Genomic DNA, 71,227 nt, shown 5'->3' with positions numbered 1-71,227 from the left:
GTTTGATACCAAACATCCCAGTTTTCAGTAAGGCTGTTATGGTGCTGTGGAGTTCGTAAGACAAACTCTCAGCACCATATACTCTTTATGGCAGCACTGCACTTACAATGTCTAAGAATTGACTTGGACACTGTAGGGGTACAGGGCTCATGCATCTGTAACGTCACCACTGGCAGAGTGCACCCAGATAGATGGGTGGCTTACCTATGCCAGGGCAGTTGATTGTAGGCATGACACACATGGATGTGTGCCATGTTGACTCTTCACTTTGTTCTGCACCAAAACAAGCAGCCTGCAATGGCAGTGTGTGTGTGTAAAGGTACAGGACCTCCTAGTGTGGCACAAACAGTGCTGCAGCCCTTAGAGAACTTCCATGTCAGAGTGCCGTTGGTACCTATGGTACCTTTTAAAAGGGACTTACTTGTGGCCAGAGAGTTGCCAATTGGGTTTTGCAACAGTAGAGTTTAGGGAAAGAACATAGGACCTGGGTACCTGGTCAGCAGGAACCCAGTGTACACTTAGTCAAAATACATCAACAGTTTGGCAAAAACTGGGGGCAACCATGCAAAAAGGTGCACTGTCGTACAGCGAGAACTTCCAGTTAAATGCAGTCATTGTTAAACACAAATCTCCCCCTAAATTTTGGTGAACTGATACGTCAAATATTTAATGTGTCTGATATTACAGGCCTGAAACACTTTTTAAAACTTGTGGGCTCTGGCCTTGTGACATCTTTTAAAACGTATTGGTGTAATACCAGCTTTCACACATGTTTTTCTTCCTGCGTGTTCGTCTTGATTTTGGCATCATAGTGCTGTTCCTGTTATTCCGCGATGGAGGTTCCCTTTGTGGTCCTTACGGGGCATGCATCACTGCAGCTGTGGCGTGAGTGCATGCCATGGCTCTTTGGAGGGGGCACACTGGATGCTCTGGATGCCAACTTTCGTTGAAGCTTCCGCTATGCTAACTTCAGCTGTGTGCAATCTGTGTTTCTTTGCATCCGGTGTCCCTTTCAATGGGCTCTGGACGTCTACCTAGCTACGCCATCATAAGCTGCCGTCTATTTCGAACTGTTGACAAGTCCCTTAGTGGGGGTGCATTTCCAGGAATATTCCTTGGGCATGTGACTCGTTTATAACCCCGCGCTTTGGCTAGTGGCTGGAGATGGTCCCTGGGCAATGGCACGGCGTCCTCTGGATCTCAGTTTCGTTGAAACCAACACTGGTTGACGCATAATGGTCTTATCGACATCTGGCACTAAAGAACATGTTTGTTAATTTGACCTGCTCAACTGGATGGCTGATATTTGTACCTCCGAAGGATCAGATTTCTTATTGAATCATTGGCTTTTCACTTGGCGTCACACATTTTGGATCCCAGAGACACGCATTAATCTAGTACAACGATGGAACAACTTTTTTTTCTCTCTCTCCCTCTTCTACATTTGTAATGCTATGCCCTTTGTCTAAGATACAATGGCTGTACTAAAATTCAAACACCTTGGTTTTGCTTATCTCCTGAGTTCTGTCCTCACGTTGGTGCTACCATCCTGACTAAGGAGGGCGTCATATCTCCAGTGCAGGTGCATCGTTGTTTCCCCTATGTTAGCATCAGCACATTGCCGGCTGCTCTCTGCTTTGTGCACATTGCTATATAAACGTATTTTGCTTTGAGCCGCACTGTACTTTTACACAGAACCTGCTGTTGTTTTTGCATTCTGTTCTTTCTTGGAATAGAGTCTGAACGCCGTAGAAAATGTCAAACAATAATGCCCTTGTTATTGTGTTTTGGTCACACTCTAGCACCTAAACAAAACATGCACTTACTCTTTGTCATATAGGAATGCCCAGACAACCAAATGCACAATTGGAGAGAGATTTTACACAGAAGAGATCACAATTACACCTGAGATGTTGATTGCAAACACCCAGCGATCTTCCCATATATATTCACCTTGCGTCTGTAGAAGGGGAGGGGTGTTAGTTTATCTGTCAAATACCATGGCAGCTTCTTTCATGATTTATGGATTACTTACTATGCTGACCGTATTTGTGTTAGGCATCTTCTTAATCATTGTGGTACGTATACTGCACACCAAAGCACTCGCTAAAATAAATACTTTTAACTTTTCCCGTGTCTCTGTCATATCTTATTGTGGACAAGTATGAGTGTGAGTGTGAAAGGTTGTGTCCTGAAACCGTGATTCCTGAGGGGGTCGGGAGTGTTGTGTTCTGGGGTGTCTACTCACTTGTTCCTCTGTGAGTGAGTAGGAGGGCAAGTGAGACACCATAGCTAGTCGCTTCGGGGCTCAAGGGTACTAAGGTTGTAGGATAGCTCAGTCCCCGCATACTAAGGTTCTATGATCCCAAGCATAGCTCTGCGATTTCTCAGAATCCCTGCGACAGCGTGAGGATAATTGCAGACGCGTGAGTAGGTGTAAGCCACAGACACGGGATAATTACAGAGCACCTGACATAAGACAACAATTGACTGCAGACTCGAGAACAATTACAAACACATGGACAAACACAAGGATAATTGCAAAGACACCTGGCTTTAAGCCCTTTTAGCATATACTTAGTGTCACACAAGGCTTAAGATGCTTGTTAAAAATCAATGGTACTAATTGTAGCAGGAACATTACACATTAAAAGACAAAGAGGTTCACCTAGGTTTTTGCATATACATGTTATAGGTGCTAGGAAATGACATTGGTTTAACGTGCATAAGTCCAAGAAAGGGCAATGTGGTTTGTGGAGTGGTGGCCCAAAGTACAAATGATACGCGTCTGTGTGCATGTGTTTCCATTTACAACAACCTGGATTGAAATCTTAAGAGCCAGATAATGTATGTTAACTATGTTAATAGCTTTATTCACACCATGTCATTGTTGACAGTTTTTGAGTCATGGTAACCAAAAGGCACTATCACTGCAGCAGAGCACCAAGCTGAAAGCTTAGTTCAAGCTCATAACAAATGTTTTATCAAAAGGTTTATTTTTGAATATATTTAATTTCATGATATATTCTAAAGTATGCACTTTTCAGTGCTCTAGCAAATCTGCTTTTCAGCATGGTCACCGCAGATTGTTTGATTTTTTTCAAGAACCTATTATTATTTTATTTTAACTATGTGCACTTTACACCTGGTAGACAAGTGGAGTAAAGTGCCTGTGCGTCCCCTTTAAACATTGTTAAATTGGCTTATCACTAATAGACATCCCTTCACTTGCCTATAGGTCCCTACTATATAGTGTAGAAAAAACACAGAGAGAAGTTAAATGCCACCTGTGGGCTGTAGTATGTATTGTGGCATCCACAGCGTGGCCACATAAAAGGAAGCTTCAGGATTACACTGTTTATCCTATGCTCATTGGCCTAAAACCTGCAGTCAAACCTGTCAAGGTAACCCTTTCTGACAGGTGGCAAATATTTATATGTCACCCTTAAGTAAACCTTATTGGCTGCCGGATATTTAAAGGTATACTATGTACAAAATAAAAGTTTGCATGTTATACTTGGCACTGCTGTAACTGGATCCTAGAAAGGGTTGTATAACGGATCCCCACAGGCATTTACTTCACACATCTTTCCAGTGCAGTCAGTACCCCATGTGCGATGTTACCACGTGTTACTTTAGACTGCAAGTCGTTACAACAACTTGCTTTAAGAGGCACTGGACTTTGAAATGCAACAGTAGGGAAGGTGTTGGGCTTGAAAATCTAACAGCAGTCCAGCAATGCACCCCCTACAGCAAGACATTGTAGCAACCTGCATGGTAAAGTAACTCATGGTAACGTCACATGTGAGGTACTGACTTCGTTGTAAAAGCTTGTCATTGTAAATACTGTAGGTTCAATCATGTTTACCCCAGAAAGTGTCAAATTACAGATTATACATTTTAATCTGCAACTTTTGATAGGAAACAGCTAAGAGACAGATTTTCATAGTAAAAGTCCACTTTGCATGTCAAGCTAGTTTTTTTTAATTATTATTTAGGAAAAGTAATGTTTTGAAGTTTACCTTTTTCCTTCATGAAGATTCTGGAAGCTATTTTGTCTTAGCCTGCCAGCAGCTGCTCAGCAACGGTTTAGGCCTAGCCACAGGATAGGCTGAGTGTGGGGCATGTGATCCCAATCATTCCAGTAAGAACAGTTGGGTTGAACTCAGGAATGTCATCTCCTTAAAAGGGATAGAGTGGTGATATCCCATTCATAGGTCAGTGTAAGGAAAGGCCTGAAGATGGGAAAGCCTTTTACCCCATGCACCACACTAACCAGCCGGCTTTGAACCCAGCGGGAGAGAAGCTACTCCTAGAACTATTTTGAAGTAGACACACGGGAGTCGGCTGCTCCGTTCCCTGGCCAAATCTCTGGGTGGACACAAGAGCTCTACACACGCGAGGAAGGGTTTCACCAGGATGGTTTTAGGGGCAGGAGACACTGTGGGACCGCTTGTACTGGGACAAACACTAACCAATGAAACATGTGTAGCGTTGCCCATTGGAGCTTTCTCCCCATTGGTTAGAGCATGGCCAAGATTCACCCCCAAACACAGGCTAGTGTTAATTATAAATGTGGTACCTGGAATAACTCTCCTGGACCTGCAGAAGATCAGAAGAGGACTGGACCTGATTCCTGTGACATGAGAGGAGTCCTGAAAGACTGGACCTGCTCTCTCCTGATAAAGAAGTGGACTCCAAGGGTAAGGTGGCTGACCTCCTGTGCGGCTACAGAAAACCATAAACTGCAAGAGGGCTTCTCCTGAAGTGACCAGTTTGCGGTGAGCACTGTGGCAGTGCTAGATCCACTTGTCTGCTTTTATTTCTTGGTAAGTGGGACGTTCTTACAGCACGCACAACAATTCTGATATCACCATGACTAACAACTACTCAGGCTGACATGTTTTTTTGTTTGTGTAAGTGGGTGCTGCCATAACAATATGCCCCCTTGCAGTTTAAGACTATTGTTTACAAAGATGTATTATTAATATTTTGGTCAGGCTGCTGCATTTTGAACAATGCTAGTTTAGTCTGATAACATCAGTGGCCATATGGTATTGAAACCCCAGGACATTTGAAAGAGAGGACCTCCTGCCAGAGCTATCACAAGGTCACACCAGATTGGCAGGTCCCTTGGTCTCAGTCAGAGAGTTGAATGAAATGAAATGAAAGCAAATTTATAACGCGCAACTCAGCCCAATGGGCATCAAGGCGCCTGAGTTGATTTGCGAAGCCATGCAGAAGGGGCTATTCAGAGACAAGCATGTAACCTGCTCCTGTGCCAGAGCTCTGATCAAGAAAGGCTGCGGCCAGCTATTCACAGGTATGTTGTGTGATCCGCCCTATGAAACTCACAAGGTACTTTTGGAATGTAATGCTTTATCTGACTTTTTAGAAGTAGCATTCAAGTGTCAAAAACTCAGTAACAATGCTAGGAACATTTATCATGTTTAGCTGACTACTATATGCCCAACTGCTTTTTTTCCTATTCTGTGTGGTTACCATACACACTTTAAAGACTACCCTGAGTTTTTTATAATCAACATGTTAAAGCACGTGTCCGTGTTTCTTAGTGCTATCCTTGAGTGTGTTATTCATTATTGAGATTGCTGCAGGATTTCTGAACTCATCTGGAGGGACTGACAGGAGCCTGAAAACACTGCCTGCGTAAGACTGCCTAGCGCGCTAGTGTCAGGGTTACGGTCCAACTGCCTTTAGGATTCATTTTTGATGCATAGAAATAAGTCCTCTCTGCTGAAATCCAACCCCCCAGATTCCATATTAATGTTACCAGTACCAACTTGACCTTCTCATGGCCTCTGCTGGAGTGAATCCCAGCCTCTAAGTGCTGTTGCCCTTTCAAATGCAGAGTTCTGGCCAAATGTCACCGATTGCTGTGAGGTAGAATTTTTCTCCAGTTCGAGTAATGTGATGATAACGGGAAGAACGCGAGGCTCTACAAAGAGATCTGGCAAGTGAGAATTAACGTCCCCTAGTGCAATTTAGGGTCACAAGGAAGCCTTCTGGTGCCATTTTCTAATGTGGGCGGTCATGTGCCACGGCATTCAAAGGCCTGCGCTGAGTCGATTTCCTACTTGAGAGGAAGCAAAATCAAGTCAAAATTATGTTATCAAGTAACTATTCTACTCAAATGGACGGTTCAGTTACTTTTTTAGAGTCAAACGCTTTTTTAAATTTTACTTTTTTTAACAGGAAGGAAGTGCTACAGAGAGACTTCAACTTCCTCTTTAATCAACCAATCAATCAATCAGGTAATTTTAAAGCTCGCTACTCACCCGTGAGGGTCTCAAGGCGCTTGAGAGGGGGAGCAGCTCTGGTCAGTCAAGGAGCCAGATCTTGAGGGTCTTCCTGAAGATGTGCAGAGTGAGGGCGCATCTGATGTCGATCAGGAGATCGTTCCAGATCTTAGCCGCAATGTAGGAGAAGGTTCTTCCACCCGTTCTTGCTCTGCAGATGTGTGGGGGTTCAACGAGGGCGATGTCGGCGGAACAGAGGTTTCTCTTGGGCACGTGGAAGGAGATTCTTTAGTTGAGATATTGGGGTCCGGTGTTGTGGAGGCATTTGTACGCGTGGGTGAGTATCTTGAAAGTTACTCTCTTCTCGATAGGGAGCCAGTGGAGGTTTCGCAAGTGTTTAGTGATATGTTCGTGTCGAGGGATGGTGAAGACGAGTCTGGATGCGGTGTTCTATATGGTCTGGAGTTTGCGGAGCAGAGACTTGTTGATCCCGGCACAGAGGGCGTTTCCGTAGTCCAGTCTGCTGGTTATGAGTGCGTGGCTGAAGGTAACCATTTGAAGGTCTTTTGAAGGATGCAGAGGGTGTTGAAACATGTTGAGGCGAGGGGGTTGATCTGTCGGGTCATGGAGAGGGAGCAGTCGAGTACGATGCCATGGTTCTGGGGATGGTCTGTGCGGGTGGAGGTGGGGGGCTGCCTAGGGCGGTAGACAACAAGGTGTTGTCCAATGCAGACGAGGAGGGTCTGAGGACGAGGACCTCCGTCTTCTCCAAGTTGAGCTTCAGGCAGCTGCTGCTCATCCAGGATTCAACGTCCTTCATTCCTTCCTGGAAGCTGAGTCTGGTGGTGATGGGGTCCTTGGTGAAGGAGAGGATCAGCTGGCTGTCGTCGGTGTAGAATACTATGCTGAGTTTGTGCTGTCTGACGGTGGTGGCAAGGGGGGCCATGTAGATGTTGACGAGCGATGATCCTTGGAGTACTCTGCAGTAAATCTCTCTGAGTTTGGAGAGGAAGGGAGGGAGTCTGACTCTTTGAGTTTTGCCAGTGAGGAAGGAGTGGAACCAGTCGAAGCCTGTTCCCTGTATGCTGGCGTTGTGGAGTCTGGTGGTGAGTGTGCATTGGGAGACAGTTGCCAAGGCTGCAGAGAGGTTGAGTAGGATCAGGGCCACAATGTGGCCTTGGTTGAGGAGGGAGCAAATGTCATCTGTTGCAGCGAGTAGACAGGTATCGGTGCTGTGGTTTCTGCGGAATCTGTATTGGGAGAGGTCAAGGATGGAGTTCTCCTCAATGAATTTTATTAGTTGGGCATTGGCGGTCTTCTCAGTGACTTTGGCCGTGAAGGGGAGGAGGGAGATGGGTCGGTAGTTCTTGAGGTCCGTAGGATCCTCTGAGGGCTTCTTGAGTTGGGACTTGACTTCTGAGCATTTCCAGTTGTTCGGGAATGTGCCAGTTTTGAAGGTGGTACTAATGTTGCGGCGTAGTTCCGGTGCGATGGTGGCGGAGGCTCTGTAAAAGATGTGCAGAGGGCAGGGGTCCATGGGGGCTCCTCAGGGAATACCTAATATGGTCTTTACGGTGTCTTCAGAGGTGACTGGGGTCCAGGATGTGTTGGTGGGCTGGCTGGCATTGCGGGAGGAGGGAGTGGTTTCAGAGTCAGTTCATTGAAGTTGTCGTAGAGGAACTATATTTTCAGATGGAAGTAGGAACCCAGCTTGTTGGAGAGGTCGTGGGAGGGGTGATGTCCGTGGTTTCGCTGGGGGGTTTAGTGAATTCCTAGATGATGCTGAAGAGTTCCTTTGAGTTGATGGAGTTGGTGAGGATCTTGTTCTGGATGAAGGTCCTTTTGGTGCATCTGATAAGTTGGTGGTATTCTGTCAAGGCGTTCTTGTGTGTGGTGTGATCTTCTGAGGTTTTGCAGTTTCTACTATTTTTCTCGAGGTGTCTGCAGGTGTGTCTGGATTTTTGGAGGTCAGTGGTGTACTAGGTGGCCTTTCTGAGGTGCTGTCTGTTGGGGTTGCGGAGAGGTGCGAGCTTGTCTGCTCAGTTGGTGATCCATCTGTGAAGTTCTTTGGCTGCGTGGTTGGAATTGGTTGTGGTAGAGGTGGCATCGCTGTTGAGGGTGGAGTTGAGCTGTTCCTCTGTGACCTTGCTCCAGTTCCTTAACGGAGGGAGGGTGCTGGTTTGGGGCAGTGTGTTTGTCAATGTGGAAGTGTATGCAGTGGTGGTCCATCCAGGGGGGCTGCGTGGTGTGGCTAAAGTGGATGTTATATCCTGCGAAGATGGGGTTGAGAGTATGTCCTGCCTTGTGGATGGGTGTCAAGATAGGCCTCAGCTAGGCCTCCCAGTGCTAGGGGTTCACCCTTCTCTGCACAAAGTCCTCTGACCAATAGGATAGAAGTTGGCAAGGAAACTGGAATATAAAATACAATGTTTATTAACCTCATGAGGTGGAACTACATTCACACAACACCCTTTGGTAGTGTATGAAGTAGCAAACTTAACAGAAGGAGTATGGTCCTTTTATACCCACACAGGGGCTCAAAAGAAGGCGGTACAAGTACAAAAGAGAAGGTTTTAGGTACATGTAAGGTCATACAGAAAATGCACAGTCAACAAGTGGGAGGAGCTAAGAGTTGCTAATTCTAGTAAACACATCCTGACAGTTACAGACTAAAGACAGCTGCATGGACAGCTGCAAGCTCAACTGAGCATGTGCAGAGTGGAAGAAGCTAAATATAGTTTGTTCCTAGGCAGAATCCAAGAGCAAACAACAGTAAGGAAGGACAGAGCACATGGTGAGCACGTGGTAGCACATGGCAGACAAGATGGCTGCCAAAAACAAGATGGCTTCAGCTAAATGCTAACGCCGATCGCTGCCAATTTACAACAGACAGCTCTTTTAGCATTAGCTGAAGACATTCGTTCATTTGGGGTAATCTAAATATGCATCTTGTACATCTATTAACATTATTTCTTTTTTTTAAAAATATTTTTTATTATTTGGCAAATTCAGACAAATAACATAGATAAATCAGAACAAATAATGTAGGATACTTTTTAAATACCGATCTTATGTTACAGTATATATAATTTCTTGGATATAATCTTTCACCAATTATAGGTATTATAATTGAGTTAGAGTACAGACAATCAAAAAAAGAAAAAAAAGTTTATATACATTTCATCCGAGTCAATTTGGAGCATTATTTGAACCATCAAAGCATAAAATCGTATAATCCGTAAAAGGGAAATGTATAGTGAAAGGAGGCACATTAAAACAAAACAGATCATACATTCAGATCGAAATTTACACTCTCAGCGAGATACCATTTATTAATGGGCTCCCACAGTTGTTTGCCTATTGCCTTCATTTTCCTACCCCTTGTGGCATAGATTGCAATTTCCTGTTTATAAATAGCCATAAATCGACTAAGCCACATTTGAAAGGTAGGGGGCTCTTCGTCTTTCCATCTAGCTGCCAATATTATCCGAAATACAGCATACCCGAGGAAGAGTACTGCCTGTTCTTCCCTATTGTGACCCAGGGATTCATCATGGCCTAATAAATGTAACGTTGTGGAGTCTCTTACCTGGTGCCCAAAAATTTGGGCCCAGTATTCTAATATCATAGTTTTAATTATTGCCAATGACGGACATTCGGAAAACATATGCAAGAGATTTGCAAGCGGTTTTTTACATCTAGGACAGTTGTCGTTAATTCTTAACCCCCAAGCGAATAGTTTTGCTGGTGTATAGTATAAATTGTATATGGTTTTGTAATATTGGGCCTTTAAGTTAGAGGCTATGAAAAACTTTGCTGATAGAGCTAATGAGAGATCAATATCTACATTAGGGTTTGCTAGTTTCGAGGCCCAGGATTGTTCCGTACGTTCGAGGTCGTCTGCAGTATTGGTCAAGAACATCTGATATAAGACCCCAATTCTTGTAGAATGTTTCCCTATATTATCCAATAAGGGTATATTATCTAGTAAGATTTTTGGGGTAGTATTGCAGATGGTGGATGATATTTGATAATATTTCAAAAAATCGCAGGCTGGAATATTGTATCTTTCTTGGAAGGAGTCAAAAGATGATGGAATGCTATGACCAAAAAAGTCACTTATTGTATTAATTCCAAGACGTTCCCTCCTCTTAGATCTTGTGTCATTAAAAATGGGGGGAATAATCTTGCAGTGCCATAGTGGCGTATACTTCGTGAAGATGGGAATTTCCATATGTTTACAAATAGATTTCCATACTGCTCGCGCATCCAATACTGTCTTTAATTTAATTTTTTTGTAATATGATGGTTCCACCTGTCTTAGAAATAGCCCTTTATATTTCTCCCCCAAACTAAGCTCGTATATCGATGGAATATATAGAGCTGGAGTGGTTACTGGCCCGGATTTCGCGGTCAACAGTGGGTCCATATATTGCACTAATGTTGCCCAAAAATATAATCTTAAATTTGGTATAGCAAGACCGCCCCTGTCTTTAGGTAGCGCCAGCAGAGGGAGAGCCCGCCTAATTTTCCCATAGCTCCAAATAAACTTCGATATAAGGGAATTAATACTCTTAATAAACTGTTCTCCCGGTAGTACCGGGATTGCTCTAAAAAAATATAGTACCCGTGGAAATAAGTTCATTTTAACATAGTTGGTCCTACCAATTATTGACAAGTGTAGATTATCTATCCTTCTAAGATCTAATTTAATTCTATTAACAAGAGGGGAGTAATTTAAATCGCTAATTTTGCTTACTTCCGTAGAGAGGCATACTCCTAGGTATGTAGCTTGTTTTACCCTGAATACACTTTCGTAATGTGTATTATTAGTGGCTAGTACCATCGTTTTGTCTTTGTTCAAAGAGTACCCTGAATAAAGCCCAAATGCCTGAGTAATTGCCTCGATTTCGGGAATTGCCTCAGAGGGATTTGTAGTAATAACAGCGACATCATCAGCATATGCCATAATTTTCGTAGAAAGAGACCCGGTAATGACTGGTTGGATTGCAGGTGACATTAATAACTTCTGAATAAGGGGATCGATATACAGGGCAAATAGAGCCGGGGAGCATGGGCACCCTTGCCTCGTACCTCTTTGCACCTTAATAAACTCCGACTCATTGCTACCTATGGTGATTTTGGCTATGGGGTTGGAGTATATAGCTTTAATGGAATTAATGAAGTTGTTTCCAAAGTTCTTACTTTTCAGAATGTTCCAGAGGTACTGCCATGATACCCGATCAAATGCCTTCTCGGCGTCGAGGAGGATCATCGACATATGCCCCCCCGTGGCACCCATAATGTCAAATAGGGTTATGGCTCTCCGCGTATGGTCTGTGGTGTCTTTGCCAGGGATAAAGCCGTGCTGCCAGGGGGACACGAGGTGCTCGATAACCCTACTCAGCCGATTTGCAAGTATTTTAGCATAGAGCTTTGAGTCGGAGTTGATCAAGGATATAGGCCTATATGAGGATGGTGATTGAGGTGGTTTGCCCTTTTTGTGAAAGATTATTATATTTGTTTGCTTCCATGACTCTGGAGTAATTGTATGATATTGCACTCCAAGAAAGAGATCAAGTAAAAGGGGGGTTATTTGATCCCCAAGAATTTTATATAATTCCAGTGGGATTTTATCTGGTCCAGCCGCTTTGCCGTTAGCCAGCTCGTTTAAAGCGATCTCAACTTCAGTGAGCGTGATCTCTCTATCCAGATTAGACTTAGTCGCATCGTCAATAGTTTTACATGTTCCTTGATCTGGGAGCCAATTATTTAGAAAAGTTGTTATGTCGCTGTTAGAGTGTGAAATATCGCTATCATAAAGCTTTTGGTAGTATCTCTGAAAAACTCCTACAATCTCTTTAGGGGTTGTATGTTGATTACCCTCAAATTCTATCATTTTAATATTGCCCAGTGATTGTTTTTGTCGGGTACGTAACGCTAACTGTTTTCCCACATTTTCTCCTGTTTCGTACAGCTTAGTCTTATTGGCCTGATAGGTTTCAGCAGCTTTTTGAATGAGCATACTATTAATCTCGTTTTTGAGTATCGTTATTTTGTTTAAAGTTTTTCCAGGCTCTAAGGTAGAGTCTGCTTGGCCTCTCTGAGCCTGATTTATTTGGGAGGCGTGATAAGTCTCGAGAATTGAGAGTTCTTTCATACGTTGTGTATTGATTTGTTTTTCATTCTTTCGTTTATTTGCCACAAATGAAATGGTTTCTCCCCTCAATGCTGCTTTAAAACAATCCCATACAATTAAGCGGGACGTGCTAAACCGATTACAGTCGAAAAAAGATTGGGCCCATGATTTTATATGCGTTACATATTCCTGGTTGACCAGTAATTTCCTGTCAAAGGTCCATTGACTCTGTGGTTTGGCCATGCTAGTAATATCTATAGTGATGGTTAGCGCGTTGTGATCTGATATTGTTTTCGGGGATTTGGTTATTTCGATAATATCCGCCTTCTCTATAGATGTCATGATATAATCTATTCTAACATATTTATTATGGGGAAAGGAGAAGTACGTAAAACCATCTATGTTTGGTCCTTGAAACAGCCCCCAAATATCAACTAAGTTATGGCTTTTCATCGTCTGCCTTAGTGCTCTGTATACCTTCGGTTTACGCCCTTTATACTTTACAAACGGGTCGTTTTCTGCGGGCAGCCCCATATCAATATTAAAGTCCCCGCAAAAAATCAAAGGCCCGACCCAGGAAGCCAGTTCGACTTCAAGTTCCTGAAAAATATCTGGGTCATCTAAGTTGGAACCATAGATTACGCAAATAGTAATACCGAGCTGCAGCTGAACTATGACCCATCTTCCATATTTATCGGCCAGTTTGCGAATTGGAGAGCCTATTATGGGCCTAGCTAGGATGGCTACCCCTCTGATTTTTGATGTCTGGGATGTAGTAGCCATAAGGTTATAGCCAGGTATTTTAAGTAGGTCTCTGTCTGCATATGATATATGTGTTTCTTGTAAACAGATTATGTCGACTGGGTTCTGACGTGTCAATTGATATAGTTGGATCCTTTTATTTTTATTATTAAGGCCTGCAATATTCCATGTGCATAGGCTTATTCTCCCCATTTGTCGTCATACCAGTCTGGCCCAGATTTAGAGTATAGGAACCTAGCAGTACTAATATTCTCAAGCTGCTTAGTACAGTTTTGCTTATTACTTTGGTTTTGCTGGTTGCGGTGGTTATGTTGATTATACTGAATTACATTTATATTGAGCAGTAGATTTAGTGCACATCTCGACTTGTGTCCATATTTGCCAAAATTTTTTTTGCATTTTTTCACCCCCTGCACCCCCTTCCCCCCCACGATCACCACCCTGATCGTCCCCCCCATCCCCCCATCCTCAACCCCCACCCCCCAACCACCACCCTTTGAGGCATATAGACTCTAGCTAGAGTCTGTAGTGATGGAGAGACATCTCTCGCGCTGTGCCTTATTATAGCTTCTTGTGTTTATCTATTAGCACACATATGGGCTAGTGGAGAGCTACTAGAAGAGGTTAAATATAGTAAAGGTTTACACTTCTGAGTCCTTATCATGCCCACTGAAGTAATATACAAGGCCCACAAGTGCCCATAAGTGCCGACCAATAGATTACTAAAAGGGCCCTTATATTCCTGCCCTGGGTGATTAGTTAACAAAAACATTTTGTATATAAATAAATCATATATGCGCCAATATTCTTTAAGCCGGGACGCCTCTATAACAATGCTATAGCAATGCTTACACTTTCTATGTAATAGGTCATGGCATTAGATCATACCCAGCCGGGAAATTAAGGGGGGAAAAAAAAGAAAAAAAGAAAAGGGCCCATAGTAATCACTAATCACTGATCACTGATCACTAATCACTAGTCATTAATCCTAAATCTAAATCTAAATCATTATCTCATATTTCTCATATTTCTCATATCTTCCACGTTAGGTCAGGCTGTCTAGGAAGACTTTCGCTTTGATTTCAGAGGTGAAAAATTTTACCTGACCCTTATATACTATTTTAAGCGTAGCAGGGTTATTTAAATAGACTTTGGCATTTTTGTCTGTGAAAGGCTTGATTAGCTGACGGAGCCGCCATCTCCGCTCCACCGTTGTGTGGCAAAAGTCCGGTCTAACAAAATACGAGATGTCACCTCGGACCCGATGTGAATCCGGCCTCGCCTTTTCTGCAATAGTTTGGCGCAAGAGAAAGTTGCCAAAGTATACCAGTATTGCTCTGGGGTATTTGCTCTGTGAGGTGTTATCCCGTAGTGTAAACGGAGTTCTGTGAACTCGTTGAACTTCTAAGTCCCAATTCCAAGCAGATAGTTCGGGAAATGTATCCTTGAAGAGCTGAAGAACAAAACCGCGTATATTATCTCCTTCACTTTTCTCCGGGACCCCCAATATCCGGAGGTTATTGCGGCGCATGCGATTTTCCATCTCCTCGAGCTTCCACCTTACGTCGACCAGTTCAGCCTCGTGGGCATCGACCTGCTCTTTCACCACTGTTGCCTCAGCCTCATTAACCACTATCCTGTCTTCCATATCTGCCATTCTTGCATTGGAGACCGCTACAGATTTGGAAAGCTTTCGTACTACGCCTTGCACCTTTTGTAGAGCTTGCTGGGCCTTCCGACCATCTTTTGAGGTTTGTTCCCTGTGGGAGGCGATCGCCTGCAACACAGTGTCCATTACTGTTGTTAAAGTAGCATTCTGCCCCTTTGAGGGGGAGGGCCCTTGGGGGATAGAGGTTCCCATAGGGACATAGTCCCGGATACGCCCTGCTGCACCATGGTGGTTTCTTTTTTTTTTTCATTGTATGCTTCCCCATTGAGGTTCTGTCCAATAGTTCGTCTTCATCTGCATCGCTATCTTGTGTACTGGTGCCAGAACCAGAATGTGAGTCGGATAGGGAATATAGATCAGAGTCCAGTTCTTGATCCCTCCCAGGGTCCATGCGGCCTTCGGAGATAGTATAGAACTCTGTTGGTTCCAGGTCTGTATCAGAGATGATCCCAGCTCCACTAGCAGGGGCCACTACCCCATCACCCAATATATTGCCTACAGCCAAGACACCTTGTATCTGAGTTATAGTATGCGCATAATGGAGTGGCTCTATACAATCTTCCCTGTTAGCCTCCTCATTAGCCATATTGGGTGTAGCAGGTACGGTTTCGGATAATGTTTCAACCTGCATCAGTTTAGATATACCAGCTGGGCTAGTTATGTCATTTGTGGCGTTTGCAGATACAATATCCACGTCATCTTGTGTCTGTGTCTGTGTCTGTATTTGTGTCTGTACTTCTTGTGGGTTCTTAACAATAATTATTGTAGGTACAGGTACAGTTATTAATACATCTTGCCCCGGAGGCTCTGGAGGCAATACACCCACCTCTGTCAGTGCCGCTGATGCAGCTTGTTGATGCAGTTTCAGAGTAGGAGGCCCTGTTAGTGTCTTTCCTTCCGCCGTCTCAGCAGTCACATCAGCAGGAACTCTATTAACATTATTTCAGTAATTTCTTTATTCAGCATTTGTTGGGCTTTTATTTCTGCAACATTTCTCTTAGCAGGTGTACAAGCAGTGATGCACATGGAGCAAAGCATGGGACGACATTGTGTACATAGACAGCATGTAAATAATATCACTAGTATTACACATAGGCTGGTCAGTAGCTTCCAGCCCCAAGTAATAAGTAATGTCCAGAACCAGCTTGATAAAAGTCCATGTACCAGTCTCTGGATGAATTTCTGCAGCAATCTTATGCAGTTTAGAGATTGCATCAAACACTGAAGAAGAGTGTTCCGGAATGTAAACACAGCAACTGCTACCGATGATGCGGCATGCACCACCTCGATCAGCCGAAATCACGTCTAGAACCATTCTATTTTGGAGTGCTACAATCCTCGCAACTTGCAGCTCTTCTGTATTGTTCAGAAGTGCCATAGCTGTCTGATTGGTGACAGATTCCACAACACGAGTCAATCGTCTTATTTTTCTGCTGTTTAATGCAGCACCCACATAGAAAAACAAGTCCAAATTGAAATCAACATATTGTTGCAATGCGGTATCAGTCTGGTCCACTTCATCAACACCTATCGTCCTCTTATTTCTGTTCTTGGAAATATCATTGTACAACTTGAAGTCCCTGTGATACGATGCAGGCTCCAGAAACACAGGGGGCAACAAAAGGGACACATAACTTACTCCTGACCATCCAACAGGTAGTTGGTAATATCCCTTGTTGCCACATACAAAATAAGTATTATGCAATGAAATAAAGCTGCTGTTATTGCCACCATCAATAGTCAGAACCACAGTACACTCACTACTTCCCACTGGAGTTTTCCCAACACTACTTATAAACAAGTCTGCTTTAGTTCTAGTGACAGAAATCACAAATGGTCCATTGTTCTTTATAGATCTCGTATTTGTGAAAACATATGGTACAGAAATATTGTCAGGTCGATACTCCTCCCATTCCCATTTAGTCCCTTTAGCTTGAGGATAACCATTTTCATAGGGATAACACGCTTTATTGAGGTGACAATTAATCCGTCCTACTGTCATCCTTGAGAATTTAGCCTTTTTAGAAGCAAACAAAAGCGCAAACCAAGCTTGGCAAGAACCATTGTAGGAGAAGGGTAGAGGAATAAACGATGTTCCTCCCTTTTTCTGGTGAGCAGGTATCATCCCACACACCCAACAGTTGGTAGTATTTGTGGCATTATGAGTGTGATGCAACATCTGGATAAATGTATTGATCAATGCTTTTGCTCATGGTATGGAAGTATAAAGAAATGATGCTCAACTGGTACTGGAGTAGTGGTGATCAAAAGCTGTCGAGCCGGAAACACTTTCATAACAAACCAGGTTGTCACTGCTACAGCCACCATAGTAACAACAAATCCTACTGCACAAATGGTCTTCTTGCTACAGATCTTAGCAACAGTTGATCTCCTTGCAGACATGATCACTTTGTCTTTGAATCAATCGTTGGAACTCTAAAGTACTGGGCAGCAATTGATTTTTTCACCGAGGGTCAAGACATGTGTCACTATGTAGGACTGATCCCCTCACTTGCCACATCAGTGCTCCATTTCACCAAACCAGGACGGTAGCCCAACCAGTCTTTTTCAACAATGCAGGTTCTTTCCTTGGTCTCAGCTGGTACCGGGATACTCCAGCGATCGTGTGGTCCGGAAAGACTTCCTCAGATTCGTCAGGTGAGATAGCGTGGCCTTTCTCCATTTCCAGAATCTCTCGATGGTCGGTCAGCACAGCAGGTTCCACCAAGGTAGGCAGCACTCATTTGCAATGAGTGCTATGGGTCCAATTCTTTCTGTTTGTCACTCGAACCACTGTCCTCGTAGCTAAGAGTACTTGCTCCAGTCCTCACCACCTTGGCTCCAAGCTGTTCGACCTCTCAAAAACATTGACCATCACATGGTCTCCGGGCCGGAGTTCATGGGCCTCACCTGTGGATCTGTCAGGAAGAGCTACTCGAACCTGTTGATGAATAGAAATCAAAATGTCAGTTAACTGTGCTAAATAACCATTCATCAAAACACAAGGTACATCATGTATGGGGCGTGGTTTAGGAGCTCTCCAGATGTTCATAAGTCGCCCAAATACCACCTCATATGGTGTAAGCCCAGATCGTGAATGTGGCATCGATCTAATGGACAACAATGCCAAGGGTAGCGCATCAGGCCGTTTCCAGACGTGGAAGCCAGTATTTTCGCTAATTTGAATTTCAAGGTAGCGATATATCTCTCCACTAATCCTGCTGATTGTGGGTGGAAGACTGCATGGAACTTCTGTTTGATCCCTAATCCTTTCAGGACATACTCTACAACTTGCCCAATAAAATGAGGTCAGTTGTCACTCCACAAAAGTTTACAAACACCAAATCTAGGGAAGAACTCCTTTAAAAGCACCTTTGCTGTAGTGAGAGCACTATTATCCTTTGTAGGGTACGCCTCTATCAATTTACTGAAGGCGCATACCACCACTGGAAAATACTTCAAGTTGTTGCAACGTTCAAGTTGGATGTAATCCATTTGCAAAACTTCAAAAGGTGCGGTTGGTGTGGCAAACCCTCCTGTAGGAGTCTGTGTCCCAATTCCAGGATTGTACTGCCAACAGATCAAACAAGACTGCACTATTCTTTTAGCTGTGCCGGCAATTTCTGGATGCTCCCAAACTTGTGTAAGCAATTTCGTTATTGCTAAAGCTCCAGCATGTGCCGGCCCATGTGCACCCATCTGTAAGGGCTAACTTACCCTATGCACTTCTGAGTCGAAACGTAGACAACCGTCTCTCTTGCCAACTTCTATCCCAAGCACAAATTATACTGCTTTTTCTAGAAGTCTGGTTATCAGAACTGCATGATCATTTAATGGACCTGTGTTTGGCTCTCGCTCGAAGCCATTTCAGAAGAGTTATATTATTTTTTAATAAGTATGCTTGACTTGTTTCACGTACCTTACCTTGCACTACCTCCTACCACTTTCACTTCCCTCCCCATTACCCGTTGGGCACTACTATTTGTGAACTCATGCGTTGTACTTTGATATGTGTGTTAGTACTTTGTGATTAAATAACAATGTACTCCTAAGTTAAATATGAGTATTTCAGTTTATTTTTAATAATTAGTCATTCCTGCTGTGCTTTCCCTCTGTTCTGGGACCCCTTCTTCTGTACTGCTGCATACCCAGGTCCCAGTGTCTTTCTTATGGGTTTACCCTTCTTTTTGTGACAATCATTTCCCTATAGCACCTTGTGGTTTCTTTCCTTCATACTTTCCCGCTGGGTCCCTTGATTAGCACTTCCTGTGCATTCTTATGCTCTTCATCCATACTGTACAGACCTTATTGCCATTCTTCTTCTTCATACTCTCACAGAACCTCTAGTGTAGGAAGGTGGATTCTGACTATATGGTCACACCCACTTTTTTTCCTGGTGTTTTGCTGGTTTTTCACTTAGTTGGCCTGGACCCTGCTAATCAGGGCCCCAGAATAACAGCTTTCTCTATAAAACGGACTCCATGTACATTAGGTACATACCAGATTGGTTACTGGGTCACCCTTGTGAGTTCCTGTATAGTGTACCATAGGTACCCATGGCATAGGTGCACCCTAGGCCTACCAGGGGCTGCAACATGTATTGTGCCACCCCTGGTTTGCCTTCCAAACTGACACCACAGGTCTGTTCACACAGCATGGTTAAGGTTGTGTAATCACCCCTTACTTAGATATAGTATACCTATATCTACCTTTACATATAGACACATATAAACCTATAAGCCAATCCTATGGCAGGCCTTAACAATCCTGGAGGCAGAGTGCTTGGTTTTATGTGAGAGGGTGCCCTAGCATCAGCTAAGCCCCTCTGCAGCTTTCGGAACCATCTCCTTATAGCTGTTCTATGATATAGCCATACCATATACTCTTGAGTGCATTATAATCCTCGTTGTTAATGCTTACTTTGGTTTGGCTTTAAAAAAACATGTTGTGTAAGGTGTCAAACACTTTGGAATACTACCCCCTCGCCAGTTCTGGCGGCGGGGGTAGCATTCCACCCTTCTAGAGGGAGAGGACATGTATGTTACTGCTTTACCCGGTTAAAGTTAAACAGAGCCTCAGCATCACAAAATGGATGCTGCTGCCACTGACTCAAGTCTGACCTCCTGTTGCTGGACGAAACTCCGGCAGGGGAGGCCTGGTCAATTGGTTTCCTGTCCAGGGAGGTGCTGGCCCCTCCCCAGACAGGGGTTTTTGTATTGGGGCCGGGAGGGCCGCATTCAGTGAATGCATCTAGAAACTGGCTGGGGTACTAAAGGTGCTCCATGCATAGCCCGGTTCAAACCAGTTGCTAGGGCACTCCAACCCCAGCTCTGGCATGAAACTGAACAAAGGGAAAGGGGTGTAACCACCCCCTTCTCAGGTCCACCCATAGGAGGGACCTAGTCAAGTAATCCAGCCCCCTTTCTTATTATAAGTATGGGAGCTTTGTTCCCAGGACTTTAGATTATCCTGGACGAATCTTTGAAATCCATATCTTGGACCTTCAACATTCCATTCTGACTGGAAGACAGAAGACATCTCCCCTGTGGTCAAGGAGTGACCACCCTGTGCAAACAGGCACCAACAGCACCTTCGCTGGTCTGCAGTTTTAAGGCACCCATCAGAACCCAAAGACTCTGCAACACATGAACTGGACTTCCAGACTTTTCTGACCCCGACCCACTTCCACAGCAAAGCTGAGACACGTGGCAGACACGAGAGATGTGGGACCGGACATCTTGGACATCCTGCATTTTGCTACCTGCACTCCTTTCCTGAAGTCTCAGTAAGTTTTGCGTTGGGGGACAAGAAGCCCCAGCCCGACCACTATTTGCACCGAAGCCCAGGCCCCCACACTCCCCGAGTGTCCCGTGGGCCCCACCTTTGCATTTGAGCTTGATGCATCTTCCCGGTTCCTTGCCCGTTGGCTAGTGAGCCCCCTGAAGACTCCATTTTAAAACGAATTCGCTTTCCTGGTTGCTCCAGGCTTGCTCCAGCTTCAGTGAAAAGAAGAAGCACCACAGACCTTGCTGGTCTGCAACAGAGCCAATCTCGACATCCTGCGTGGGTTGCTGTTGGTATGGCTTGTTGGATCCAATCCGGATACTGACACCGCATTCATCTAGATCCATTGTGGTTCAGCTAGAATCCAGCTCCTGATCATCGTCGATGCCTCCTGGACTTCGTGGCTGAAGAGACAAACTCACCTTCTTCACCTTAAAGCACCCGACATCGCCTGATTCCTTCCTGGTACCTACCTGGTAACTGGCTAGTGGCCCAGACTCTGTCCCCTCTGCTTTCAGGTTATTCACATCTCCGATCCACCATTGGATCCACCCGGACACTTTTCCTCTGGTCGCCTGCAGCACTTCTTTGCAGCTCTCTATTGAAAACAACGACGAAACCCGACGCGAAAAGACACCTATGCACCCGGCTTCCCTGGGTGAGGTCAAACAAATACTCTGGTGCTCCTATGGATCTTGACTCTCGAAGTGTCCTAGTTTAAAAGGGTTCCATCCTAGTCCATCCGGAAGTATCCTTAAATTGTAACTTTATAACTTTTAGATCTCCATAGAAAGTTAATGGGAACCCGTGCCTGTGTTTAGACAGTGCACGCGTCTCCCGTGGGCGTCCTACTTCCTAACCTTTGGTTGTTTAGTGTAGCCCCAGCGATCCCATAGGCCCTAGGCCTGCTTTCTAATTCTCTTCTGTTACTTATACCACTTTCTTAGTATATGGTTTGTGAGGCCCCTAGGGCATAACGTATACTGTGCAACTTATTGTATATTAACTGTGTCACTTGTATTGTATTTTTACCTCTGACCTCATAAAGAGTGCAGAGGGGTTGTGTTTAGATTAAATACATATATAGTTGATATATACCTTGTGTGGTGTCCTTTCATTTGGTATTCAAGGGATTATATATGGTAAAACAACTTGTTGAACTCGCCTACTGAGGTCTTAGCCTGAAGACTGCTGGTTCATGCTACCACTAGGATAGATTTCTATCAGGTTGACTTTACAACCACCATCAAAAAGGGTCGATTAGACTGGTGCAAGGTGCCCACTAGAACTAGTGGACATCATATGCCAGGCTAATTTCTCACATTGGTTGCAGCGGTGGGATAAGAGCTTGCAATTGTTTTACCAATTAATCTCGAGATATCATCTGAAAGATCATATCAAGGTACCTGTAGGTACATATAAATCAAGTCTTATATACATAAGTTCTACTGAACTTAGTAGTTGTAGGTGGCAAGGGCTTAGCACACCCTGACTACAACTCCTAGAGAGGTTCTAGTAGGAAACGAAATAGTGTAGGTAGGTGCATACACCACACCTCACTAGAAAATGTCATTGGAAGTAGGCCCTAGTGGACCTCTTCAAGAATACACCCAGAGGGTGCCTTCTAAGAATGACTCATTCACTTTTCAAGAACTGAAAAGCCTGTGTGCATTCGGAAAGTTGAGACAAGGACAGAGTCCAACCTTTAATCACCTGGTAGATATCTCAGTGGCTCATGATTTAGAGAATGCATCAGACCCAGGTAGCCAAGTGGGTAGAGAGGGGGGCCATCCCTCAACAGAGGAGAATACAACTGGGGAAGATCCAGTTGTCTCTGATGAGGATGCTGACCAGGATGCAGCTGATGAAGCTGACTTGGGCAACCTAGGACTAACTGGAAGTGGAGAGGGCCAAGACAGGTCCCCCTCCACTCACCCCAGTAGGCCTAACACTAGAAACAGAAGGCACAGGTCACTTTCCAGTGGCTCTGAGCATTCTGATTCCCCAGTCGTGTCCAGTGCCTCGGCTCAGAGGAGGAGGACTTTCCCTGAGAGAAGAGAGCACAAACTAGGATGAGAGAAGTCAAGCTTAGGCTCAAGAGGCAAGAAGTTGCCCTTGCAAAAGAGACCCTGGCTCTCGAAAGAGAGAAGAAAATTAGTGGACTAGAGCCCACTGGTGGCAGCATAATTCCTAGAGATAGGGAAAGGTCTAATGACCATAGAAACCTGAACAAGATTGTCCCTCCCGATCTCGCTCGATGGCGAGAAGGACGGGACTAAGCAGAGCACGTGATCCCATTGAGGATCAGACGGCAGCGGACTGCATATTCCAGCAGCCGCCTTCCACAAACCCTCCAACCTCAACCAATCAACTGAGCCCCAGACACAAGTAAAAGGCTATCCGCACCAGGACGAAGTTCATTGAACGTAAAAGTTGCCGTCCCGCCTTCCAGTTCATAGAAGCCTCTCCAGGCTCCTCGTGGACATGTTAAGGTGACCGCCTGCACCGATGAGGCTCCATATCTATGCGCCTCCTGAACGTCACTCGCCTATCGCGATCTGGCTTTTAACATTTCAGGCAATAGCAAAAACAATAGTCCTGAAGATGATCCCAGTTAAATAATTGGAGCTAGGGATCGAAACGTCACGTTGACTGTTGTAACAGAACTGCATGTCTTAAATTGTATATATCAATTACAGTTACTGTTTGTGTGTGCTTACACGCGATTGCATTGTACTCCAGCTTTTTTTGCCTGTTTAAACTTTCCTTATTCTTTCCCCTTATCGTTTCTTCTCCCTGACTTGGTACAGGCTTGTGCCCAGTTTGTTGATTCATGACGTGTTTCACGTATTCGCAAATCTCTACAAAACCTTGAAAATAAATAAATCCTTGTCCGGCTGGACATTGGAGAAAACTAAAGCCATAGCTCTTATTTAAGTCTATGTGTGACATCTACAGAAGTATTTGTTAAGCTCAGGACCTGTGTTCTTGATAAAAGTATCAAAACCAAATGGGGCACATATACATTGTCGTCTGACTTTGACTGGCTGCATAAACTGTGGGACCTCACAGGGATGAACTACCTTACTGCTTGCCGTCAGAACAAGTTGCTACACTTTGACAAAATGAGGGGCCCATGCATCCAATATCGGATGTATGACGTTACAACGCATGCTTTTACCACGCATGCTGTTACAACGCAAGTATTACAACGCAAACCTTTACAGCGCATTACACTTGGGGGTGCTGGATAGTGAATAGTTTAATTTACTATTCCAACTCCAGTCCCCGTGGACACTAGGGAAGGTGTTGGATAGTAAATTAAAACTATTCCCTATCCTAGAGCGCTACCCAGTGTAATGCGTTGTAAAGGTTTTCGTTGTAATACTTGCGTTGTAACAGCACTGCGTGGTAAAAGTTTCGTTGTAAAGGATGTTTCCCTCCAATATCTGGCACAGGACTTTTGGGAACTTACTAGTCCTCTTTACTTATGAGTACACCAGCTGACAGGGGGCACGCCTGATCAGCAAGAAAAAGACTGACCGCAGTGGGTATGACGCAATAAAAGACCCACCATGCTGACACTGAATACGTTGCAAAAGAGTTAATTCTGGCGAGAGCGGCTATGCTCCCTGGGTGAAAGACCCTGAAATTGTATTGCTTCCCTCTAACCTTTCCCAGTCCCCCTTGGTATCCTCCCTTCCTCGCCATCTATCTCCTTATTCTGTTCTCCAAGTGTTCTACCTCATCGGCCTTTGGATTTAGGTAAGAGTATTTGTTCCTGGAAAAATTAATAAAAAGATCTGACCCATAAAAGATCAATGGGTCGGCAAAATATTCACATTTTAACATTAATAATATAATATTCCATCAACACAAGTAAAATTCAAAGTGTTGTACTAACTTGCAGCTGCCGTCACCTCCGTCTTTCACAACTACGTGCCTGCTGTTTTTGAGAACTACACCACAAGCTTTGAGATTAGGTAGCAGTGGATAGAGCTGAACATGTGGGACACCTCAGTTAAGAGAGCGTTAGCATCCTGTCAAGGCGGCAGCCCCACAATGTCATGGATAGCTTGTGCTTCAGCCAAGGCGACAATAACTTCTGGCGTCTGCGTGTTCCCAGAGGGACCCGAAGGGGATGCCTGTCTGAACCAGTATTCCAGTTATTATTCCATTATGACTGCCTGGGAGACACCCCCTTTTTAAAAAAAACTATTTTGTTTCCTTCCATTCTTCTCCAACCGTACACCACTAGGATAGAAGGGGTTAAACAGAGCCTCTGATGTCAACATATCAATGCATTGAATATAACAGGAGGCTCCTGGTTTCACACAGAGTAGAAAGAAGCCTTCAAGCTGCCTATGTGCACATGCATGTGACTGGGAGCCAGGAGGATGAACACGGACACTGGAATGTAGGAAAACATCTGCAGTCATCCCTAGTTTACACAGGTTCATCTGTGGCCCTGGGAGTTGTACCCAAAAGACATGTGTACACGTGTACACAGGCTCTGAGACTTGTACACATAGAACTCTTGCCTGCATGTTTAACACAAAGCCGGTAAGGGGAAAGGGGCAACTATCCCTCGTGTGTACATATGCTTGTGGATGTACAGAGGTCAGCAGGAAAAGGACCTTTGGGGCCTATCTCAGCCTTCTCCCACTCTCCTCCTCACATTTACTTGCATTAACAGGGCGTGTTTTTGAGTGTGACATAAGGTGTTGTATCTCTTGTTCCCTAAAGAGATAGTAGGAAGCTATGGCCATAGCAGCTATAAAGTGACCCCATTACAAAAGACCCCTTCAGGCATCCCTTTGGGTGTTGGGACTTTAGGTTGCACTCAGCTGAAAGCCTGTCCTGGGGTCTGTGTCAAGCTTTACTGGTCCATCTTGGCATCTCCAACACCTCATGTTTGGCACCCAGCATCCACTGTGTACTCTGGGGGGCAGAGGTTGTGCCCTCTCACCCCCCTCCTCCCTAGGCCCTGCTATACTAGGTGCTCAGCTGGCAGCATGTCACTGACTTTCAGCCTGCCCTGATTTTTCCAACAGGGCCATGCATGCTGGACGAAAAGTCTGATTCTGAAATTTTAACCTGGGTTCCTAGACCCAATGTAGCAGCATAGCTCTGCTTTTTAGGTCAAGCTTAGAGTCAGAGCGCTTTCCAATCTCTCTCTGCTGTGCCAGTCAGAAATGCTGGCCCCCCTTTGGTGGACTGCTTTTCAAAGTCCCCACCCCCAGGCAGCTTGGTTGATGCCCAGGCAATTTCACTAAGAGAATAATATTGTTGGCCATGAAAGTACTTTCATGGTTCCTCCTGTTACAGCGTGTAATAGTCCCTCCTCTTGTCTGCATTGCGTCTTGCTAAAGCCCCGCTCCCCTGCTCCTACCGCTGCTCGTGCAATGGAATTCCGGACCATAGTTTTGGAAAGGTTAATACATTGCGCTATGTTTATGGCAGATTAATCACAGATAAATACCAAAACTATCTCTTTAAAAACAAAAAGTGCTAGATACCATGAGGACTAGGGCCAGCGCTAGGCATGGGCAGTGTGGGCAGCTGTCCAGGGCCTCACACTCTGCCTACCAGGATGGGGCCCCGCACAATGGCAACACGAAACACGAATCCTTCTGGTACCCCTGCCAATCAAAGTGAAATAAATGTGTCTCTTTACAATATGGCTCATGGGAGGAGGCCCCCCTCCTGGGGCCTATAAGGAATGGTGTGTGAAGGCCTAGGGGAGGGGGGGACACCTCTCCGGCTGTCCATTCAGAGACTCCGCAGGACGCCCATTGTCAGCACTTTAGCTCACACAGGTTTAACTCTCAGTCCCCCAAGCAAGTTTCACACCTTCAGTCTGAAATGGGCTGTAAAAGAGGTGCTTGAGGGGGGCTGAGAGGAGGAGCTGCGGCCCAGGTGGAGTGTGCACAAAGCAGCCCCCCGTCCCCCAGCCCAGAAGGTGTCATCTATGTAACTTTCAGGGGCCTCGCACATTCCCTGTTGCCCAGGGCCCCCGAAAATCCTAGACTGGCCCTGATGAGGACAGTTTAAGTTTTTGTATTTAGCTTCATACAATCCCAACCCAAATAATTCAAGGACATTAAATACAACATATTTACTATCCACATAATTCCACAGCACCCATGCCACATAATTCCAATACACATTCCCTCCACACCACACATTTCCAAGCCACACAATTACACAACTAACTAATTCCATCCAACCCACATGATTCCACAACAAACCACATGCATACACTCTGTAACAAATACGTAAAAAACATTGCCATTTACAATGCCAATAGCTCCAATACAAACAAATGCGAGGACTATTGCATTTCCAATGCTTGCTTACCATCCAATGCGTCCCAGCAGAGTCCTATTCCTGGAGCTGCAAACCTTCCTGGCCCTGTCAGCTCTGTGCTGCCTCTTCTCAGAGGAGCAGTGCTCTGTGGGGAATGCTGTCTCTAGGTCACCACTTCCATCCTTTCCCCTGTCAGCTCTCCTCTGTGCTGCCTCCGGCTCTCTCTGGGGCCCCCACCCCATCCCTTTTCCGTCCTGGCCTGTGTCTCTGACTGAAGAGAAACAATGTAAGCTATTACTTTGTTTCTCTTCAGTCAGCACGAGGAGCTCAGAGCAGGCTGCAGACTGCCCCTGCTTTAGAGGGAGAGAGGCTTGCTTTAGCGCAAGCCTCTCTCTCACGGCTATCACCAAAGAGCTGAGGGGGCCCCCTTAATTTACTGAAGAGTGGCCCCCCCTGCACCGCGGAGCTGTGGGGGTGTTTGTTACGCCCCTGTTTTGGCAATATTTGTACTTAAAACATTTAAAGTTCCTATCTGTAGTTTCCCTTTTTGGATTGTTGTCTTTTTTCCTAATTTAATTTGGGATTTTCTATTGTTTGGGGGTTTGACATTATTACTGTTTTGGTACTGCATAAATACTTTACACATTGCCCTAAGTTAAGCGTGCATGCTCTGTGTCTGCAGTAGGGCCCGGAAGTACTGTGTCTACCAAACACAGGTGATGGTTCTCTGTCGAGGGTCATAAACCTTGGAATTCATTACCTTTGGACATTACATGATTTTCTGCTCGAGCTCAAATCTTTTTGTTTGGTAGGGCAGGTTTTTGGCAGGCGCTTCATACACGCAGTCAATCAATCATTCAAAAGTTGCAGGTCTGGATGTGCTTCAACAACCACAACCAGTTGTAATACTCCCCACTGCTCTTCTCCAGGACAGAATCTGGCAACAAGACAAAAAAACAAAAAAACTGGAAGAAAAATCACAATTTTAGGGTCTGGAGAGATAATCTTGTCCACCCTGCTTCTAAAAAACAAGTTTGCCTTGTGCAAGGGTTTCACAGGGAGTGAGTGATTATCTGCCATGCAGGCTGGCATCAGGTGGCATCCATGTGGGCAACGCCGGAAAAGAATGAGTCCAGGTTTCATTGCCCTTGTGTGAGGATAGAGTGATGGGGCGGGTGGGGCGGCGATGATTCACTTATCTGTGTTCATGGAGCTTGCTTGTGTAAGAGTGGGAGAGTCCCGTTTTATCCCCTTTGGGATGTCATTAACAAGATAAGAGCGCATTATTTGGAATACATTTCACGGTGCATTGAATGATGATTCCAAAGACAAACATCATGTTGAGGACGCCTCCTCCGCCCTGGTATGTTGAAATACTCCTTCGTCTGGATCATCTGCTTTTAAGAGCCTTTCATAACAGAGTATGGCTCATCTTTTTTATTGGGAGACGACATGTTTCGGCAGCACATGTCGCATGGAGAGGTATATAAGGAGGTGGCTCGGTGGATGGGAGTATTCCTCATTCCAGCACAATGGCTCTCCGCTGCCTCTCCGGGGTCATCGCACTGGTACTCCTAGGCGTCGTCGCTGACTCTGTCCATGGAAAGGTAAGATGCAGTCTTTGACATGATAGGACCTTTTTGCCTGTTGGGTGAGACAACTCAGTGTAAATGCTCATCTCTGATTATTGTGGGAAATCTCTTGCAAGCTGTGCAGAGTCTAGCTAGGGAAGGGACTGTGGTCATGAGAAGAGGAGGAGGGCTGTCAACATCATCTCCTACGCTGACGACACCCAGCTGATCCTCTCCCTGACCAACGACCCCGCCGCCGCCAGAGCCAACCTTCACGAAGGGATGAAAGACGTGGCCGAGTGGATGTCGAGCAGCCGCCTGAAACTGAACTCTGACAAGACGGAAGTCCTCATCCTTGGATCATCACCCTCTGCCTGGGACAACTCCTGGTGGCCCCCCGTCCTGGGCAGCGCACCCAAACCGACAGACCACGCACGCAACCTGGGCTTCATCCTGGACTCCTCCCTCTCCATGACCAGACAAGTCAACGCCGTCTCCTCGTCATGCTTCAACATCCTGCGCATGCTACGGAAGATCTTCCGGTGGATCCCCACCGAGACCAGGAAGACGGTCACCCAGGCCCTCGTCACCAGCCGACTGGACTACGGCAACGCCCTCTACGCCGGAACCACCGCCAAGCTCCAGAAGAGACTCCAGCGGATCCAGAACGCCTCAGCCAGACTCATCCTCGACATCCCACGACACAGCCACATCTCCGGACATCTGAGAGACCTGCATTGGCTCCCCGTCAACAAAAGAATCACCTTCCGCCTCCTCACCCACGCACACAAAGCCCTACACGATCAAGGCCCCAGCTACCTCAACAACCGCATCAACTTCTACGCTCCCAAACGACACCTCTGATCAGCCAACCACGCCCTCGCCGCCGTCCCCCGCATCCGAAGAATGACAACGGGAGGAAGGTCCTTCTCCTACCTGGCCGCCAAGACCTGGAACTCCCTCCCGACCGACCTGCGCCTGACCCAAGACCACCTCGCCTTCAGGAAGCAGCTCAAGACCTGGCTATTCGAGCAGTAGCAGCACCCCCCCCCCTAGCGCCTTGAGACCCTCCGGGTAAGTAGTGCGCTATATAAATGCCTGTGATTGATTGATTGATTGATTGTCTGGGTTTGTGAAATGCAGCCATGGATAGAGGCTCAGCCCTGGAACACACACAGACTCTTGGCCATCGTTACCAAAGGCTCCAGGATACCTCCTCCCAATGCACCTTGGAGCACTCGCTGCGCATGCGCCGTACAGGCTCTCTGCTTGCTCCTGATGCTGTGGCTCAATATCTCCAGCCTTCCTCTGGTGCTCGTTCTACTCTCCAACTGCAGACACTGTACAGGCAAGCAGAGCACCTGCCACTCCCTGCAGGCTCCTGGCTGACTGCTCCTCTATGGAAGCAATGCTGCCTCAAACAAAGGTGTGTCCAGAGGAGATAGACCATAACAAAGGTTAGTCCAGCTGAGACCGAGCATAATACAGGTGCATATCGCTGAGACAGACCATAACAAAGGTGCGTCCAGCTGAGACAGACCATAACAAAGGTGCATATTGCTGAGACAGACCATAACAAAGATGCGCCTAGCTGAGACAGACCATAACAAAGGTGCGTCCAGCTGAGACAGACCATAACAAAGGTGCGTCCAGCAGAGACAGACCATAACAAAGGTGCGTCCAGCTGAGACAGACCATAACAAAGATGCGTCCAGTTGAGATAGATCATAACAAAGGTGCATATCGCTGAGACAGACCAAAACAAAGATGCGTCCAGCTGAGACAGAGCATAACAAAGGTGTGTCCAGATGAGACCGACCATAACAAAGGTGTTTCCAGCTGAGAAAGACCATAACAATGGTGTGTCCAGCTGAAACAGACCATAACAAAGGTGTGTCCAGATGAGACAGACCATAACAAAGGTGTGTCCAGCTCAGAACGACCATAAAAAAGGTGTGTCCAGATGAGACTGACCATAACAAAGGGGTGTCCAGCTGAGAAAGACCATAACAAAGGTGTTTTCAGATGAGAGAGATCATAACAAAGGTGTGTCCAGCTGAGAGACACCATAGCAAAGCTGTGCCCAGCTGAGACAGACCATAAAAAGGGTGTGCCCAGCTGAGATATACCATAACAAAGGTTAGTCCAACTAAGACAGACCATAACACATGTGTGTTCTGCCAAGATAGACCGTAACAAAGGTGTGCCCAGCTGAGACAGACCATAACAAAGGTGTTTCCAGCTGAGGCAGATCATAACAAAGGTGTGTCCAGCTGGGACAAGAGCGTAACAAAGGTGCATCCAGCTGAGAGAGACCATAACAAGGGTGAGCCCAGCTGGGACAGACCATAACAAAGGTTAGTCCAGATGAGACAGATCATAACAACGGTGAGTCCAGCTGAGACAGACCATAACAAAGGTGAGTCCAGCTGGGACAGACCATAACAAAGGTTAGTCCAGCTGGGACAGACTATAACAAAGGTGAGTCCAGCTGGGACAGACCATAACAAAGGTTAGTCCAGATGAGACAGACCATAACAAAGGTGAGTCCAGCTGAGACAGACCATAACAAAGGTGAGTCCAGCTGGGACAGACTATAACAAAGGTGAGTCCAGCTGGGACAGACCATAACAAAGGTTAGTCCAGATGAGATAGACCATAACAAAGCTGTGCCCAGCTGAGACAGACCATAACAAAGGTGAGTCCAGCTGGGACAGACCATAACAAAGGTGAGTCCAGCTGAGACAGACCATAACAAAGGTGAGTCCAGCTGAGACAGACCATAACAAAGGTGAGTCCAGCTGAGACAGACCATAACAAAGGTGAGTCCAGCTGAGACAGACCATAACATAGGTGAGTCCAGCTGGGACAGACCATAACAAAGGTGTGTCATGCTGAGACAGACCATTCGGCTAGTCCTGCTGTTTGAGGGAAGTGTCTGCTGATATGATCATAACGTCATGCATGTCCTGCAGTTTGCTGCATATGCCTGTTGGTATGACTACAATGTCACACATGTCCTGCAGTTTGCACCACGTGGCTGTTGCTATGACCATAACGTTACGCATGTCCTCCTGTTTGGAGCACATGCCTGTTGATAGATTCTACCTCATTTGTAGAGATATGACATAAAGGTAGGACTATAGCATCCTCAGGTTCTCTTGTGTCCTCTACCTGATATGGCCACTGATGGAGTTGTCGAAGTGGGCGGGATCTGGAGGGTATTGCGTGCCCCAACCTTTTCAATAGAATAGACTCTGTTTACCTACTCTTTTATTTTAAAAATGCCTCCAAGGATGGCAGAAATAGCCAGGGCCTGTAAATAAGACTCGGCCGTTTAAATCTAAAGTTGGCCGTGCCGCGTTTCGACATTGTACGTACAAAAATACGGCACGCCTCTGTGTTTCCCCTAGTGATGGTGAAAAAAAAGCTCCCTAGTGCCACGCAGGCTCCCTGCCTCCGCGTTGCAAGGATGCCTGCGCTGCAGCTTCGATTGTTTATCTGCAGGAACAGGCCCCTTCCTGCACATAAACAGTCATTAATGGCGATTTGCTCCTTCTACGTGTGATGCATCGCACATGGAAAGGACAAAAAATTAGGAGAAATTAATAATTTTACCTTGCATCGCCATTCTAAGACCACTTATTCCCTGGCTTTCAATTTTGGCGCTGCCTCAGCCTTGTAAATCCGGGACGGCATGAAAAAGCAATGGCAGCACCCACTGCACACCCCTTTGCCGCAGAGGACTGCTGCGGAAAGGGTCATATTTACAAGGTGGCGTTAAGCCACGTTAAGTGGCTGAGCGCCACTATGAAAATATGTGAATGGCATAATGACACCTGAGCGTCCAAAAAAGTGCCGCTCTGGTGGCAAAAGGGTCTTGTAAATATGCCCCTGTGTCTCTACCTTCTTGCCCAGAGAATACAAGGACAGTGTCCACTTCACCTGCCCTGCTCAGCAGGTGGACCAAGCAGTGGCCATGTGGGTTAACCTTGAAGCCTGTCCACCACAAACCATACAGAAGCTCGCCTCCAGTCTTGCATTCAGGCCTCTGGAGCAGCACACTCTAGAGTGACAGTGACTTTGTCACTGAGGTCACAGGACTCTGGAGGTCAGCCCGCCTCACCCATTGGCACCTCCATTGGCCTTCTTTCAGCAGGAGTAGCTGCAACTCGCCAGGGATCAGCAATGCAGTAGTATCTGCATGCACACTGACCTAAGTTTGCAAACTTCACGGTCTCTCTGGCTTATTCACAAGCCCTTTTATCATGTGCTGCCTGCTTTCGGGCCATTGGAATTATGCAGAAAAATTATGTGGAGGTGTTGGCTAAATCATGCAGCAGAAAAGGCTGCAGCGTATTGCGGTATATTATCTGATACATTATCATTTTGACATTTTTACACATACCTACAGTCTATGCAAAGATGTTGCTTTATTAGTGCCAGTGTGACATAGAAATGCAGCAGTGGGAAAGGTGACCAGTCAACCTTTGCAAAAGAGCTGTCCACTTCGCAGCAACACAAGTCACATTTTTTGTACCTTTTGATCTGTTGGAGCTACAAACAATTTTTTTATTAAAATCATCTGATTATGCAGCAGATGAAGTATGGTGTCGCAAATATGGCAGAGCCATAATTATGTGGAAAACATTGGCAAAATGGGACATTTAATATTTTGCCATTAATGTTTGAACTGCTCATGTGGAAAAAGGGAGGAGAAGAGCTGATGACTCCATGGCCCAGACACAAATGTCTCGTGCTTGCACTTTTAAGAGTATTTAGGGCCTTCTGTGATTTGAACCATATCCCACTTTGTGAGTGTATTTTAGTGTCAATAACTCAAATTAAACCTTAAATAAACCTGTGTATCCATTGGTTGAAATAAATAATGTTATAAGCTGTAGCTGGTCAGTGAAATGCCAAACAAATAGTAAAGATTAGGATGTTTTGCTTCTTCGGGCCACACCTCTGACTCCGCCCACTGACCCCATCCTCGGGTATCCCCCCTCTGATTCTCCGCCCCCTGACCCCTTCCTCGGGTATCCCCCCTCTGATTCTCCGCCCCCTGACCCCTTCCTCGGGTATCCCCCCTCTGATTCTCCGCCCCCTGACCCCTTCCTCGGGTATCCCCCCTCTGACTCCGCCCCCTGACCCCATCCTCGGGTATCCTCCCTCTGATTCTCCGCCCCCTGACCCCATCCTCGGGTATCCTCCCTCTGATTCTCCGCCCCCCTGACCCCATCCTCGGGTATCCTCCCTCTGATTCTCCGCCCCCCTGACCCCATCCTCGGGTATCCTCCCTCTGATTCTCCGCCCCCTGACCCCTTCCTCGGGTATCCCCCCTCTGATTCTCCGCCCCCTGACCCCTTCCTCGGGTATCCCCCCTCTGATTCTCCACCCACTGACCCCATCCTCGGGTATCCTCCCTCTGATTCTCCACCCACTGACCCCATCCTCGGGTATCCTCCCTCTGATTCTCCGCCCCCCTGACCCCATCCTCGGGTATCCTCCCTCTGATTCTCCGCCCCCTGACCCCATCCTCGGGTATCCTCCCTCTGATTCTCCACCCACTGACCCCATCCTCGGGTATCCTCCCTCTGATTCTCCGCCCCCCTGACCCCATCCTCGGGTATCCCCCCTCTGATTCTCCACCCACTGACCCCATCCTCGGGTATCCTCCCTCTGATTCTCCGCCCCCCTGACCCCATCCTCGGGTATCCCCCCTCTGATTCTCCGCCCCCCTGACCCCATCCTCGGGTATCCCCCCTCTGATTCTCCACCCACTGACCCCATCCTCGGGTATCCTCCCTCTGATTCTCCATCCACTGACCCCATCCTCGGGTATCCTCCCTCTGATTCTCCGCCCCCTGACCCCATCCTCGGGTATCCTCCCTCTGATTCTCCGCCCCCTGACCCCATCCTCTGGTATCCTCCCTCTGATTCTCCGCCCCCTGACCCCATCCTCGGGTATCCCCCCTCTGATTCTCCACCCACTGACCCCATCCTCGGGTATCCTCCCTCTGATTCTCCACCCACTGACCCCATCCTTGGGTATCCTCCCTCTGATTCTCCGCCCCCTGACCCCATCCTCGGGTATCCTCCCTCTGATTCTCCACCCACTGACCCCATCCTCTGGTATCCTCCCTCTGATTCTCCGCCCCCCTGACCCCATCCTCGGGTATCCCCCCTCTGATTCTCCACCCACTGACCCCATCCTCGGGTATCCTCCCTCTGATTCTCCGCCCCCTGACCCCATCCTCGGGTATCCCCCCTCTGATTCTCCACCCACTGACCCCATCCTTGGGTATCCCCCCTCTGATTCTCCACCCACTGACCCCATCCTCGGGTATCCTCCCTCTGATTCTCCATCCACTGACCCCATCCTCGGGTATCCTCCCTCTGATTCTCCGCCCCCTGACCCCATCCTCGGGTATCCTCCCTCTGATTCTCCGCCCCCTGACCCCATCCTCGGGTATCCTCCCTCTGATTCTCCACCCACTGACCCCATCCTCGGGTATCCTCCCTCTGATTCTCCGCCCCCCTGACCCCATCCTCGGGTATCCCCCCTCTGATTCTCCACCCACTGACCCCATCCTCGGGTATCCTCCCTCTGATTCTCCGCCCCCCTGACCCCATCCTCGGGTATCCCCCCTCTGATTCTCCGCCCCCCTGACCCCATCCTCGGGTATCCCCCCTCTGATTCTCCACCCACTGACCCCATCCTCGGGTATCCTCCCTCTGATTCTCCATCCACTGACCCCATCCTCGGGTATCCTCCCTCTGATTCTCCGCCCCCTGACCCCATCCTCGGGTATCCTCCCTCTGATTCTCCGCCCCCTGACCCCATCCTCTGGTATCCTCCCTCTGATTCTCCGCCCCCTGACCCCATCCTCGGGTATCCCCCCTCTGATTCTCCACCCACTGACCCCATCCTCGGGTATCCTCCCTCTGATTCTCCACCCACTGACCCCATCCTTGGGTATCCTCCCTCTGATTCTCCGCCCCCTGACCCCATCCTCGGGTATCCTCCCTCTGATTCTCCACCCACTGACCCCATCCTCTGGTATCCTCCCTCTGATTCTCCGCCCCCCTGACCCCATCCTCGGGTATCCCCCCTCTGATTCTCCACCCACTGACCCCATCCTCGGGTATCCTCCCTCTGATTCTCCGCCCCCTGACCCCATCCTCGGGTATCCCCCCTCTGATTCTCCACCCACTGACCCCATCCTTGGGTATCCCCCCTCTGATTCTCCACCCACTGACCCCATCCTCGGGTATCCTCCCTCTGATTCTCCACCCACTGACCCCATCCTCGGGTATCCCCCCTCTGATTCTCCGCCCCCCTGACCCCATCCTCGGGTATCCTCCCTCTGATTCTCCACCCACTGACCCCATCCTCGGGTATCCTCCCTCTGATTCTCCACCCACTGACCCCATCCTCGGGTATCCCCCCCTCTGATTCTCCGCACCTGACCCCATCCTCGGGTATCCTCCCTCTGATTCTCCGCCCCCTGACCCCATCCTCGGGTATCCTCCCTCTGATTCTCCGCCCCCTGACCCCTTCCTCGGGTATCCCCCCTCTGATTCTCCACCCACTGACCCCATCCTCCCCCCCTCTGATTCCCTGCCCACAGTCCCCACTTTTCTCCCTCCTTTCCCCGCTGCACTGACTATCCCATCTCTAAGGGGACTGCACTGCTTCTGCTCACTAGTGAACTCACTGGCCCCTCTCTTTCAGTGTGAACTCACTGGCCCCTCTCTTCCAGTGTGAACTCACCCATGCCCCTCTCTTTCAGTGTGAACTCACCTGGCTCCTCTCTTCCAATGGGTACTCACCCAGCCCCTCTAATTCTGTGTGAACTCACTTGGCCCCTCTCTTCCGGTGTGAACTCACCCGGCCCCTCTCTTCCGGTGTGAACTCACCCGGCCCCTCTCTTCCAGTGTGAACTCACCTGCGCTCCTCACTTCCGGTGTGAACTCACCTGCGCTCCTCTCTTCCAGTGTGAACTCACCTGCGCTCCTCTCTTCCAGTGTGAACTCACCTGCGCTCCTCACTTCCAGTGTGAACTCACCTGCGCTCCTCACTTCCGGTGTGAACTCACCTGCGCCCCTTTCTTCCAGGGTGAACTCACTCGCGCCCCTCTCTTCCAGTGTGAACTCACCCACGCCCCTCTCTTTCCATGTGAACTCACTCGCGCCCCTCTCTTCCAGTGTGAACTCACCCACGCCCCTCTCTTTCAGTGTGAACTCACCCGCCCCTCTCTTTCAGTGTGAACTCACCCGCCCCTCTCTTTCAGTGTGAACTCACCCGCCCCTCTCTTTCAGTGTGAACTCACCCGCCCCTCTCTTCCAGTGTGAACTCACTCGCGCCCCTCTCTTCCAGTGTGAACTCACCCACGCCCCTCTCTTTCCATGTGAACTCACTCGCGCCCCTCTCTTCCAGTGTGAACTCACCCACGCCCCTCTCTTTCAGTGTGAACTCACCCGCCCCTCTCTTTCAGTGTGAACTCACCCGCACCCCTCTCTTTCAGTGTGAACTCACCCGCCCCTCTCTTTCAGTGTGAACTCACCCGCACCCCTCTCTTTCAGTGTGAACTCACCCGCCCCTCTCTTTCAGTGTGAACTCACCCACGCCCCTCTCTTTCCATGTGAACTCACTCGCGCCCCTCTCTTCCAGTGTGAACTCACCCACGCCCCTCTCTTTCAGTGTGAACTTACCCAGCCCCTCTCTTTCAGTGTGAACTCACCCGCCCCTCTCTTTCAGTTTGAACTCACCCGCCCCTCTCTTTCAGTTTGAACTCACCCATGCCCCTCTCTTTCAGTTTGAACTCACCCATGCCCCTCTCTTTCAGTGTGAACTCACCCGCCCCTCTCTTTCAGTTTGAACTCACCCACGCCCCTCTCTTCCAGTGTGAACTTACCCACGCCCCTCTCTTTCAGTTTGAACTCACCCATGCCCCTCTCTTCCAGTTTGAACTCACCCATGCCCCTCTCTTTCAGTGTGAACTCACCCACGCCCCTCTCTTTCAGTGTGAACTCACCCGCACCCCTCTCTTTCAGTGTGAACTCACCCGCACCCCTCTCTTTCAGTGTGAACTCACCCGCACCCCTCTCTTTCAGTGTGAACTCACCCGCCCCTCTCTTTCAGTGTGAACTCACCCACGCCCCTCTCTTTCCATGTGAACTCACTCGCGCCCCTCTCTTCCAGTGTGAACTCACCCACGCCCCTCTCTTCCAGTGTGAACTTACCCACGCCCCTCTCTTTCAGTGTGAACTCACCCAGCCCCTCTCTTTCAGTGTGAACTCACCCGCCCCTCTCTTTCAGTTTGAACTCACCCGCACCCCTCTCTTTCAGTGTGAACTCACCCACGCTCCTCTCTTTCAGTGTGAACTCACCCAGCCCCTCTCTTTCAGTGTGAACTCACCCGCCCCTCTCTTTCAGTGTGAACTCACCCAGCCCCTCTCTTTCAGTGTGAACTCACCCAGCCCCTCTCTTTCCATGTGAACTTACCCAGCCCCTCTCTTTCAGTTTGAACTCACCCGTGCTCCTCTCTTTCAGTGTGAACTCACCCAGCCCCTCTCTTTCCATGTGAACTTACCCAGCCCCTCTCTTTCAGTTTGAACTCACCCGTGCCCCTCTCTTTCAGTGTGAACTCACCCGCCCCTCTCTTTCAGTGTGAACTCACCCAGCCCCTCTCTTTCCATGTGAACTTACCCAGCCCCTCTTTTTCAGTTTGAACTCACCCGTGCTCCTCTCTTCCAGTGTGAACTCACCCGCCCCCCTCTCTTTCAGTGTGAACTTACTCGCCCCTCTCTTTCCATGTGAATTCAGCTGGCCCCTGTCTTCAAGTGTAAACTCACCCGGTCCCTCTCATTCTGTCGGAACTCACCCACGCCCCTCTCTTACAGTGTGAACAAACCTGGGCCCCTCTCTTTCAGCGTGAACTCACCCGTGCCCACTCTTTCAGAGTGAACTCACCTGTGCTCACTCTTCCAGTGTGAGCTCACCTGTGCCCCTCTCATTTAGTGTGAACTCACCCACGCCCCTCTCTTCCAGTGTGAACTCACCCATGCCCCTCTCTTTCAGTGTGAACTTCCACGTGCCCCTCTCTTCCAGTGTGAACTCACCCGCGCCCCTCTCAGCCAGTGTGAACTCACCCGCCCCTCTCTTCCAGTGTGAACTCACCCGGCTCCTTCCCTCCCATGTGAACTCATCCAGCCCCTTCCCTCCCGTGTGAACTCACATGTGCCTCTCTCATTTAGTGTGAACTCACCCACGCCCCTCTCTTTCAGTGTGAACTCACCACGCCCTCTCTTTCAGTGTGAACTCATCCGCCCCTGCCTTTCAGTGTGAACTCACCCGCCCCTCTCTTTCAGTGTGAACTCACCCGCCCCTCTCTTTCAGTGTGAACTCACCCGCCCCTCTCTTTCAGTGTGAACTCACCACGCCCTCTCTTTCAGTGTGAACTCACCCGCCCCTCTCTTTCAGTGTGAACTCACCCGCCCCTGTCTTTCAGTGTGAACTCACCCGCCCCTGCCTTTCAGTGTGAACTCACCCGCCCCTCTCTTTCAGTGTGAACTCACCCGCCCCTCTCTTTCAGTGTGAACTCACCCGCCCCTCTCTTTCAGTGTGAACTCACCCGCCCCTCTCTTTCAGTGTGAACTCACCCGCCCCTCTCTTTCAGTGTGCTCACCCGCCCCTCTCTTTCAGTGTGAACTCACCCGTACCCTCTCTTTCAGTGTGAACTCACCCGCCCCTGTCTTTCAGTGTGAACTCACCCGCCCCTGTCTTTCAGTGTGAACTCACCCGCCCCTCTCTTTCAGTGTGAACTCACCTGCCCCTCACTTTCAGTGTAAACTCACCCGCCCCTCTCTTTCAGTGTGAACTCACCCGCCCCTCACTTTCAGTGTAAACTCACCCGCCCCTCTCTTTCAGTGTGAACTCACCGCCCCTCTCTTCCAGTGTGAACTCACCCGGCTCCTTCCCTCCCATGTGAACTCATCCAGCCCCTTCCCTCCCGTGTGAACTCACATGTGCCTCTCTCATTTAGTGTGAACTCACCCACGCCCCTCTCTTTCAGTGTGAACTCACCACGCCCTCTCTTTCAGTGTGAACTCATCCGCCCCTCTCTTTCAGTGTGAACTCACCCGCCCCTCTCTTTCAGTGTGAACTCACCCGCCCCTCTCTTTCAGTGTGAACTCACCCGCCCCTCTCTTTCAGTGTGAACTCACCACGCCCTCTCTTTCAGTGTGAACTCACCCGCCCCTCTCTTTCAGTGTGAACTCACCCGCCCCTGTCTTTCAGTGTGAACTCACCCGCCCCTGCCTTTCAGTGTGAACTCACCCGCCCCTCTCTTTCAGTGTGAACTCACCCGCCCCTCTCTTTCAGTGTGAACTCACCCGCCCCTCTCTTTCAGTGTGAACTCACCCGCCCCTCTCTTTCAGTGTGAACTCACCCGCCCCTCTCTTTCAGTGTGCTCACCCGCCCCTCTCTTTCAGTGTGAACTCACCCGTACCCTCTCTTTCAGTGTGAACTCACCCGCCCCTGTCTTTCAGTGTGAACTCACCCGCCCCTGTCTTTCAGTGTGAACTCACCCGCCCCTCTCTTTCAGTGTGAACTCACCCGCCCCTCACTTTCAGTGTAAACTCACCCGCCCCTCTCTTTCAGTGTGAACTCACCCGCCCCTCTCTTTCAGTGTGAACTCACCCGTACCCTCTCTTTCAGTGTGAACTCACCCGTACCCTCTCTTTCAGTGTGAACTCACCTGCCCCTGTCTTTCAGTGTGAACTCACCCGTACCCTTTCTTTCAGTGTGAACTCACCCGTACCCTCTCTTTCAGTGTGAACTCACATGCCCCTGTCTTTCAGTATGAACTCACCCGCACCCCTCTCTTCCAGTGTGACGTGGGCGGGATCTGGCAGAGTGAGCATGGCACCCTGCTGACCATGGAGCTGGGTGTCAACAGATCGATCGATGGCACCTATCAATCATCCGAGGGCGCTCCGAAGTCTCACCTGCTTGGATACCAGCAGGCTGGCGACAGCCCCACCTTCGGAGTGGCAGTGAAGAACATGGCTGACCGTGAGTATCGCGCAATGCGACAGCTTCTGGCCGTTGTATGATTGACACCTCCAGGGGGCCACGCCCCTTCCCTCTCCCACTTACCACCACTGGCACTTGTCTGCTCCCCCACCTGCTGCTCCTACTTTCCTTCCCACCTTCCTTTCTCCACCCTTTTCACCTTCTTGGCATTTGAGCTGTGCACTGACCCAGGGTCACTCCTGCCTGCAGCTCGTGGATCAAGGGCGGAATGGGGCCAGTGAGCTGTGCACTGAGAGCTGTGCACTGACCCAGGGTCACTCCTGCCTGCAGCTCGGGGATCACGGGCGGGATGGGGCCAGTGAGCTGTGCACTGAGAGCTGTGTACTGACCCAGGGTCACTCCTGCCCGCAGCTCAGAGAACAAGGGTGGGATGGGGGTGAGTGAGCTGTGCACTGAGAGCTGTGCACTGACCCAGGGTCACTCCTGCCTGCAGCTCGGGGATCACGGGCGGGATGGGGCCAGTGAGCTGTGCACAGTGAGCTGTGCACAGACCCAGGGTCACTCCTGACTGCAGCTCGGGGATCACGGGCGGGATGGTGCCAGTGAGCTGTGCACAGAGAGCTGTGCACTGACCCAGAGTCCCTCCTGCCTGCAGCTCGGGCAGCAAGGGTGGGATAGGGGTGAGTGAGCTGTGCAAAGTGAGCTGTGCACAGACCCAGGGTCACTCCTGCCTGCAGCTCGGGCAGCAAGGGTGGGATAGGGGTGAGTGAGCTGTGCAAAGTGAGCTGTGCACAGACCCAGGGTCACTCCTGCCTGCAGCTCGGGGATCAAGGGCGTGATGGGGGCCAGTGAGCTGTGCATAGTGAGCTGTGCACAGACCCAGGGTCACTCCTGCCTGCAGCTCGGGCAACAAGGGTGGGATGGGGGTGAGTGAGCTGTGCAGAGTGAGCTGTGCACAGACCCTGGGTCACTCCTGCCTGCAGCTCGGGGATCAAGGGTGGGATGGGGGTGAGTGAGCTGTGCTCAGTGAGCTGTGCACAGACCCAGGGTCACTCCTGCCCGCAGCTCGGGGATCAAGGGTGGGATGGGGGTGAGTGAGCTGTGCACAGTGAGCTGTGCACAGACCCAGGGTCACTCCTGCCTGCAGCTCGGGGATCACGGGCGGGATGGGGCCAGTGAGCTGTGCACAGTGAGCTGTGCACAGACCCAGGGTCACTCCTGCCTGCAGCTCGGGCAACAAGGGTTGGATGGGGGTGAGTGAGCTGTGCATAGTGAGCTGTGCACTGACCCAGGGTCACTCCTACCTGCAGCTCGGGGATCACGGACGGGATGTGGTGAGTGAGCTGTGCATAGTGAGCTGTGCACAGACCCAGGTTCACTCCTTCCTGCAGCTCGGGGATCACGGACGGGATGTGGTGAGTGAGCTGTGCATAGTGAGCTGTGCACAGACCCAGGGTCACTCCTGCCTGCAGCTCAGGGATCAAGGGCGGGATGGGGGTGAGTGAGCTGTGCACAGTGAGCTGTGCACTGACCCAGAGTCCCTCCTGCCTGCAGCTCGGGCATCAAGGGTGGGATGGGGGTGAGTGAGCTGTGCATAGTGAGCTGTGCACAGACCCAGAGTCCCTCCTGCCTGCAGCTCGGGCATCAAGGGTGGGATGGGGGTGAGTGAGCTGTGCATAGTGAGCTGTGCACAGACCCAGGGTCACTCCTGCCTGCAGCTCGGGCAACAAGGGTGGGATGGGGGTGAGTGAGCTGTGCATAGTGAGCTGTGCACAGACCCAGGGTCACTCCTGCCTGCAGCTCGGGGATCACGGGCGGGATGGGGCCAGTGAGCTGTGCACAGTGAGCTGTGCACAGACCCAGGGTCACTCCTGCCTGCAGCTCGGGCAACAAGGGTGGGATGGGGGTGAGTGAGCTGTGCATAGTGAGCTGTGCACAGACCCAGGGTCACTCCTGCCTGCAGCTCGGGGATCAAGGGCGTGATGGGGGCCAGTGAGCTGTGCATAGTGAGCTGTGCACAGATCCAGAATCACTCCTGCCTGCAGCTCGGGCAACAAGGGTGGGATGGGGTGAGTGAGCTGTGCATAGTGAGCTGTGCACAGACCCAGGGTCACTCCTACCTGCAGCTCGGGGATCACGGGCGGGATGGGGCCAGTGAGCTGTGCACAGTGAGCTGTGCAGAGACCCAGGGTCACTCCTGCCTGCAGCTCGGGGATCAAGGGCGGGATGGGGGTGAGTGAGCTGTGCATAGTGAGCTGTGCACAGACCCAGGGTCACTCCTGCCTGCAGCTCAGGGATCAAGGGCGTGATGGGGCCAGTGAGCTGTGCACAGTGAGCTGTGCTCAGACCCAGGGTCACTCCTGCCTGCAGCTCGGGGATCACGGACGGGATGTGGTGAGTGAGCTGTGCATAGTGAGCTGTGCACAGACCCAGGGTCACTCCTGCCTGCAGCTCGGGGATCAAGGGCGGGATGGGGGTGAGTGAGCTGTGCAAAGTGAGCTGTGCACAGACCCAGGGTCACTCCTGCCTGCAGCTCGGGGATCAAGGGCGGGATGGGGGTGAGTGAGCTGTGCAAAGTGAGCTGTGCACAGACCCAGGGTCACTCCTGCCTGCAGCTCGGGGATCAAGGGTGGGATGGGGGTGAGTGAGCTGTGCATAGTGAGCTGTGCACAGACCCAGAGTCCCTCCTGCCTGCAGCTCGGGCATCAAGGGTGGGATGGGGGTGAGTGAGCTGTGCATAGTGAGCTGTGCACAGACCCAGGGTCACTCCTGCCTGCAGCTCGGGCAACAAGGGTGGGATGGGGGTGAGTGAGCTGTGCATAGTGAGCTGTGCACAGACCCAGGGTCACTCCTGCCTGCAGCTCGGGGATCACGGGCGGGATGGGGCCAGTGAGCTGTGCACAGTGAGCTGTGCACAGACCCAGGGTCACTCCTGCCTGCAGCTCGGGCAACAAGGGTGGGATGGGGGTGAGTGAGCTGTGCATAGTGAGCTGTGCACAGACCCAGGGTCACTCCTGCCTGCAGCTCGGGGATCAAGGGCGTGATGGGGGCCAGTGAGCTGTGCATAGTGAGCTGTGCACAGATCCAGAATCACTCCTGCCTGCAGCTCGGGCAACAAGGGTGGGATGGGGTGAGTGAGCTGTGCATAGTGAGCTGTGCACAGACCCAGGGTCACTCCTACCTGCAGCTCGGGGATCACGGGCGGGATGGGGCCAGTGAGCTGTGCACAGTGAGCTGTGCAGAGACCCAGGGTCACTCCTGCCTGCAGCTCGGGGATCAAGGGCGGGATGGGGGTGAGTGAGCTGTGCATAGTGAGCTGTGCACAGACCCAGGGTCACTCCTGCCTGCAGCTCAGGGATCAAGGGCGTGATGGGGCCAGTGAGCTGTGCACAGTGAGCTGTGCTCAGACCCAGGGTCACTCCTGCCTGCAGCTCGGGGATCACGGACGGGATGTGGTGAGTGAGCTGTGCATAGTGAGCTGTGCACAGACCCAGGGTCACTCCTGCCTGCAGCTCGGGGATCAAGGGCGGGATGGGGGTGAGTGAGCTGTGCTCAGACCCAGGGTCACTCCTGCCTGCAGCTCGGGGATCACGGACGGGATGTGGTGAGTGAGCTGTGCATAGTGAGCTGTGCACAGACCCAGGGTCACTCCTACCTGCAGCTCGGGATCACGGACGGGATGTGGTGAGTGAGCTGTGCATAGTGAGCTGTGCACAGACCCAGGGTCACTCCTGCCTGCAGCTCAGGGATCAAGGGCGTGATGGGGCCAGTGAGCTGTGCACAGACCCAGGGTCACTCCTGCCTGCAGCTCGGGGATCACGGACGGGATGTGGTGAGTGAGCTGTGCATAGTGAGCTGTGCACAGACCCAGGGTCACTCCTGCCTGCAGCTCGGGGATCACGGACGGGATGTGGTGAGTGAGCTGTGCATATTGAGCTGTGCACAGACCCAGGGTCACTCCTGCCTGCAGCTTGGGGATCAAGGGCGTGATGGGGGCCAGTGAGCTGTGCACAGTGAGCTGTGCACAGATCCAGAATCACTCCTGCCTGCAGCTCAGGGATCAAGGGTGGGATGGGGGTGAGTGAGCTGTGCAGAGTGAGCTGTGCACAGACCCAGGGTCACTCCTGCCTGCAGCTTGGGGATCAAGGGCGTGATGGGGGCCAGTGAGCTGTGCACAGTGAGCTGTGCACAGACCCAGGTTCACTCCTTCCTGCAGCTCGGGCATCAAGGGTGTGATGGGGTGAGTGAGCTGTGCATAGTGAGCTGTGCACAGACCCAAGGTCACTCCTGCCTGCAGCTCGGGGATCAAGGGAGGGATGGTGCCAGTGAGCTGTGCATAGTGAGCTGTGCACAGACCCAGGGTCACTCCTGCCTGCAGCTCGGGCAACAAGGGTGGGATGGGGGTGAGTGAGCTGTGCATAGTGAGCTGTGCACAGACCCAGGGTCACTCCTACCTGCAGCTCGGGGATCAAGGGAGGGATGGTGCCAGTGAGCTGTGCATAGTGAGCTGTGCACAGACCCAGGGTCACTCCTGCCTGCAGCTCGGGGATCAAGGGTGGGATGGGGGTGAGTGAGCTGTGCACAGTGAGCTGTGCACAGACCCAGGGTCACTCCTGCCTGCAGCTCGGGCAACAAGGGTGGGATGGGGGTGAGTGAGCTGTGCACAGTGAGCTGTGCACAGACCCAGTGCCGCCTGCTCGGTGTCACTGCCTTCCCACTGCTGCTGCGGTCTGCACAGCCAGCCTGGTCAATAACAGACGCAGACAGACCTCTTTCATTTCCCCTCCCCCTGCAGCGTGCAGCCTTGCTTCCCTTCTCAGGGTGAAAGAAGCACAGCGCAGCACCGCGCAGCACCGCGCAGCACCGCGCAGCACTGAAGGGAGACAGAGGCTGCGCTGAGCAAGGTGGATGAGTGGGTGGGTGCACGTTAGACTGGGGATAAATGCATGATTGGTACTCGCTGAAAATGCTGGTACAGCTTTTGGCCGCCATAAGTGTGGCAGGGTATGCTCAGACGTGAGTCCCTTGCTCACTGCACCATCAGGATTCAAGCAAGCCGGGCTGAAGACGGCTGGAATGCCAGAAACCGGTCCTCGGAAGCTTGTTTCCGGTTCAGCGAAGGCATGGCTTGGCAGTTGGGGCTGGACTGTTCCCATGAGGCACAGGGTCAGACTGATTTGTATATAGACATGTCTGAACTGGGGTGGCAGAGTGGGCTAAAGAACGGTGATGGATTAAACCCAGATCTTTTGACTGGGTGTGAGTGTTTGATTGGTTCAGATGCTCCGTCCATCACCACCCCCTTTTGTACCGCTTTTGCCGCCATAAGTGTGGCAGGGTATGCTTAGACGTGAGTCCCTTGCTCACTTTGCCACTGGATTCAAGCAAGCCGGGCTGAAGACGGCTGAAATGCCAGAAACCGGTCCTCGGAAGCTTGTTTCCGGTCCTGGGAAGGCATGGCTTGGCAGTTCGGGCTGGACTGTTCCCATGAGGCACAGGGTTAGACTGATTTGCATATGGCCATGTTTGAACTGGGGTGGCAGAGTGGGCTAAAGAACGGTGATGGATTCAACCCAGATCTTTTGACTGGATGTGAGTGTTTGATTGGTTCTGATGCTCCGTCCATCACCACCCCCTTTTGTACCATCTTTATGATATACAGCGCATTTCTGTCCTTTCCCGCTGCGTTGGAGACCCGCTGCGTTGGAGACGTTTTGGCCGCCTTGTAGCATCGCAGGCACCCTTGCACCAGGGAGGCATTTTTCTCTTTCTATGAGTGCTGCAGAGTGCAGCACACAAAGCAAAGCAAGAGGGAGAAACTAGGAGGAATAATGATCTTTCTCTAGTTAGGCCTGTCCTGGGAGGTGAACAGTTCTGATTCAACCCTAGGTTTTCAGATCTGTCTAAATCTGTGAATTCGTCAAACCCATGGGTGTCGTGTGGGAACACCCACCGCAGCTCCCAGGGACCACCGCCCGGCACAGAGTAAGGCAACGCAGCGGCTTGCGCTGCATCATCCTACGCCACAGCTACCAGCCCATGAAAAGCCACTCATGGTGGCGTTGCGTGGCCTCGTAGAAATGGGTCTGTGCTCTGAGCCACCCGAGGGTGAAAAGGGTGAAGAGGGTGCCAGGAGATTGAAGCAGCCCCCAAATCTTTAGTACCACTGAAAAGGAAATGAAAAGGGGCAAAGAGAGAGAGGGGAGGGGAGGGTATGAGGGGGGTCAGGCGATGACGTCGCTTCAAGAACTCACACTGTTGAGTGAAGAAGGTCAGTGTCCATCCCCGTCCACGCCTGGCCCTCAGTGGAACGAGCATGCGTGGGTAAGCGTGCACTGCCCCCTGCAGGCGCAGCCCATCAATGACACCTCTTCAAGAGCTCACTCTGCGGAGTGAAGAAGCTCAGTCTCTATGTCTGTCTCTCTGTGGAATGATCATGTTTGGGCAGCAGTGCACTGCCCCCTGCAGGCGCAGCCCATCAATGACTCCCTTGGGGGGGGTGTACACAGGCAGCACAGAGATGTAGTGCCTGCCTCTCTAGAGAACCAACAAGTGACACACTTCCTGCTGCCACAAATGTCCTTTTCTGCTGATCACCATTCATAAAGTCTTTCAATTTACTTTTGAGGTCATTGTTTTGAGGTGTTCGCCTTGACAGTCTGGGGCTCCCAGCTCAGTGTTTGGAAGAACAAGCGTGTCCGGGATCTGGTGCCAGGGCCGCAATAGGTGACCGACACAGGCGGTTGACCTTGATGAATGTGTGACTACAGGCACCGCCCTGCCGGGTTCCATGTTTCCTAAATGTATTTATATTCACTGCCCTAGGTGAAAACCGTGAGTGACTGGTTCACCCTCCAATAGTTGGTGCAGCTTAGCATATGTACTTTCGCTACACTGAGGCAGTTTTTCCTTCACCTTTTCCCTTCTGGTCCTGAAGAAAGCCTGGTAATCTGTTCGATATTGGCTGAAACATATAGACCAACCGAAGGACGTTTAGGATCATTTCTATCTCCTAACATCGCTATCAGTTTTTCACCTCGTCCCAGGACCCCACTGTCAGAATTCTTCCTGGTTTGGAGGGTGATCCTAGAGATCATTTGAAAATTCCCTCTTCTTACTGCCTTTCGCAGCAATCAGGCGTCGAAGCACAGCGGGACGCACTCGGCCTCTCTGGTGGGAACCCGATGATGAAGCTAGCCACCAGCCAGGTTGGCGGCCGGGCGTTCTTCTGAAATTCAAAAGGATTTTTCCCCAGCATGATTGCTTTTGGATGCAGTTGACCCTGTAAGGGCCCATCCCTAGTGTGAAAACATTTATGATTCAGGGCACATCCTTATCTTTTCAAATTGTGATTTTCTACACAAAGATACAGCCCGTGTTCATCGCTGCAACAGTTGCACTTAAAATCATTTTCCTGCTTGTAATCAATTTGAATATTTTTCCTAATGAGATTTTGCAGCAATAATATTAAAATTGAAAAACTGGTGCCCACAATTCTTTAGGGATGATTCACAGAACAATCTTAAGACAAAATCCTAAACTTACTACTTTTGGTATTCACAGAAGGCATTTAGTAGTAGTAAAGGTAGGATTCTGTCTTAAGTTTGAATTAAGACAAACTTAAGACAGACTGAAGACTGACTTAAGACAAACTTAAGACAGACTTAAGACAGACTTAACACAGATTTAAGTCAAACTTAAGACAAAATCCTAACTTAAGTCTGTCTTAAGTCTGTCTTAAGTTTGTCTTAAGTCAAACTTAAGACAAAATCCTAACTTTACTACTACTAAATGCCTTCTCTGAATACCAAAAATAGTACGTTTAGGATTTTGTCTTAAGTTAGTTCTGAGAAAGCCCTTTGTTTTGCTCTTACACTTTTCATTGACCTGTGTTTACATTTCCCTACAGACAGGGAAGCTCTGCTCAGGGTATGAGACCACGAAGGCCTGTTGGGCAGGGGGACAGGCCATCACCGCAATATAGTTTGTGCGAGTTCCTTGCGTCTTTTTAGCAACACCAACAATAAAACCCACAGATGTCCATTCAGCCAATTTGTTACTTCACATTCGATGCTTACAGCACCACAAACAATGAGGGGCAGAATGATGACGACTGGCGCATCCCTACAAATCAGCAGGGATGCACCAGGTAAGACGCGTCACATAAGTTTACCCTTGCGCCACCACAGATGCGCCGCATTTACTATGCGGCGCATCGTGGTGCAAGGACTAAACAGATGCATCTGCACTAACACAAATTGTATGATATGATAATACTGTGTAGTAACATACAGTAGTCAAGCATAATCCAAACACATAGTGAATATTCAAAAATCAGTGATCAAGAGCACAAGTGGAGGCTGTAATAAGATCTATAGTCCGTTCTTATAGTGTTCATTTTCTATTTAATGTTCCAAACTCATAAGCCAACACGTGTTTCATCGCAGGGAACAACTGCGAATCTTCAGGGCTGGAAAAGATGGCTTGTGTGGTAAGTGTTTCTAGTCGAAAACACTTGTGTTATAGAAGCGAAAAAAATGGCCGGTCAGTGTGTAGACTCAGGTTCTTGTCGGGAAAGAGAGGTTGTAGATAATAGTTAATCTACCGAGCTGTGGCCTGGTCTGGGCAAGCTCTGGATTCTCAGGTCTTCGGACTTCCGGTAGCGGGGCGATATTTAGCGTATTTAATAGGAATGATCTCGATTTTTCACAGATGGAGTGAAAACCGGGAGGAGACAGGTCTTCGTGACAGGGCGGGTGTGCCTCTGTTCACGGAGTATTTCGTCTTCGTGAAGAACATCCCCCTCTTGAGTTTCCCGGCGCCGTGTTCCTGGCTTATGAGTTTGGAACATTAAATAGAAAATGAACACTATAAGAACGGACTATAGATCTTATTACAGCCTCCACTTGTGCTCTTGATCACTGATTTTTGAATATTCACTATGTGTTTGGATTATGCTTGACTACTGTATGTTACTACACAGTATTATCATATCATACAATTTGTGTTAGTGCAGGGGCACTGCAGTTTAAATTGACACAGACCAGTTTTCTGGCCTAAATTGAGTGGTTGGGAGGTGTTACCACTCGCCCCATTGCCTACACTGTTCACCTTGCCATCTATACCCATCAGCGGTTACCCAGGTGTGCGCCATATTACTCTGTAGCACGAAAAGACCTCTACAGTTGTGTTTGAAACTAAACAGATGCATGACACGTCTCCCATCGGAAAGGTGGCACATTGCTGGAGTCATGTCGCAAGCACATCACAACCTCAGCAATGCTCGCGGCCTGCCATACATAATGTGGTGCCTCACGCCTTACGCCTGCTTCAAACAGGCGCAAGGTTTTGCCGCAGCTGCGTCGGAAAAGTGGCTGAATGGAATCTTGTAGATTTCACTCAGGCACTTTACTGAGGCTCTACTGTGCCAGAACGCAACCCCCCTCTGCGCCGGAACGCCCACATGAAACCTGACACTAGTTTCATGTGCCGCAGGGCTTTACAATGTGACGCATCTCCATAGATGCGTCACGTTGTAAATAGGGCACAACATGGCGCATGGTTTAAGCCGCCGCTGCGTCACAAATGTGATGCAACAGCGGCGCAAGGGGACGGTAAATCTGCCCCTGAGTCTGGCGGAGGCTTGCAGAGTGTGAGCATACGTGGGTGGCGGAGACTTGCAGAGTGTGAGCATGCATGGATGGCGGAGGCTTGCAGAGTGTGAGCATGCGTGGGTGGCGGAGGCTTGCAGGTTTTGAGCATGCATGGATGGCGGAGGCTTGCAGGTTGTGAGCATGCGTGGATGGCGGAGGCTTGCAGAGTGTGAGCATGCGTGGGTGGCGGAGGCTTGCAGGTTGTGAGCATGCATGGATGGCGAAAGGTTGCAGAGCGTGAGCATGCGTGGGTGGCGGAGGCTTGCAGAGTGTGAGCATGCGTGGGTGGTGGACGCTTGCAGAGTGTGAGCATGAGTGGGTGGCAGAGGCTTGCAGAGTGTGAGCATGCATGGGTGTCGGAGGCTTGCAGAGTGTGAGCATGCGTGGGTGGTGGACGCTTGCAGAGCGTGAGCATGCATGGGTGGCGGAGGCTTGCAGAGTGTGAGCTTGCGTGGGTGGCGGAGGCTTGCAGAGTGTGAGCATGCGTGGGTGGCGGAGGCTTGCAGAGTGTGAGCATGCATGGGTGGCGGAGGCTTGCAGAGTGTGAGCATGCCTGGGTGGCGGAGGCTTGCAGAGTGTGAGCATGCGTAGGTGGCGGAGGCTTGCAGAGTGTGAGCATGCGTGGGTGGTGGACGCTTGCAGAGTGTGAGCATGAGTGGGTGGCGGAGGCTTGCAGGTTGTGAGCATGCATGGATGGCGGAGGCTTGCAGAGTGTGAGCATGCGTGGGTGGCGGAGGCTTGCAGAGTGTGAGCATGCGTGGGTGGTGGAGGCTTGCAGAGTGTGAGCATGCGTGGGTGGCGGAAGCTTGCAGAGTGTGAGCATGCGTAGGTGGCGGAGGCTTGCAGAGTGTGAGCATGCGTGGGTGGTGGACGCTTGTAGAGTGTGAGCATGCGTGGGTGGAGGAGGCTTGCAGAGTGTGAGCTTGTGTGTGTGGCGGAGGCTTGCAGAGTGTGAGCATGCATGGGTGGCGGAGGATTGCAGAGTGTGAGCATGCGTGGGTGGTGGACGCTTGCAGAGTGTGAGCATGAGTGGGTGGCAGAGGCTTGCAGAGTGTGAGCATGCATGGATGGCGGAGGCTTGCAGGTTGTGAGCATGCGTGGATGGCGGAGGCTTGCAGAGTGTGAGCATGCGTGGGTGGCGGAGGCTTGCAGGTTGTGAGCATGCATGGATGGCGAAAGGTTGCAGAGCGTGAGCATGCGTGGGTGGCGGAGGCTTGCAGAGTGTGAGCATGCGTGGGTGGTGGACGCTTGCAGAGTGTGAGCATGAGTGGGTGGCAGAGGCTTGCAGAGTGTGAGCATGCATGGGTGTCGGAGGCTTGCAGAGTGTGAGCATGCGTGGGTGGTGGACGCTTGCAGAGCGTGAGCATGCATGGGTGGCGGAGGCTTGCAGAGTGTGAGCTTGCGTGGGTGGCGGAGGTTTGCAGAGTGTGAGCATGCGTGGGTGGCGGAGGTTTGCAGAGTGTGAGCATGCGTGGGTGGCGGAGGCTTGCAGAGTGTGAGCATGCCTGGGTGGCGGAGGCTTGCAGAGTGTGAGCATGCGTAGGTGGCGGAGGCTTGCAGAGTGTGAGCATGCGTGGGTGGTGGACGCTTGCAGAGTGTGAGCATGCGTGGGTGGCGGAGGCTTGCAGGTTGTGAGCATGCATGGATGGCGGAGGCTTGCAGAGTGTGAGCATGCGTGGGTGGCGGAGGCTTGCAGAGTGTGAGCATGCGTGGGTGGTGGAGGCTTGCAGAGTGTGAGCATGCGTGGGTGGCGGAAGCTTGCAGAGTGTGAGCATGCGTGGGTGGCAGAGGCTTGCAGGTTGTGAGCATGCATGGATGGCGGAGGCTTGCAGAGCGTGAGCATGCGTAGGTGGCGGAGGCTTGCAGAGTGTGAGCATGCGTGGGTGGTGGACGCTTGTAGAGTGTGAGCATGCGTGGGTGGAGGAGGCTTGCAGAGTGTGAGCTTGTTGCCTGAATGACCCAGTAGAATAAAGCCTTTCCTCATGTGACCTGCTCATGTCTCTTTCAGCCTCCATCACAGTGATCACAGGACAGTGCTTCACAGACTCCTATGGTGAGACCAAGCTGTGGACCACGTGGATCCGGAGAGGGACAGTGCCAACCTCTAAGGACGAGTGGAAGGCCTCACTGTGAGTGATGGGGGGAGATTCTCAATCAAGGGATCTGAGCAGGGTTTCTGAGGAGGGTCCATTGATGTGTGGGGAGGGATTATCAAGCTAGGGTTCTCAGCAGGGTTTGTGAGAGGGGCCACTGATGTGTGGGGGAGAGCTGCTAGGGATCTCAGCAGGGTTTGTGAGAGGGGCCACTGATGTGTGGGGGAGAGCTGCTAGGGATCTCAGCAGGGTTTGTGAGAGGGGCCACTGATGTGTGGGGGAGAGCTGCTAGGGATCTCAGCAGGGTTTGTGAGAGGGGCCACTGATGTGTGGGGGAGAGCTGCTAGGGATCTCAGCAGGGTTTGTGAGGAGGGGCCACTGATGTGTGGGGGAGAGCTGCTAGGGATCTCAGCAGGGTTTGTGAGAGGGGCCACTGATGTGTGGGGGAGAGCTGCTAGGGATCTCAGCAGGGTTTGAGAGTGGGGCCACTGATGTGTGGGCCAGAGCTGCTAGGGATCTCAGCAGGGTTTGTGAGAGGGGCCACTGATGTGTGGGGAGGGATTATCAAGCTAGGGTTCTCAGCAGGGTTTGTGAGAGGGGCCACTGATGTGTGGGGGAGAGCTGCTAGGGATCTCAGCAGGGTTTGTGAGAGGGGCCACTGATGTGTGGGGGAGAGCTGCTAGGGATCTCAGCAGGGTTTGTGAGAGGGGCCACTGATGTGTGGGGGAGAGCTGCTAGGGATCTCAGCAGGGTTTGTGAGAGGGGCCACTGATGTGTGGGGGAGAGCTGCTAGGGATCTCAGCAGGGTTTGTGAGGAGGGGCCACTGATGTGTGGGGGAGAGCTGCTAGGGATCTCAGCAGGGTTTGTGAGAGGGGCCACTGATGTGTGGGGGAGAGCTGCTAGGGATCTCAGCAGGGTTTGAGAGTGGGGCCACTGATGTGTGGGCCAGAGCTGCTAGGGATCTCAGCAGGGTTTGTGAGAGGGGCCACTGATGTGGGGGGGAGAGCTGCTAGGGTTCTCAGCGGGGTTTTTGAGAGAGGGGCCAGTGATGTGTGGGGGAGAGCTGCTAGGGTTCTCAGCAGGGTTTGAGAGTGGGGCCACTGATGTGTGGGGGAGAGCTGCTAGGGATCTCAGCAGGGTTTGTGAGGAGGGGCCACTGATGTGTGGGGGAGAGCTGCTAGGGATCTCAGCAGGGTTTGTGAGAGGGGCCACTGATGTGTTGGGGAGAGCTGCTAGGGATCTCAGCAGGGTTTGTGAGAGGGGCCACTGATGTGTGGGGGAGAGCTGCTAGGGATCTCAGCAGGGTTTGTGAGAGGGGCCACTGATGTGTGGGCCAGAGCTGCTAGGGTTCTCAGCGGGGTTTGTGAGAGGGGCCACTGATGTGTGGGGGAGAGCTGCTAGGGATCTCAGCAGGGTTTGTGAGAGGGGCCACTGATGTGTGGGCCAGAGCTGCTAGGGTTCTCAGCAGGGTTTGTGAGAGGGGCCACTGATGTGTGGGGGAGAGCTGCTAGGGTTCTCAGCAGGGTTTGTGAGAGGGGCCACTGATGTGTGGGGGAGAGCTGCTAGGGATCTCAGCAGGGTTTGTGAGAGGGGCCACTGATGTGTGGGGGAGAGCTGCTAGGGATCTCAGCAGGGTTTGTGAGAGGGGCCACTGATGTGTGGGGGAGAGCTGCTAGGGATCTCAGCAGGGTTTGTGAGGAGGGGCCAGTGATGTGTGGGGGAGAGCTGCTAGGGATCTCAGCAGGGTTTGTGAGAGAGGCCACTGATGTGTGGGGGAGAGCTGCTAGGGATCTCAGCAGGGTTTGTGAGAGGGGCCACTGATGTGTGGCGGAGAGCTGCTAGGGATCTCAGCAGGGTTTGTGAGAGGAGCCATTGATGTGTGGGGGAGAGCTGCTAGGGATCTCAGCAGGGTTTGTGAGAGGAACCATTGATGTGTGGGGGAGAGCTGCTAGGGATCTCAGCAGGGTTTGTGAGAGGGGCCACTGATGTGTGGGCCAGAGCTGCTAGGGATCTCAGCAGGGTTTGTGAGAGGGGCCACTGATGTGTGGGGGAGAGCTGCTAGGGATCTCAGCAGGGTTTGTGAGAGGGGCCACTGATGTGTGGGGGAGAGCTGCTAGGGATCTCAGCGGGGTTTGTGAGAGGGGCCACTGATGTGTGGGGGAGAGCTGCTAGGGTTCTCAGCAGGGTTTGTGAGAGGGGCCACTGATGTGTGGGGGAGAGCTGCTAGGGATCTCAGCAGGGTTTGAGAGAGGGGCACTGATGTGTGGGGGAGAGCTGCTAGGGATCTCAGCAGTGTTTGTGAGGAGGGGCCACTGATGTGTGGGGGAGAGCTGCTAGGGATCTCAGCAGGGTTTGTGAGAGGGGCCACTGATGTGTGGGGGAGAGCTGCTAGGGATCTCAGCAGGGTTTGTGAGAGGGGCCACTGATGTGTGGGGGAGAGCTGCTAGGGATCTCAGCAGGGTTTCTGAGGAGGGTCCATTGATGTGTGGGGAGGGATTATCAAGCTAGGGATCTCAGCAGGGTTTGTGAGAGGGGCCACTGATGTGTGGGGTAGAGCTGCTAGGGATCTCAGCAGGGTTTGTGAGAGGGGCCACTGATGTGTGGGGGAGAGCTGCTAGGGATCTCAGCAGGGTTTGTGAGATGGGCCACTGATGTGTGGGGGAGAGCTGCTAGGGATCTCAGCAGGTTTTGTGAGAGGGGCCACTGATGTGTGGGGGAGAGCTGCTAGGGTTCTCAGCGGGGTTTGTGAGAGGGGCCACTGATGTGTGGGGGAGAGCTGCTAGGGATCTCAGCAGGGTTTGAGAGAGGGGCCACTGATGTGTGGGGGAGAGCTGCTAGGGATCTCAGCAGGGTTTGTGAGAGGGGCCACTGATGTGTGGGGGAGAGCTGCTAGGGATCTCTCCAGGGTTTGTGAGAGGGGCCACTGATGTGTGGGGGAGAGCTGCTAGGGATCTCAGCAGGGTTCGTGAGAGGGGCCACTGATGTGTGGGGGAGAGCTGCTAGGGATCTCAGCAGGGTTTGTGAGAGGGGCCACTGATGTGTGGGGGAGAGCTGCTAGGGATCTCAGCAGGGTTTGAGAGAGGGGGCACTGATGTGTGGGGGAGAGCTGCTAGGGTTCTCAGCAGGGTTTGTGAGAGGGGCCACTGATGTGTGGGGGAGAGCTGCTAGGGATCTCAGCAGGGTTTGAGAGAGGGGGCACTGATGTGTGGGGGAGAGCTGCTAGGGATCTCAGCAGTGTTTGTGAGAGGGGCCACTGATGTGTGGGGGAGAGCTGCTAGGGATCTCAGCAGGGTTTGTGAGAGGGGCCACTGATGTGTGGGGGAGAGCTGCTAGGGATCTCAGCAGGGTTTCTGAGGAGGGTCCATTGATGTGTGGGGAGGGATTATCAAGCTAGGGATCTCAGCAGGGTTTGTGAGAGGGGCCACTGATGTGTGGGGGAGAGCTGCTAGGGATCTCATCAGGGTTTGTGAGAGGGGCCACTGATGTGTGGGGGAGAGCTGCTAGGGATCTCAGCAGGTTTTGTGAGAGGGGCCACTGATGTGTGGGGGAGAGCTGCTAGGGTTCTCAGCGGGGTTTGTGAGAGGGTCCACTGATGTGTGGGGGAGAGCTGCTAGGGATCTCAGCAGGGTTTGAGAGAGGGGCCACTGATGTGTGGGGGAGAGCTGCTAGGGATCTCAGCAGGGTTTCTGAGGAGGGTCCATTGATGTGTGGGGAGGGATTATCAAGCTAGGGATCTCAGCAGGGTTTGTGAGAGGGGCCACTGATGTGTGGGGGAGAGCTGCTAGGGATCTCAGCAGGGTTTGTGGGAGGGGCCACTGATGTGTGGGGGAGAGCTGCTAGGGATCTCAGCAGGGTTTGTGAGATGGGCCACTGATGTGTGGGGGAGAGCTGCTAGGGATCTCAGCAGGTTTTGTGAGAGGGGCCACTGATGTGTGGGGGAGAGCTGCTAGGGTTCTCAGCGGGGTTTGTGAGAGGGGCCACTGATGTGTGGGGGAGAGCTGCTAGGGATCTCAGCAGGGTTTGAGAGAGGGGCCACTGATGTGTGGGGGAGAGCTGCTAGGGATCTCAGCAGGGTTTGTGAGAGGGGCCACTGATGTGTGGGGGAGAGCTGCTAGGGATCTCTCCAGGGTTTGTGAGAGGGGCCACTGATGTGTGGGGGAGAGCTGCTAGGGATCTCAGCAGGGTTTGTGAGAGGGGCCACTGATGTGTGGGGGAGAGCTGCTAGGGATCTCAGCAGGGTTTGTGAGAGGGGCCACTGATGTGTGGGGGAGAGCTGCTAGGGATCTCAGCAGGGTTTGAGAGAGGGGGCACTGATGTGTGGGGGAGAGCTGCTAGGGTTCTCAGCAGGGTTTGTGAGAGGGGCCACTGATGTGTGGGGGAGAGCTGCTAGGGATCTCAGCAGGGTTTGAGAGAGGGGGCACTGATGTGTGGGGGAGAGCTGCTAGGGATCTCAGCAGTGTTTGTGAGGAGGGGCCACTGATGTGTGGGGGAGAGCTGCTAGGGATCTCAGCAGGGTTTGTGAGAGGGGCCACTGATGTGTGGGGGAGAGCTGCTAGGGATCTCAGCAGGGTTTGTGAGAGGGGCCACTGATGTGTGGGGGAGAGCTGCTAGGGATCTCAGCAGGGTTTCTGAGGAGGGTCCATTGATGTGTGGGGAGGGATTATCAAGCTAGGGATCTCAGCAGGGTTTGAGAGAGGGGCCACTGATGTGTGGGGAGAGCTGCTAGGGTTCTCAGCAGGGTTTGTGAGAGGGGCCACTGATGTGTGGGGGAGAGCTGCTAGGGATCTCAGCAGGGTTTGTGAGAGGGGCCACTGATGTGTGGGGGAGAGCTGCTAGGGATCTCAGCAGGGTTTGTGAGATGGGCCACTGATGTGTGGGGGAGAGCTGCTAGGGATCTCAGCAGGTTTTGTGAGAGGGGCCACTGATGTGTGGGGGAGAGCTGCTAGGGTTCTCAGCGGGGTTTGTGAGAGGGGCCACTGATGTGTGGGGGAGAGCTGCTAGGGATCTCAGCAGGGTTTGAGAGAGGGGCCACTGATGTGTGGGGGAGAGCTGCTAGGGATCTCAGCAGGGTTTGTGAGAGGGGCCACTGATGTGTGGGGGAGAGCTGCTAGGGATCTCTCCAGGGTTTGTGAGAGGGGCCACTGATGTGTGGGGGAGAGCTGCTAGGGATCTCAGCAGGGTTTGTGAGAGGGGCCACTGATGTGTGGGGGAGAGCTGCTAGGGTTCTCAGCAGGGTTTGTGAGAGGGGCCACTGATGTGTGGCGGAGAGCTGCTAGGGATCTCAGCAGGGTTTGTGAGAGGGGCCACTGATGTGTGGGGGAGAGCTGCTAGGGATCTCAGCAGGGTTTGAGAGAGGGGCCACTGATGTGTGGGGGAGAGCTGCTAGGGATCTCAGCAGGGTTTGTGAGAGGGGCCACTGATGTGTGGGGGAGAGCTGCTAGGGTTCTCAGCAGGGTTTGTGAGAGGGGCCACTGATGTGTGGGGGAGAGCTGCTAGGGATCTCAGCAGGGTTTGAGAGAGGGGCCACTGATGTGTGGGGGAGAGCTGCTAGGGATCTCAGCAGTGTTTGTGAGGAGGGGCCACTGATGTGTGGGGGAGAGCTTCTAGGGATCTCAGCAGGGTTTGTGAGAGGGGCCACTGATGTGTGGGGGAGAGCTGCTAGGGATCTCAGCAGGGTTTGAGAGAGGGGCCACTGATGTGTGGGGGAGAGCTGCTAGGGATCTCAGCAGTGTTTGTGAGGAGGGGCCACTGATGTGTGGGGGAGAGCTGCTAGGGATCTCAGCAGGGTTTGTGAGAGGGGCCACTGATGTGTGGGGGAGAGCTGCTAGGGATCTCAGCAGGGTTTCTGAGGAGGGTCCATTGATGTGTGGGGAGGGATTATCAAGCTAGGGATCTCAGCAGGGTTTGTGAGAGGGGCCACTGATGTGTGGGGGAGAGCTGCTAGGGATCTCAGCAGGGTTTGTGAGAGGGGCCACTGATGTGTGGGGGAGAGCTGCTAGGGATCTCAGCAGGGTTTGTGAGAGGGGCCACTGATGTGTGGGGGAGAGCTGCTAGGGATCTCAGCAGGGTTTGTGAGAGGGGCCACTGATGTGTGGGGGAGAGCTGCTAGGGATCTCAGCAGGGTTTGTGAGAGGGGCCACTGATGTGTGGGGGAGAGCTGCTAGGGATCTCAGCAGGGTTTGTGAGAGGGGCCACTGATGTGTGGGGGAGAGCTGCTAGGGATCTCAGCAGGGTTTGAGAGAGGGGCCACTGATGTGTGTGGGAGAGCTGCTAGGGATCTCAGCAGGGTTTGTGAGGAGGGGCCACTGATGTGTGGGGGAGAGCTGCTAGGGATCTCAGCAGGGTTTGTGAGAGGGGCCACTGATGTGTGGGGGAGAGCTGCTACGGATCTCAGCAGGGTTTGTGAGGAGGGGCCACTGATGTGTGGGGGAGAGCTGCTAGGGATCTCAGCAGGGTTTGTGAGAGGGGCCACTGATGTGTGGGGGAGAGCTGCTAGGGATCTCAGCAGGGTTTGAGAGAGGGGCCACTGATGTGTGGGGGAGAGCTGCTAGGGATCTCAGCAGGGTTTGTGAGAGGGGCCACTGATGTGAGGGCCAGAGCTGCTAGGGTTCTCAGCAGGGTTTGTGAGAGGGGCCACTGATGTGTGGGGGAGAGCTGCTAGGGTTCTCAGCAGGGTTTGTGAGAGGGGCCACTGATGTGTGGGGGAGAGCTGCTAGGGATCTCAGCAGGGTTTGTGAGGAGGGGCCACTGATGTGTGGGGGAGAGCTGCTAGGGATCTCAGCAGGGTTTGTGAGAGGGGCCACTGATGTGTGGGGGAGAGCTGCTAGGGATCTCAGCGGGGTTTGTGAGAGGGGCCACTGATGTGTGGGGGAGAGCTGCTAGGGTTCTCAGCAGGGTTTGTGAGAGGGGCCACTGATGTGTGGGGGAGAGCTGCTAGGGATCTCAGCAGGGTTTGAGAGAGGGGCCACTGATGTGTGGGGGAGAGCTGCTAGGGATCTCAGCAGGGTTTGTGAGGAGGGGCCACTGATGTGTGGGGGAGAGATTCTAGGGATCTCAGCAGGGTTTGTGAGAGGGGCCACTGATGTGTGGGGGAGAGCTGCTAGGGATCTCAGCAGGGTTTGTGAGAGGGGCCACTGATGTGTGGGGGAGAGCTGCTAGGGATCTCAGCAGGGTTTGTGAGAGGGGCCACTGATGTGTGGGGGAGAGCTGCTAGGGATCTCAGCAGGGTTTGTGAGAGGAGCCATTGATGTGTGGGGGAGAGCTGCTAGGGATCTCAGCAGGGTTTATGAGAGGAACCATTGATGTGTGGGGGAGAGCTGCTAGGGATCTCAGCAGGGTTTGTGAGAGGGGCCACTGATGTGTGGGCCAGAGCTGCTAGGGATCTCAGCAGGGTTTGTGAGAGGGGCCACTGATGTGTGGGGGAGAGCTGCTAGGGATCTCAGCAGGGTTTGTGAGGAGGGGCCACTGATGTGTGGGGGAGAGCTGCTAGGGATCTCAGCAGGGTTTGTGAGAGGGGCCACTGATGTGTGGGGGAGAGCTGCTAGGGTTCTCAGCAGGGTTTGTGAGAGGGGCCACTGATGTGTGGGGGAGAGCTGCTAGGGATCTCAGCAGGGTTTGAGAGAGGGGCCACTGATGTGTGGGGGAGAGCTGCTAGGGATCTCAGCAGGGTTTGTGAGGAGGGGCCACTGATGTGTGGGGGAGAGATTCTAGGGATCTCAGCAGGGTTTGTGAGAGGGGCCACTGATGTGTGGGGGAGAGCTGCTAGGGATCTCAGCAGGGTTTGAGAGAGGGGCCACTGATGTGTGGGGGAGAGCTGCTAGGGATCTCAGCAGTGTTTGTGAGGAGGGGCCACTGATGTGTGGGGGAGAGCTGCTAGGGATCTCAGCAGGGTTTGTGAGAGGGGCCACTGATGTGTGGGGGAGAGCTGCTAGGGATCTCAGCAGGGTTTCTGAGGAGGGTCCATTGATGTGTGGGGAGGGATTATCAAGCTAGGGATCTCAGCAGGGTTTGTGAGAGGGGCCACTGATGTGTGGGGGAGAGCTGCTAGGGATCTCAGCAGGGTTTGTGAGAGGGGCCACTGATGTGTGAGGGAGAGCTGCTAGGGATCTCAGCAGGGTTTGTGAGAGGGGCCACTGATGTGTGGGGGAGAGCTGCTAGGGATCTCAGCAGGTTTTGTGAGAGGGGCCACTGATGTGTGGGGGAGAGCTGCTAGGGTTCTCAGCGGGGTTTGTGAGAGGGGCCACTGATGTGTGGGGGAGAGCTGCTAGGGATCTCAGCAGGGTTTGAGAGAGGGGCCACTGATGTGTGGGGGAGAGCTGCTAGGGATCTCAGCAGGGTTTGTGAGAGGGGCCATTGATGTGTGGGGGAGAGCTGCTAGGGATCTCAGCAGGGTTTGTGAGAGGGGCCACTGATGTGTGGGGGAGAGCTGCTAGGGATCTCAGCAGGGTTTGTGAGAGGGGCCACTGATGTGTGGGGGAGAGCTGCGAGGGATCTCAGCAGGGTTTGTGAGAGGGGCCACTGATGTGTGGGGGAGAGCTGCTAGGGATCTCAGCAGTGTTTGTGAGGAGGGGCCACTGATGTGTGGGGGAGAGCTTCTAGGGATCTCAGCAGGGTTTGTGAGAGGGGCCACTGATGTGTGGGGGAGAGCTGCTAGGGATCTCAGCAGGGTTTGAGAGAGGGGCCACTGATGTGTGGGGGAGAGCTGCTAGGGATCTCAGCAGTGTTTGTGAGGAGGGGCCACTGATGTGTGGGGGAGAGCTGCTAGGGATCTCAGCAGGGTTTGTGAGAGTGGCCACTGATGTGTGGGGGAGAGCTGCTAGGGATCTCAGCAGGGTTTCTGAGGAGGGTCCATTGATGTGTGGGGAGGGATTATCAAGCTAGGGATCTCAGCAGGGTTTGTGAGAGGGGCCACTGATGTGAGGGGGGAGAGCTGCTAGGGATCTCAGCAGGGTTTGTGAGGAGGGGCCACTGATGTGTGGGGGAGAGCTGCTAGGGATCTCAGCAGGGTTTGTGAGAGGGGCCACTGATGTGTGGGGGAGAGCTGCTAGGGATCTCAGCAGGGTTTGTGAGAGGGGCCACTGATGTGTGTGGGAGAGCTGCTAGGGATCTCAGCAGGGTTTGTGAGAGGGGCCACTGATGTTTGGGGGAGAGCTGCTAGGGATCTCAGCAGGGTTTGTGAGAGGGGCCAGTGATGTGTGGGGGAGAGCTGCTAGGGATCTCAGCAGGGTTTGTGAGGAGGGGCCAGTGATGTGTGGGGGAGAGTTGCTAGGGATCTCAGCAGGGTTTGTGAGAGGGGCCACTGATGTGTGGGGGAGAGCTGCTAGGGATCTCAGCAGGGTTTGTGAGAGGAACCATTGATGTGTGGGGGAGAGCTGCTAGGGATCTCAGCAGGGTTTGTGAGAGGAACCACTGATGTGTGGGGGAGAGCTGCTAGGGTTCTCAGCAGGGTTTGTGAGAGGGGCCACTGATGTGTGGGGGAGAGCTGCTAGGGATCTCAGCAGGGTTTGTGAGAGGGGCCACTGATGTGTGGGGGAGAGCTGCTAGGGATCTCAGCAGGGTTTGTGAGAGGGGCCACTGATGTGTGGGGGAGAGCTGCTAGGGATCTCAGCAGGGTTTGTGAGAGGGGCCACTGATGTGTGGGGGAGAGCTGCTAGGGATCTCAGCAGGGTTTGTGAGAGGGGCCACTGATGTGTGGGGGAGAGCTGCTAGGGATCTCAGCAGGGATTGTGAGAGGGGCCACTGATGTGTGGGGGAGAGCTGCTAGGGATCTCAGCAGGGTTTGTGAGGAGGGGCCACTGATGTGTTGAGGAGAGCGGCTAGGGATCTCAGCGGGGTTTGTGAGAGGGGCCACTGATGTGTGGGGGAGAGCTTCTAGGGATCTCAGCAGTGTTTGTGAGGAGGGGCCAGTGATGTGTGGGGGAGAGCTGCTAGGGATCTCAGCAGGGTTTGTGAGAGGGGCCACTGATGTGTGGGGGAGAGCTGCTAGGGTTCTCAGCAGGGTTTGTGAGGAGGGGCCACTGATGTGTGGGGGAGAGCTGCTAGGGATCTCAGCAGGGTTTGTGAGGAGGGGCTATGACAACACTGTCGTGATTGGCCTGAGAGGCCTGTTTGGCCACTCAGGCAGTGCCTGGGAGCCTGGGACTGATCTTCATCCAGATGTGCACCACAGCCAGATGGAGAAATGCTGTATTCACATAATGATGTGAGCGGCCCAGGACGGCCGGCCAAACCATCATGCTCACTTAGAGAGTGCCACGACTCCTCCTACCCCCTCTGATGAGACCCCAGCCCACTCCGCCCTAACCTGGCTCCAAACCACAAGAAATAAGATAACACCTTGTGTTTTTATCATTGGATTGTTCCTTTGCTCTGCTCTGGGGGCAGTGGGGCGATGCTCCTTCGCCTTAGCCAAGGAGCTGCTGCTGCTTTTAAACACAATGCGCCCTGCCCTGCGGGCGTTGAGGGCCGGTCCAAGGTATGACATATGTATTAGAAAGGAAGGCTGAGGCTGGGCTAAAGGTTTCTTTTGTCAGGTAGATATGGCCCTTTAAAACTCCGCACACAGGCTGCGATCACAGGCCCGGGGCACGTCTTCATAGGCTACTCAAGTGGGTGCTACAATAAGCGTTGCAGATCTACTAGTAGCATTTAAGTTACAGGTCCTGGCTACCTGCGGTACCACTAACTAGGGACTTATGGATAAATTAATTGTACCAATTGGGTGTTAGCCAGTTTTACCATTTCTAAAGGAGAGAGCACACGCGCGTTAGCACTGCTTAGCAGAGGTAAAGCAGGGGCGGCTCTAGGCTCATGGCGGCCCTGGGCACGGAGCGTAGGTAGGGGGCCCGGAAGAGGGGGTCCGGGCGGGGCAGAGCGCGGAGGCCAGTGAAGGTGGGGTGTGGGGGGGTCCGGGCGGGGCAGAGCGCGGAGGCCAGTGAAGGGGGGGGGCCAGGGTGTTTGGAAGTGGAACAGAGCCGGAGGCCCCCAAATCCCTGCCAGGGGCCTCCCCGCAAATATGTAAACATCCTCAGAGGATTATTATATTGAGAATATATGCTGGCGTGGTGGCCCCTGGGGTTTGGCGGCCCTGTGCAGGTGCACAGCTTGCACATGCCTAAGGCCCAACCTGGGTAAAGTGCCAAGAGCCTTAAAGCCAACAAAATCAAATTCAGAAAAACAGGAGGGGTGACTGCAAAAAGTGAAGGGGTGACCCTGCAGAGAGGGCCATGTCCAGCAGGAAGTAAAGGGGAATCATGGGGCTTCATTGAGTTTCTGTTCTGTTGCCCTCCCCACCCTTCGAGGCCCCAGGTCTCAGGGAGTCACGATGTTTCCGTAGCAACGACATTCATATTTATGTAACTGAATTTTCTGAATAAATCACAGTTCATCAATTGTGCTGTTTGCTATGGCATCTTGCAGCAAATGATTGGGCTCTGTCGTGTCGCGGCCCTCTGGCGCTGCCCATGCACATGGTGTGCTCCCATCATGTCTGGTACTAACTGGCATATTTATGAGAGGTTTGCACCACGCTGAGTGGTACATGCGTGACGCAAGCCTCTGAGTCAGATTTATGAAGCCACGCGAAGCCAATTTGCACGTCATTGAATGGCTTCGAAAATCTGTAGTAAGGCAACGCAGCAGAAATAGCTGCGTTGCCTCGCTCCGCGCAAGGGAGGCGTTCCATGGTCGCTGCGGTGGGTGTTTCCACGCAACCCCCAGACTTTTTGACATATTCCTGCATTTACAAGGACTTGTTTGTTTTTGACTCTTTCAATGTGTGCTGATCTCTTCAGGCCACAGAGATAGAGGTTTGTGCCTCTGGGGATAGTTTCTGTGCAGGAAAGGGCCTCTCACTGTACAAAAAACAATCCTGCCTGCAACGGAGGTGGTGCAAGGGTGCCTGCGTTGGCGCGAGGCTGCCGGAACAGCGCCAGCACACGGAGAAGAGACAGGAGTGCGCAGCATTGGATACATGCGGTGCATTTCTGCCCTTTCCCAGAGACGCGGGGCTGCACCTGCTGTGCTGCATTGCGCCACTGTTTTCATAAATACGCCCCCATAGCTTGTGTCAGAGACGCAAGGCGAGCAAGGGTCTCCGCGGGGAGCTAGAAACGGCTTGCAATGTAGAGTCATTCTGACATGAGGCATTGGTACAGATTGAGGGTGTCTTCAGTGATGCCAAGCCTAAATGGGATTAATTTATTGTTTTTATATTTTAATATATATTTATTTTATAATAATAAAAATATATATATATATTAAAATAATAAAAAATATAATAAAATACATTATATTATAATAAAAAATATTAATTTATTAATTAATACAACTAAATGATTCCAATGGTACTATATATACTATCAGCCAGTTCGAAAAGGAAATCCATCCCAATGTGCCCCATGCACCTACCGGTCATTGCCTTATCTGGATGGACTTCAATCAATTAACAATATTGCAAATTGGATTATTGCATTAAAATAATTATGACCTTCTCAAATTAAAAATTCTAGACATTTGCCAGGAAAGGATTGCTGAATAATAATACACCGCAGCCTTGGATCTGCAGTCCTGTGGGAGCAGACATGATGACTCTGTATTGTGTGCATTTACATGGATACTTTAAAGATATCAGTCTATTCAGGGCTGGTTTTATGCAGATCTTTAAACTGTCTACTCTCTGGTATTGTTTCGGCTAATGTTTCAGCATCATATTGGAGAGGCTTCATCAGGACAGAGGAAAGTCTCTTTGTGTGTAATCTGTCACCTGAGGTCTTAAAAATGAGAGGCGAGGAGGTTTAAAGACTGTCAATGAGATGCTTTTCACCAGGGTTCACAGCTGGTGCAGGCGACCCAGGGGCAGAGTCTGCGGGTCAGCAGAGGTCCGTGCTTTCATATTCTGTTAAGGGGAAACCGTTGGCATGGTCACATCTGGCAAATGCATCTCCCAGGGAACAACTGCGTGTGCACAAGATGTGAGGCACCCTGAAGTGTGCCAGTAACACCCCCTCTGCTGCAGCTCATGTGGTCTCTGCTAAGGGTGGGCGTAGTTCACGAAGTAGCGCTACGCGAAGCTACGCGAAGTGCACTTCGCACTACGCGAACTTCACGTAGCACTACGCGAGCTGCGTAGTAGCATGTTCGCACTGTGCAAGATGCGTTTTCAATGATTGCACAGTGCGGACAAGCATCTGGTACTGTGCAAGCATTGAAAACGGCATCTTGCACAGTGCGAGCTGTAGTTTTCTGCTGCTCGAGTAGATTATTACTCGAGCGGCAGCTTTCTCAACGCGAACAGGTAGTTTCTCATTGAGAGCGGTCGCGAGCATGCGCAACCACTCACAATGAGAGACCTGACCTCCTCGCGTTGAGAATCTCGCCGGGATGTAATTTTGCTTGCTCGCGGTCGCGAACATGACGTTCAGGACCACGAACAAGCAAAAAATGAGCGCTGCACTACGCTACGCTGCACTACGCATGTTCGCACTGTGCTACGTGCAGCTCGCATAGTGCGAAGTTTCGAAAACTTCGCAAACTGAGCGAGTGTAGCGTAGTGCTTCGCCCAGGGTTAGTCTCCGCGCGGGGGCTTGGTTTGAGTGTTTTGCACCAGGAGTTTTATGCCCTCTGTTGCAATACTGAGAAGAACCTTTCTTTGTTATGTAGCTCTCGTGACATATTTCTAACATATTTGTTATTCCCATAACACAGGTTTGGGTCAGTCTCCTTCTCAAAGTATGTTGCGAAAAAAGGCACAGCGGCCTGACCATGGACTGGACCCCAGAGTGAGACACCCAGCACCCAGACACAAGTTTACGGCAAAGTGAAGAACCAGTGTTGAGAGGAAAGCCTGCTCCTTGAAGCCTGAGAGCCTCCCACCCCGAGGCGCTATCCTCGCCGCCCTCTCTTTCAACCTTAATGGCGTCGGCAAGTGTAATGTTCATTTTAGATACCATTAATAAAAGAGATGAAAAGGTGTGGATTTGGCTTTGTGAATGCTTGTTTAGAGGTGAACACCTCCACCATAAGGTCATTAATATTCTCTTTCTAAGGTGCATTAATCAATCATGCCATTTGTATAGCACACTACTCACCCGGGAGGGTCTCAAGGCGCTTGGGGGGAGGGGTATGCTACTGCTCAAACAGCCAGGTCTTGAGTTGTTTCCTGAAGGCGAGATGGTCCTTAATGCAGCCTACACGACACGTGCAGTGCCCTGGTTAAGAGCCTGATATGTGACTTTGATTTCACATATCAGGGGGTGTGCTCAGTCACACCCCCTTCCTTCTTCCCTCACCTGCTGCCTCTGTTTCTTCTCCTTATCTTAGCTTCCACTGTTCTCTCCACTGCTCTCCACATCTTCTCTACTGCTCTCCACATCTTCTTCTACTGCCTTACTCTGTTTGGGTCACTTTATCGCCTTCTTCCAACGCCTATTCTCAGTGATGTACCCCATCCTACCTGCGCCCAGCTTACACTTGTGAGACCGACGTCCTTTGGAGCTCTCCCTGCACCTGAGAGGTGAGCAAAGACAGGTGTCCTGGCACTAGGGCTGGGCGGAATGTGCGTAGTCGCGCTACGGAAAGCTCTGTGAAACGGTAAAAAAAGTCCCCACGAGCACGCAGAGTTCCGCGAACACGCGAAATTGCTTGTTCAGCCCATTCGCAATGGTTTTTCCTGTTCGCGAACGCTGTTTGCGTGCTCGGGGGGAAATATGTCGCAAACACATATTTTGAAAGCGCAAACAAGCAAAAAATTCTGCACAGTCGCAGATCGCAGAATTTTTCGAAATTCCGCATTCTCCACGGAACGCGAAATTACCCAAATTCCACGTGCAAAATGTAATTTACCTCCCAGACACCCAAACATGAAATACAGACTGTGAACATAAATTCAGGCCAGCCATGGACACTCCCTGGCACTTGGGTGATTCCTGAAGGATGGGAACCAAAGAGTTTGTCTCTAGTGTCGGTAAATCAAACGGACCCACACCAGGATGGCTCAGCGCATGTGTAACTCAAGATGAAACTCAACGAGGGCTAAATGGTAGGGACAAGGTTCTGGAAGGTGCATATGAGGCGATTCTTTGAGGCAGAAGATGATCTAACCCTCCTCTCTCTGGGTTTCTTCGATGGCCTCATCCTCCATCGAGGTGGGGTGGAGCTGTTGAACCTCTTGCCACGCCCCGATGGCTTCATGGAAATTCTCCTCCTTGGATGACCTGCTTAACCTCCACGCTCTCAGCCCTCTGCTCTACCAGGCTCCGGCTCTCCATGGTAGACCCATCCACCTCCATAGCCACAAACAAAACACTAAAGGTGCCAAAGTTGAAAGAAAAAAGAATTTAGAAAAATCAAAATTATGCAATTAAAGACATGGAGCGGTAGATGCATCATTGTTGCCGTTTGCGGTTCCTAAATTGCGAAAATTAAGGAATCGCAATTTAGAAATCGCAAACGGCAATGCATGAACAATTCGCATTTATTTTTGCGATTCGGTATTTTTCCTTAATTGCGATTCACAATTTGCGAATCGCAATTAAGGAAAACCCTTCCCATTGATTCCTATGGGCCAAAAGGCCCAACGGAATCAATGGGAAGGCAATCACATTTTGTGAATTTCAAATTGCGATTCGCAAAATCTGAATGCAATTTCAAGGGTGCAGGGGGGGGGGTCCAAAGAACCCCTCCCTGCACCCCTGAAATGTAACTTTAAATGCAATTTACACACACACATGCCCCAAGGGCATGTGTGTGTGTAAATTTAAACTTCCAAAAATGCAATTTGTGCATATTTGATAGTTTTCTGTAAAATAGCATGAAGTTCAATTTCATGCTATTTTACCCCTTCCAAATTGCGAATTCGCAATTTAAAAATAATCATGCATTGCATTTAAGAAATCTCAAATTGCGATTTCTTAAATGCAATCGCAATTTTAGAAATCGCAACAAGGTTGCGATTCCTAAAATTGCGAAATGCATGATGCATTCCAAATTAGTCAATTGCATTCGCAAATGGCCGAAAATTGCGATTCGCACAGTTTGCGAATGCAATTCTGTTGGATGCATCTAGGCATATGCCACTTAAAGACCAAAAATAATGTTTTTGCTGTCAATTAAATGTCGTTTTTTAAAACAATTTTAAACTTTCAAAACGTGTAGGTCCCCTGCCTCCACCCCTCCGCGCCACTGCTGTCTTTTCGCGGTGGGTGTTCCTATCTGGGGTGTATCTCTCTTTCTGCCCCTTCTCTTCCTGTTTGCCATTCATTCCTGGGCCCCGTCTGGCCTACTTCCAGTTGTCCTGCCTGCATACCCCCCTCCCGCTGCTGTCTTTTGTAATCCCTGTCTGCTTCCTGATGCTACTGCCCACAGTGACTGGAATGCATCCAGGGGGGTGTTTGCCCACCTAGGGCAAATTTACAACTTCTGGCGCATCTCTGCTAATCAGCAAGGATGCGCCAGAACAGTTGTGACACACCAAACCACCCGTGCACGACCACTGAAGCGCCGCATTTACAATGCGGTGCACCGTGGCGCACGGAGGGTCAGATGTGTGTCGCATGCCCCGGCGGAAAGGCGGCGCATTGCTGGAGTTGCATCGCATGCAAGAGGCAGCTCCAGCAAGGCTCGGGGGTGCCCCTATGCCTAACATGCTGCCTCAATTCTTATGCCTGTTTCAAGCAGGCGCAGGGTTTTGACGCAGCATGGCCCTAAAAGCGACTGAGTAAAATGTTGTAGATTCCACTCAGCCGCTTCTCCAAGGCGTTCCTGCCCCAGAACGCCCCCCCCGCCCCCGTGCCGGAACACCCACATGTGGCGCAGGGCTTTATAACGTGATGCATCTCCCTAGATGTGTCGCGTAGTAAATATCCCGCAGCATGACTTTGCGCTTTGATTGTTGTCCCTTCCTCTTTTCTTCGGCAGTGTGTATGGCGCTGGACCTGCATTTCCTGTCTTGCAACTCAATAAAGATATTTAAACACCCTGGGCCTGACTTAGGTCTCAGCGGACGGGGAAACATGCGGTGTTGCTAAACACAAGTTCTGGATAAAACAACTGGTCACTAATCGATGAAATTTAATTATTAATTTGGGTTGGTTGGAAAACCACCACAAGTAATAAAGTCACTAACTTGTTAGGCCCAGTCAAAGGTTCTGATAGTTGAATCTTGAGCTCAACCTCTGCTAGGCAAGGCAAAGGCTTACATTAAAAAAAATTATAAAGAATTTAGATGTACCAAAACAGTTAACCGCATCCGCGCTAGCGGTTTTACCGCTGTGCGCTGAAGTTTTGTAAATACCGCGTTACATGAGCGTACGAGAGGCGTACCTCATGACGAGCTGAGCTCGTCATCAGCGTGGAAGGGGTTAAATAGTCAAATACTGAAAAGAATAAAAATCCCACTCCAGTTTACAAAATATAGAGAAAAATTTAATAACCAAATTAAAGAAAATGAAAACAAATCTAATTAGGGGGACTGGAGATATGATTTTAAAAGATTTAACTGCAAAACCACAATGAAAACATAGAACACCAATGTAAGTCCATGATTGCTGCATATTTAGATCAACGTGCAATTTCAGGCTGACTAGGCTGCAGGCTGGGTCAGATATATCAAGTGGATTGGTCCACGTGAAAGTCTGAAACTCAAAAAGTTCAAAAAAGGTTTCTTAGACACATTTCAGAAAGAGAATTTGTCAATTTCTTGAAGAAAAATATTAAAATTTGTTCTAAGACCCTACGATGAATGGGATTTTGGCATTTGAAGAAGAAAAATTCTATTCATGATGCTTGCTGCTGAAACTTTAGCCATCGCCCTGGAACTGTAGGCCATTTACCTAAAGCATGTTGGTCCATTGGATGTTCTGGAGCTTCCACTATTTACTTGCAGAAAATTATTTATGTCTGAATGCAGAAAGGGAATTATTCATTTTCCCAGAGGTGCAGAGGACTCTGCATGGAACAAAGCTGAAATCCAGCCCGACACAGGCGAACTGACGGTCGGATACTTTTTCTGGCGGGTACTGCTGAAGCTTTCAAGGAAAAGTTTTCAAAAGTTTTCATACTTTCTTCTGGTGCTTACACATCCACAAGAGTACGTTTCTGAGGCTCCCAAGACTCAGGAAAAGACATGTATAGACTCTGAGAGTGTCAGGAAAAGGCCAACAGCGGAATCCAATCTAGTTCCAGTTGCTACTGGTCAGATGGGTACTTGTGTGCCTGTAGACACACAGGAAGTCAGCCAACTGATCCTTGAGTCCACTTCTTTGTCCTAAGTACAAGGGAGGAGGACCAGCCCTTCAGATGCTCTCAAAAGTTCCAAACAGCAGGTGTAGTCCTTCTTTGGTTCTTCTACAGGCCCAAATAGTGTTCTGAGGAGGTTGTGTGAGGGTGCCGCATTTAGGGTGGCCCAGTTAGTGGTTGGGGTTGACTCCTGGCTCTTCTCTGACTAATGGGGTAAATGTTCCCAGGGACAACTCTACCCACTTTTACTGTTGTTCCTGTTTGCCCTGCTGCAACCCATCCTACAGTGCACCGTATTCCCAAAATCCAAGATATGGAATCCATTCTCTCCTGTGCAGAGCCTGTGTGCCCACTCACAGATGTGGCTGGGGTACGAGCAGTCCTGTACTCAGTGGTCATTCAATCTCATAACTCTCATCCCATCGGACTTCGGTACAGCCTGACTAGGATGAAAAAGGCTGGGGCTTTACTTGGTGTCACCTGATATTTTTTTCTTTCAATTTCCAACAATGTCAGTTCAACATTGAATGCTTACATTGTCATTGCAATTATGGACATATGTTGTATACATTTATTGATATCACCTGAATTCTTCATTGTTCCCACGTTATACAATGAGGAAGAATCCCGCCAGGCCAAAGCCGGGCACTAATGAAACCCCCTGCTGAAGTCTATACACGCAACAGGTAATAAAGTGAGGAGAGAGGTTTGA

At 50.8% G+C, this 71,227-nt stretch overlaps 1 protein-coding gene across 1 annotated transcript; it reads left to right on the top strand.

Moving 5' to 3' along the window:
- The first annotated feature begins 28,377 nt into the window (after positions 1-28,377).
- On the top strand, positions 28,378-66,254 carry LOC144807267 (avidin-related protein 1-like). The gene is made up of 4 exons (XM_078673108.1): positions 28,378-28,527; positions 40,390-40,573; positions 52,196-52,316; positions 65,986-66,254. Exons 1-4 carry the CDS (start codon positions 28,453-28,455, stop codon positions 66,038-66,040), a joined length of 435 nt encoding a protein of 144 aa, XP_078529234.1. The 5' UTR covers positions 28,378-28,452; the 3' UTR covers positions 66,041-66,254.
- Positions 66,255-71,227: the final 4,973 nt, after the last annotated feature.

This window comes from Lissotriton helveticus, unplaced genomic scaffold, assembly GCF_964261635.1.
Source record: "Lissotriton helveticus unplaced genomic scaffold, aLisHel1.1 SCAFFOLD_570, whole genome shotgun sequence".
NCBI classification, from domain to species: domain Eukaryota; kingdom Metazoa; phylum Chordata; class Amphibia; order Caudata; family Salamandridae; genus Lissotriton; species Lissotriton helveticus.
This window is presented reverse-complemented; position numbering and strand designations above follow the sequence as displayed.

Excerpts from the sequence above, each read along its gene's own strand:
- LOC144807267 (XM_078673108.1), top strand. The coding sequence starts at position 28,453 with ATGGCTCTCCGCTGCCTCTCCGGGGTCATCGCACTGGTACTCCTAGGC. Across the intron at positions 28,528-40,389 it reads CTGACTCTGTCCATGGAAAG|TGTGACGTGGGCGGGATCTG; the intron begins GTAAGATGCAGT and ends CCTCTCTTCCAG. Across the intron at positions 52,317-65,985 it reads GACGAGTGGAAGGCCTCACT|GTTTGGGTCAGTCTCCTTCT; the intron begins GTGAGTGATGGG and ends CCCATAACACAG.